This window comes from Oncorhynchus clarkii, chromosome 6 (assembly GCF_045791955.1).
Source record: "Oncorhynchus clarkii lewisi isolate Uvic-CL-2024 chromosome 6, UVic_Ocla_1.0, whole genome shotgun sequence".
Taxonomy (NCBI): Eukaryota; Metazoa; Chordata; class Actinopteri; order Salmoniformes; family Salmonidae; genus Oncorhynchus; species Oncorhynchus clarkii.
In genome coordinates, this window is record NC_092152.1 from 63,272,027 (window position 1) to 63,344,115 (window position 72,089).

General features: G+C 43.5%; 2 protein-coding genes across 3 annotated transcripts in view; one reads left to right on the forward strand and one right to left on the reverse strand.

Annotated features, from left to right (window-relative positions):
* Positions 1 to 7,583: 7,583 nt before the first annotated feature.
* LOC139411414 (ubiquitin-conjugating enzyme E2 Q2-like) lies at positions 7,584 to 24,956 on the reverse strand. 2 transcript variants are annotated; one of them, XM_071157750.1, is made up of 13 exons: positions 24,306 to 24,908; positions 23,106 to 23,210; positions 16,391 to 16,513; positions 15,452 to 15,508; positions 15,105 to 15,260; positions 14,222 to 14,306; positions 14,052 to 14,112; positions 13,765 to 13,855; positions 13,617 to 13,675; positions 13,293 to 13,341; positions 13,097 to 13,192; positions 12,072 to 12,138; positions 7,584 to 10,867 (listed from the first exon to the last, which is right to left on the reverse strand). In XM_071157750.1, exons 1-13 carry the CDS (start codon positions 24,462 to 24,464, stop codon positions 10,836 to 10,838), a joined length of 1,140 nt encoding a protein of 379 aa, XP_071013851.1. In that variant the 5' UTR covers positions 24,465 to 24,908; the 3' UTR covers positions 7,584 to 10,835. The 2 variants fall into 2 exon arrangements, with proteins under 2 accessions (XP_071013851.1, XP_071013852.1); XM_071157751.1 differs by having other exon boundaries at positions 7,585 to 10,867; positions 15,120 to 15,260; positions 24,306 to 24,956.
* A 45,722-nt stretch (positions 24,957 to 70,678) lies between these two features.
* The window catches only part of LOC139412170 (neuronal acetylcholine receptor subunit beta-4-like), a 10,320-nt gene continuing 8,909 nt past the window's right edge, over positions 70,679 to 72,089 (forward strand). Inside the window, exon 1 of the mRNA XM_071158987.1 lies at positions 70,679 to 71,017. Within this exon, the coding sequence (XP_071015088.1) occupies positions 70,969 to 71,017 (49 nt within the window). The 5' untranslated portion in view covers positions 70,679 to 70,968. The remainder of the gene's footprint in view (positions 71,018 to 72,089) is intronic.

The window sequence follows — 72,089 nt, forward strand, 5'->3', positions numbered from 1 at the left end:
GTTCGAGGAGCGACGCTCTATCGACTGCTTTCACCAGTGAAGGAGGACCCCCTTTGTGAACCGAAATGAACTCTTGAGTTTGATGACTGACTCCTGGCTCTAGGAAGTTGGCCTAGCCTCATCTCCTTCTATCTCGCCCAAGGCTTCAAAGCACAAGTCTATTTAGGGGCATAATTCATATGTATTTGAAAATGAAATGTCTCCGCTGGGTTGTCGGAGAAACAATCTAATGGGAACATATTTCATGCTTAACTAACACAGCCTGGAGAATCTCCATCTAACTGGGGTGCAGGAGGAAACACAAGGTAATGTATGTCTTCTCTCTGTGTTGTGGGCATATTGCATTACCAGTCACTGAAAACACGATAATGTTGGATATGGAAAATACTAAGAATGTCTTATGTGTCTACAGTCTGTACAATAACAAATGGTACAGTATAAACGTTCAGCATATCAGTCTCCTGCTCTAGCATTCTAGCTGTGAGAAATGATAACAGGCTTAATTGAAAGACTGTCTAACTGCTTTTTCTGCCAGCCAGTGTGACGGAATGGGAGGAATAGAATGGGGCCTTTATCTGCAGGTAACAGAGGTTGTCCAACATTCTGTAATACAACATGTATCCTCCTCAGGAAGTTCCTGCAGACACTGACAAGATGCTTATCACAGGCAACCTGCTGATGGCACACAGGCTTATATCTCCAGAGTGCTGTTACCCTCTGGCTTCAGCCAGACAGACAATGATCCTTTAAAAAAATAATCTCACTGCGGAGAGGAGAGAGAGTAAGAAAGATAACTTTGCTTTGTTTTACCTTGTCCTTTCCTTTCCGGTGCTGTGCTGTATCTCTCGGTGTCGAATGCACATATGACATTCATCCCTGGTCAACAGTTATGTGACATAGCCTTGTGTCCATACTGTAACACGTATGACACATTTATGATTCTAGTTTTCATTTATTATACAACTTCCTACATATACAAAAAACTGAATATGAAAGTAAATGGTGATTTCTAGATAATATGATCCAGGAAATCCAGCAGTTAGTATTCATTGCAAATAAACACCTTTGTGCCAGTTACACCTGTCTCATGTGCCACAATACTCATTACTTCCTGTCCAAAATGTCTGTCTTCCTATTTTCACTGTAATCCACTAATTTAAAGATAATTCGTCTTTGTAAATGATGGAGAATACCGCAGTCCTCTTTTTTTTATACCCTTTTCCCTCTGGTGGTGTGACAGAGGCAATTTAACCAATATAGCCATCCCATTCATAAGCCCTGGAAGTGCACCTCACCTCAGGCAATCGGCCAGCAGACATGAACATCTCTCCTGCTCCTCATCTCTCTCCTGCCGCTCCTCAAAATAGAGGAATAAAATGAACCTATGGGCTCCATCTACCCCCACCAACCCTCCAACCTCAACCTGCTTCCTCCTTCTTCTCCTCCTCCTCCCCTCCTATGTTGCCTCCACCTGATACAGCCGTAAAGCAGCCCAGGGTCCAGATGCTGTCCTTCATTAGGGAAACACAGGGAGGGTGATCCCTTAGGACCAGGCTGCTGGCTGGCTGAGACCTGAGGCCAGACCACTCTTAAATGGGGGGAGAGGATCCAGGTCACTCAATTTACTTCTTCAAAAACTCTCATCATCACCTGACATGGATAGAAAAGTGAATAAAAGAAGACAAAAACAACATTAAATAACTGTTCCTTAGAAAAAAATGCACACAATTATTGTGTTAACCTGGAAGGAAAGAAGATTTTTGTTACTACTTATCTCTTACAAATTATCACGACAAGGCGCTTTGTGTGAGAGAAGAGGAGACAGTATCTCCAGTTAAAATCAATGTCAGGACGATAAGTCAGTTCCATCACTCTGCTCTGTAGTTTAGGCACATTAAGAATCACAATACGATAGATGGTCTGTTTCAGGGAGATCATTGCTTTCCTCATCGATCTGCTATTCCCAGGGGTACGTGCAATACTGTCGGGGATACGACAAATAAAAATGTGATTCACATTTTTAAAAATTAAAACTTTTTTTTTTTAAGTATTGTTATTATTATATTACAAAAATAAAAAAATCTTCACATTTTCAAACAGTACATGTATATTTTTCAATGGGGCTACATTTGGGTGAAAATCTTTTCCTCGCCTGAGTAGCCTCATTTCACTGCCAAAATAAAATTAAACCATCTAGTGTTCAGCGAAATAACAACACAATGTCAAATGTAGGTAGCCGAGTCAAATAATTAACACCCAATCACATTAACTGTTACTCTCTCACAGGAAACCTTCACTCTTGCGCAGACATTTAGAAACGAAACAGGACATGACTTTCGAGTAGTAAGACATGTATAATGCAGGGGAAAAGGCCAAAAAAACTATACCAATGACTTCATCAAACAACACTGTTTCACGACACATCAGTGACATGGCAGGAGATGTTTTGAAACAATTACTGCTTCGCATACAAAAACTCACACTCATTCTACAAAAAGCTATCGCAGAGATTTAAACTGTCAGTGTCCACTGTGAGGACCATAGTGAGGAAATGGAAGACCACAGGTACAGTTCTTGTTAAGGCCAGAAGTGGCAGGCCAAGTAAAATATCGGAGAGGCAAAGGATGGTGAGAACGGTCAAAAACAGCCCACAGACCACCTCCAAAGACCTACAACATCATGGGAAGCGTCTAGAGGCTGTTATTTTAGCAAACGGAGGCTCTACTAAATATTGATGTGATTTTTCTATTGGGGTGCCCAAATTTATGCACCTGTCTAATTTTGTTTTGATGCATATTGCACATTTTCTGTTAATCCAATAAACCTAATTTCACTACTGAAATATTACTGTGTCCATCAGTTATTTGATAGATCAAAATGAAATTGCTGATCCAAACACCCAATTATTTATAAATGGAAATCATAAAAATTGTCAGGGGTGCCCAAATTTTTTCATACGACTGTAGTTCATCATTAGTAAGATACTTTGCATTCTGTTCTGTGGAGGGGAAGTGGAAAGAGAATGGACCAATATGTCTCTGGCTGGATACATTCCCTGAAAAGGTTAACTGGTCTGTGATGATAACTTTGAAACTTCCAGAAGACGGAGTGAAATGCAGGTGGATACACCATTAATATTTACCAAAGACTTCAAGCCGGAAAGAATTGGATTGCCAGGCTGGCCTTTTACTGTAATATATGCATCCTATCTCCTGATTGTGACTGTGGTAGTCTGAAAGGCACCACCGTGAATACATTTGAAGTAAATTTATGAAAAGCAACATGGAAAACGCTTGTGAAGGTCATTCTCACTGCGGTGCTGCCTGCAATTACATGCCCCTAAAATGCTGATTTGGATAGTTGTAATGAAATAAAATGAGCACTCTTCCTTTGTGGTGGGAAAGCATGTAATATGAATATAAATCTCACACATTGTGTAGCATTGCCTCTCATCACTGAAAATAAGCAGCCCACTGTGTTCTCCAGGCCAAATAATCACCATTATAGCGAATATAAACAGCCTATGCCGTTTGAGAGAGAAAGGACATGCTTTACAATTCAATTGAAATTCAGCGGTGTGTCCCAGGCATCTGTCCAATATTCTCCTGGGATTTATTTGCAAGCCCTTGAGGGGGTCTGTCATCAGCGGTGCATTGAGACATTCAGGCGCTAGTACAGTGCTCCTGGTGACAGAAATAAGCAGAGACCATTCCCCGGTTAGGTCAGGCTGACCTGACTTTAACTTTATTTAAAACAATCTGATCCGTTCCCTCAGGACAAATGTACCATGAGTTTATGCCATCCAACGCGACGGTTCAAGTGCTTGTCCCTAGAAATACAATACGCATTCTGCACATAGATATACTTCTGAAGGAATGCATCATCTTCATGTCAATCAACTAGCAGTATTACAACACACTAGTATACAGCATACATCCCTAGGCTGTGAATGATTACAGATGTCCACCTTGCAGGGACTTTGGTATTCAGAGAATAAAGACAAATGACCAAATAATCTCTGACAGATTACTTCAATTCAAGGTACAATTAAATTCCACATTCATTGCCATTGGCCATCTTAAACTCATCACTTGTCTTGTTTTCTCCTCCATCCCCAATTTATGTGACAGGGATGGTTTAGTCAAGAAATGTTACATTTGTTTTATAGATACCTCAGGCTTTTGCACTAGAACATGTTTCCAGTTAACTGGGGCTGTATGATATGTGGGGATGATCGTGACACCTGCCTGTGTCTGATTGGTTCCCAGCTCTTCCACTGCAGCAGCAGGTCACTCAGAGCCACTGTGATTGGCTCCTTGCTCATTGACCCTGTTGCTTCACCTCAGAGGAAGAAGATATTACAACTGACCTTTGTCTGCTTGTGTCTCCAATTTACTCTTAACAGGGAGACCTTCTTACATATCACAAGACCATTGCATATTAGTGCAGAATATACTGTAGCAGGTTCATAGTTCATCAAACCAGACACTTTACACTTGATTGTGTTGCTACCATGCTGTGTTGTCTTATGTCTGTCTTTATGTAGTGTTGTGGTGTCTCGTCGTGTGTTTTGTCCTATACTCTTATTTTATTTTTAATCCCAGCCCCCGTCCCCATCGCTGCAGGAGGCCGTCATTGTAAATAAGAATTTGTTCTTAACTGACTTGCCTAGTTAAATAAAAAATAAATGAATAAAAGATTAGCATGGGCATGATACTAGGAGGAGAATGTGTTATGGTTAATGCTCAACACAAGCAGCTTCTGAAGTCAGATAACTTGTGAAGGCATCTCTCTCCAGACTCAATTTGGAGGAACATGTTGACAACACAATCTGTAAGGTTAGGATGCTGAACAGCGAGTAGAGTAGAGAGTTATCAGAGAACATGTAAAAGTACGTCAGATGAAATCCTCACTATGGCTTTGATATAGTCCCTGACTCCGGGTGATGCTTGTGTATTTGGCTGATGGAAGGCTGCTGATGCATGTCGAGTTCGGATGGACAACAACTGATCAGCTTCAGGCTATCAATCAACTACAGTGGATTCTGATTGCAAAGCAAACTGCAGTGTGTACTTGGATCTGGCTTTGGGATGAAGGAAAAGCCAGCATTATCCCAGTCTCAGTATGGGCTCCGTAGAGGTAATCACAGTGACACAAACTCCTTCCACCCCCTCAAAGCCATCCTCGCTGTCCCTCCCCAGACTGGCCTGTCAGACCTGGAGTCGGGCAAGCAGCCGGGAGACAGGCTGAGGAGCCACAGAGTATGGCCAGAGCCAGGTAATGAGGTTTTCTCCACTGCAGCCAGAGGGCAGTCAGCCAAGACTCCAAATCAACAAAAAATGACTCAAATAAAAATAAAATTTCAATAATAGGCAATTAGCCTTGCTAGGGGAACCATGGATCTCTCTACTTCTCGTCTGTCTTGTTCTCCTTTCCACCCTCCCTCCAGTCAGAGAACTGCTTACCCTGCATACAAACTATCCAGAAATATGATTAAAGCTATCAATGTTTTATAATGGAAAATGTAGTTTCATCGTCTTTGGCACATCTACCCACATCAATGTGGGTAGAACTTTTAAGTGAGCAGTGCCTCTGTTTCCAAATGCACAATGTCTGTACATGGTTTGAGTGGTTTATAACCCTAACTGTTCATGCAGGGATGAGAAGAGCGACCAGTATAGAGGGATTTGAAGGAGGACAGGATGTCATTTGACTGACTTTGAGAAAAATAAACTTGTTTGTACCACGACTACAGAAATGTTCCCCGTAATAACCCATAGGGATTCATTTGGCTTTTACATCAGACTTCATCTATGGAATTGCTCAAACTGCCAACTCACTCCACCACTGTGTGACTCCAAAGTATTGAGGGAATATGAAAACAGATTTGACATGTGATATTCATGTCAAAATATCAAATCATGAAAACAGCTAGAGGGAAAATATTCAAAATGTAACATACGGATAAAATAGAGATATACAGTGCCAAAACATTTCTGCAGCATTGAAGGCCCCCAAGAACACAGTGGCCTCCATCCTTCTTAAAATGGAAGAAGTTTGTAACCACCAAGACTCTACCTAGTGAGGTGACCAACCAGAGCTCTTCTGGAGATGGGAGAACCTTCCAGAAGGACAACCATCACTGCAGCACTCCACCAAGTGGAGTGGCTTCTTTCTGGTCACTATCATAAAAGGCACGATTGCCCACTTGGAGTTTGCCAAAAGTCACTTCTCAGACCATGAGAAACAAGATTCTTTGGTCTGATAAAACTAAGATTGAACTCTTTGGCCTGAATGCCAAGTGCCATGTCTGGAAGAAACCTGGCACCATCCCTACGGTGAAGCGTGGTGGTGGCAGCATCATGCTGTGGGGATGTTCTTCAGCGGCAGGGACTGGGAGACTAGTTAGGATCGAGGGAAAGATGAATGGAGCAAAGTACAGAGAGATCCTTGGTGAAAACTTGCTCCATCCAGAGTGCTCAAGACCTCAGAAGGGGAACCTTCTCCCCAGTCTAACAGCACATCAACCCTAAGCACACAGCCACGACAACACAGGAGGGGCTTGGGACAAGTCTCTGAATGTCCTTGAGTGGCGCAGCCAGAGGCCGGACTTGAACCCGATCGAACATATCTGGAGACCTGAAAATAGCTGTACAGCGACGCTCCCCAGCCAACCTAGCAGGGCTTGAGAGGATTTGCAGAGAAGAAATGGGAGAAACTCCCCAAATACAGGTGTGACAGGTGTGCCAAGCTTGTAGCATCATACCCAAAAATGTATGCTGTAGTCGCTGCCGAAGCTGCTTCAACAAAGTACTGAGTCAGACTACTTCTGTAAATGGGGTTTTGCAAAAATTTCAGAAAATGTAATTTTGCTTTGAAATGGGGTAGTGTGTGTGTAGATGGGGAGGGTGGACTATTTAATCAATTTTAGAATAAGGCTGTAACAAAACAAGATGTGGAAAAAGGGGGTCTGAATAATTTCAGAATGCGCTGTATCAATGAATTTCTGTAACAATGTTCCAGCACCCTCTAGTGGTAATCTGCTGCACCCAGAGAGAATACAAATTTAACAGTGAAACTATTTGTATGGATTTTCTGCGCCAAATATCCCTGATATGTTTTGAAGTCATCAAACCACCATCTACTGAAGTGGTATCGCCATACGAGCCTTCCAAACCCAACTCAGATTGTGTGACTTACATTTGCTAATGGAAGAGCAAAGCAATTGCTTTTAAGATTTAGGTAGCCATTCCCCTCTGTCCTTCTGGTTAGAGCTAGAGAACAGCCAAATGTATCACCATTCCCCTCTGTCCTTCTGGTTAGAGCTAGAGAACAGCCAAATGTATCACCATTCCCCTCTGTCCTTCTGGTTAGAGCTAGAGAACAGCCAAATGTATCACCATTCCCCTCTGTCCTTCTGGTTAGAGCTAGAGAACAGCCAAATGTATCACCATTCCCCTCTGTCCTTCTGGTTAGAGCTAGAGAACAGCCAAATGTATCACCATTCCTGGTTTCAGTTTTAAGCAGAGGGTCCTATATAAGTTTTATACAGCTCTGTATCACATCTCAAATAGTACACATGAGTATTTAATAAAATCCTTTATTCATAAACTTGATGCAAGTTTACAAATTACTGTACATGGTCAAAATGACCCTTGCAATGAAAAACAAAATAAAACCAAAGCATGCTAACAGTGCATAACTTCATAACCCGCTCAATCGCCAATCACAAAATGAAGCCAGAAAAAAAAGGAACCAATAATTAGTTTCAGGTCTCAAACCAAAATCTCCCAACGCACTGGGCTGTTAGTCAGACAACTGGTCTGGATCTGTATAAGAGAGCTGTAATTCACTGCACACCTGACATTAGAACAGACATGGGATGGGGCCTTCCACGGAGTTAAAAGCCCATTTGACGTCTGCTCTGATGGCACAGGGATTTAAACAGTAAGAGTTGGAGTACTGCTCTGGGGTGGACAGAATAGTATAGTAGTCCATTAGTTTTATATCTCATACTTCTAACACACGGGTGGGACGCCCATAACTGTTGGAGACAGCATTTTTGCAATTGGTATCCTTTAGAACTAATCTGGTGAGAGTCTGTCCTACATGAATGTATAAAAAAATAATCTGTTCCCAGAGATGGGGTTTACAGAGACAGCATCTACTGACCTCTGCAAGCTAATATAAAATGATCCAACCTGACAAATCAAAACTGTCCAGTCCCCACACACACCCTAGTCCCTAGAGTGAAAGTAATTTCTGAGATATCTACATGCAAAACCAGGAGGTACAGGATCACGATGATGTCCTAGATTAGAAACAACGACCCAAGACAATGAGCTTAAATGGGTGAGGTAAAGCGTTGGTTCACCTTTCTGCATCACAAAACTGATCTGAGGGATTGAATGAGATATGTGGGGCCTATGTCCCTCCCACCTCATCACTCCACTACACCCTGTTACCACAGTCTTACCAGTGACTACTTTAAAAAGATAGACAAGCCAAATGGAGAGCGCGCAAGCCAATGGTTACTGTAATTATAGGAGGGGAAATTAAATTTGGAAGTAAACAATCATTAAAATTTAAAAAAAACTTGCATCTTGCTAAGTCAAGTGTGCAGTAGCTATGTATTCCTGAGTTTGCTTCTCCAGAGAACACAGGGAGGGAGTTTCTAGCCGGGGCATGTTCACGATGAGGTCAGCCATGTGGGAAAGCTGTGGCACACTTGATACCAATACCTAACGGCTATGACAACGATCAACGGTTATCCATGTGTAGTAGACATATTTGGTAATAAAGTCAGTCACCATGTTGGGTGAATAGTAATAAACCTCTAAATGAGTCTTCAGTGCCACCATTTTTGACATAACGTGATGCATGGTGTTGTACAGGTGGGGTGGCTGACTTTACAACAAATACAAGGTAGATGGAGCTTAATTACACATTATTAGTATATTTCACATGGGTGAAAAGCAGAATATTTACTAGGAACAAGCTGGTTCCTATGCTGGTTTTTGCGACAATGTACTTCTAACAACGTGGATAATACCCACACAAAAAGAAACCATTAATGTGTGCAATAACATTAAATCAAATGTGTCACACAATATTCTGCATATTACTCAAATAGCTAAGACTTGGCATGCTCCAGGTTTGACAGTGCTGAGGATGGTCATGAGTTAGGGGTTCCCCTGAAAAAGTTCCTTCCATCACTGACAACCAAGATCATGAGGTCATAAGTGAATAATCAGATAGAAAACAAGGTACCAGAGGGATGGAAATGAGTGGGCCTGTCTTTTGTTCAAGGCATTACTACACACAAGTTACAGTCAGACCTGAAAATATTTTTTTTAATAAACAAATATTTGATTATTGAGCATGTGGTATGAAGTGAAGTCCACTGCAGCCGAGGCATGGATGGGCGATCTGGGAGTGTGAACAAGCTAGTTAGACCATGGATGGGCGATCTGGGAGTGTGAACAAGCTAGTTAGACCATGGATTCAAATTAGGCAGGGGACTGCACTGAGCCGTTTTCAAATTATTGTGTGTACATATTACCTCAACGATTGTGTGCAGAGCCTTACTGAAAGGTTCATCAAGTTTGGGTCACCGGGGAAATTAGCCAGCATATTTGGAAAGCCCAAAAACCACCACTGTGTCATTGAGTAAAAGGAATGGTGTGTCACTTTTGAACATATGAAACCACAAATAAAAGTATTTCAATTTATACAGGAAAACAAAAAACAATAGTAGTCATTATGCTAACATAAAAACATGGTTTAAAGGTGTTCCTTTTAACTTCTGCAAGAGTATCCATGAAGCAAATGCTTTGTTATCCTACATCTGAAATACACCTTGAGAAATGGATGCCCTCAGTCTCCGCCCGCTCAAACCACAAAACCCACACAAATGTACGTTAAAAACAATTCAATCAACTTTACAAGTTTTACATGGAGTTCAATTCAACTACATTACAGTGATTCAATCCAACCTGCCTTTGCTAAGCCTGGTCATATTTCCAAAAGCAGCCTGAGAGAATGGGCTGGGTGGAGGCGGCCTCCACCTCTTGTGCTCAACAGGATATCCTCCATTAAGCCGTCTCAGTCCCACATTGGTCAGGAGTTTTTTAGCTCTCCTCTCTCCATTCAGGGTCTTTGGCTTTTGTAGACCAGGCGTTGTTTAAGGAAGCTAGCTTTAGGAGGACATGTTATTCCAGAAGGAGGAATCTTGGCAATATACAGATAGATACACAAGCACAGATATGACAGAGGCCATCCATGGGGAGTGAGGTGGTGCTCATTCCCACTACCAGCGTGTCATTGTCCATCCCAGCCTCCACTGTCACAAGGGGAATGTCATCTGTCATTCTCTGTTCCAGTCTGTGGCCGGAGAATCTCAGCCCGTCACGCGACTGACAGAGGGCTTCAGTCACTAGCAAAAGCCATGCCTCAACCTTGACCCGAAATCACAGGCAGTAAGTAAGCTCTTCTTTGCTTGCCCAGAGTAGGAATTAAGGGAGTTGCACAAGATATGGAGCTAATTCAATGCTCAGGGGATTAGGGGTGAGATTGTAACAGAGGAAGAACACAGAGGGAGCGATTGCACAAGTGAGAGAAAGATAAATAGCGAGAGGGTGGATCCCCTATTGCAAAGTGGATAAGGTGGTTGGTCAGCGAGGGGTTTTAACCATTGGTTGGTTGGTTCTCATGGTAACAGAATGGGGATCAAACTCCCAATGAAAACAACTCCAGTTAGAGAGGGAAAAGAAAAGTAAGGGAGGGGGGGTGCTCCTAAGACATGTGGTCCCAGTGGAGGCATGTCAACGGTCCTCTTAACCATCCTCCTTAGGGGGAGTGTACCAGCCTACAAGGATCAGACAAGAGACAGTACACTCAGTTATACTGGATAAAACACAATCAGTTCAACCTAGACAGTAGGATTGATCAAAGAGTTGGATGCATTTTATCTTGACCCAAGAACAAATCACTGTAGCTGCGATATGAAACCCTATTGGAACTTGCAATACACTACATGACCAAAAGTATGTGGACACCTGCTCGTCAAACATTGCATTCCAAAATCATGGGCATTAATTTGGAGTTGGTTCCCCCTTTGATACTATAACAGCCTCCACTCTTCTGGGAAGGCATTCCACTAGATGTTGGAACAGCTGCTGGGACTTCCATTCAGCCACAAGAGCATTAGTGAGGTCAGGCAGAATCATCTAGCATGTCATTGTATGCTGTAGCGTTAAGATTTCCCTTCACTGGAACTAACGGGCCCGAACCATGAATAACACAGACAGACAATTATTCCGCCTTCCCTAAACTTTACAGTTGACACTATGCATTCGGGCGGGTAGCGTTCTCCTGGCATCCGCCAAAAATCAGATTTGTCCGTCGGACTGCCAGTTGAAAGTGTGATTCATCACTCCAGAGTCCAATAGCGGCAAGCTTTTCACCACTCCAGCCGACGCTTGGCGATGCACATGGGGGATCTTAGGCTTGTGTGTAGCTGCTCGGTCATGGAAACCCCTTTCATGAAGCTCCCGACAAACAGTTATTGTACTGACGTTGCTTCCAGAGGCAGTTTGGAACTCTGTAGTGAGTGTTGCAACCGAGGATAGACAATGTTAACACACTACGCACTTCAGCACTCGGCAGTCCCATTCTGTGAGCTTGTGTGGCGTGACAACTGAGCCGATGTTGCGCCTAGACGTTTCCACTTCACAAAAACAGCACTTACAGTTGACTGGGGCATTTGACAAACTGACGTGCTGGAAAGGTGGCATCCTATAACAGTGCCACGTTGAAAGCCACAGAGCTCTTCAGTAAGGCCATTCTACTGACAAGGTTAGTCTATAGAGCTTGCATGGCTGCGTGCTTAATTTTATACACCTGTCAACAACGGGTGTGGTTGAAATAGCCAAATCTACTCATTTAAAAAGGGGTGTCCACATACTTTGTATATATACACTATTTTCCCAACCACTGACTGCTGTATGGAGGGATGTAATCTCAAGGTCAAACAGGATACAAGATGTGTAACTGGACATGGTAACACTCACCGTTCTTTTCATGGATCTGGACCAGGGATTTGTATGACTGCTGTGCTCTGGCAAGATTGTATTGGTTCTGAAACAAAAACAGTGCCTATATCAAACGTGTGGTTATGAATGCCCCAATCAGTGTAAAGGCTCAGGACTAAGCACCATCACGTACAAGTGAATTAGTTTGATGAAGTCTGACTGCACGGTGGATGCCTTTCCATCAGCTTCCCCCAGAGAATTTTGCCGCTCGATCTGTTATCATGCTACGTTTGCACACACCGCGGGTGACCATTAATCGCACCATAATAAAATAGCGTGTTGAACCGTGTGGGGATCTGAGGAGCCGGGAGCTGGGTCTATTTTCTCCAGTGTGGGTGTAATAAAATTCAGCTTCAGAGTGGAACTGGCTCTTATAAAAAAAGTCTGAGTCCTATCAACCCAGTAACAGAAAGATTGGTATTCTTATGTTTTTGATTAATAGGTACATTTCTGGCATTTTATTAACCATACCTACCCAACTTTAGTAACCTCAGGACAGATATGATAAACACTTTCATTAGACAAGATTTGAAATCAACATCAGGTCTATGGTGTACAAGGTTAGATCCTAACTTTTAAAGAACAGATTCTCATACAGCAGGGCCCAAGATTCCTTGAAACTGCAGCTTGTCTATAAATATCCCTGTCATTTGGTCTGCTCCAAATTCTACTGGGATCCCAGAGCCAGATTAGTGTGACTGTGCTGAGAGAAGAGGGAGAGAAATGACAGCATGAAGTGGACTGATGTGAAGCGTCAGCATTAAGAGATGAGCAGCACCGCACTGTCCCAGCGGCGCTAAGTAACAACGTCCTGTTTAAATGAAGTGCTGGGGGCTTACAGATACCTAATTTCCATAGAGCAGCATGGACCAGCTGGCCACACACACAGCTCACCCCTTTATCCATGTCAGAAAACCATGTCAATACACCCTGTAGTATGCATCATGTTTCAAACATTTCACACATTTCAAAGCTCTCTGCCCCCTTAAACAAACAATGCTTACCTTATTGGCTCCAAACTGCACTCTGGCTTTTCCCTTGACTAAAGTGGCGTTGATCTGCATGATTACAGACTCTATGGAATAGGCACTGCTCCAGCCCTGAAATCAAGTGGCGATACATCATCAATGCACTAGCATTTACCTCCAATGTAAAATAAGTGGACAAGTTTTGAACTGACATTGTGGCATAAAAACATACCTGTTTTGTGAGAAGCTCCATGCACAGGGCACCCCCTCCAAGAACATAACTTAAAGACAGCAGGTGAAAGAAAAATATTAGAATATGTAGATATAAAAAGGTGATCAAAACACCAAAATAAATATCTTATCCACAAGCACAGATGATCTCCTTTTAGCTAAACTGCCACTTCTGACATTCAGATTTTCACTGGCTGCTGACAATGTCTAGAACAGAAGAGACCGCCCTTCCGTCATGATTAAGTGAGGGGAGCAACTCCGTCACAGTGGAAACACCGCAGTAAAAACAAAACCATCCCCCTCATACGCAGTGAACTGAACTCACCCTCCAGACAGCACAGGAGAAGCCACCCGTACAAATGGTGGATCAAAGGGGAAATTATCCTGCAGGTAGAAAACAAAATAGCATTAAAATGAGAACAGCCAACACTACCAAACTGGCTTTGCTTTCTAGTATCAGCATTGGTACTTACTTTATATGAGAAGTTTAGCAGAATGTAATCCATTCCCTCCTTTTCCTTTAAAACCTGCAGGTCACTGTGTAGGGGACTGTCTGGATCTACACTGTTGAGCAAATAGAGCGCATCATTATACATCTGCCACATGCTAGAATTATACAGTACTCCTATGGTAAATAGGCCTAGTGCCGAAAGAGCAGTGAATGCGATAAGGCATTATCCACCCTCATCCTGAGATCCAGCCTTCCGGTTAACTTCCTCCAGTCTTAACCACAGTATAACCGCACTCTTTAGTTACTTACGTTCTCAGCTTGACGTGCCATTCATACAGGCTGTCATTGACCAGCTCCACTGAATAGATACCTGGAAGAGAATGCAGAGTCTGGTAAGTGACATTCGGAATCAAACTGTCAATTTTTTTATTGCAACATATCTGAAGAGCTTTCTAGCACTGCCGCAGTGAAGTACGTACCCATCTTGTAACTCTGGGACCGGTATATCTCCCGGAGCTCCTTCATGAGGCGGTCTGAGGCCTGCACTGAACCAGACACCGCACCCTGCAACACACAATACACACAGGGTAATACACCGATACCCAAACATACAGCACATTCAACGATTGGGGACAATAATGCACAGACACTGACGGCAACGATTAAATCAAATGTTTACAGGCCAAGCTCAAATATGCTAATAGCTCTCTGCATTTAGATAAAAAGTCTACAAACTCCTAGAAATGAACAGTTATTGATCAGCATGGAGACAAAATGCTTCAGAACTAACTGGCAGTATACAGTTTGCCACAGTATATGGGGAGAATTTCACAGGTTCCATAGCAAGGCTCTCATCTGCGATAATGATAGATTTGAAGAACTGAGCCATTGAATGTAGTAGGGACGGTGGAGGATGAGAGAAGAGTATCTCATTTATAAGTCTCTCAGAGCTGCTCACAGACCTTAGGGGAAACAGCTGTATTCTAAATCAACAATTAAGAGAGCCATGGGTAAATGTTAGATAACATGATTACTATCGGAATGACTAATTACTGTCATTTAGTCTACGCAATCCATGTCGATCATGTCCTAGTTTACAAATACAGTCCTAAATAGCATAATATTGGTGTACTGCATTGGTAAGAAATTCTCTCAGAGTAAAACACTGACGGAAAACAAAATGGAAAATAGATTCCATTCAGAACCACCTGAAACTGGTTAGATGCATGCACATTGGCTATATCATAAAGGGTCACTCTAGACATCCCAGTGAAACAGTGCTGGGTCCAGTAAACTGTTCTAGGTCTAACGACAGATATATTCCCCATGCATCCCCCAAAAGCGTATAAAATGTCACCTTACCGAATGAGCACTTACGTTCAAGTGGTCCTGCCTCTGGTTCTTGCGGATCTTCTCCAGGATGGCCAGGTTCTCCTTCTCGATGCCGTCATCCTCAGACTTCTTCCCATCCACTGGCTCCTCCTCTTTCATCTCATAGTGGTCCAGGTCTTCAATGTCCTGCTGGCACAACACACAACGACAAGATAAGAGCATTAGAAGACATGTTTTACTTCAAGTTAACACTTCAAATATGTGTGATTGGTATTGACCATCTAGTCGAGCTTGACATCCAGCATGGCTCAGCTCAAATCAGCATGGTAATGTGCAGCGCGATATGTAATGACATTTATTTGAAAACAGATAAGGACCTCTCCCATTTCCTCTTCTTCCTCCTCTTCGGACGTGACCTCGTCTGTGACCCCATGCTAAAGAAACGCAACAGAGAGAAAGAGTTCAGACAGTTCAATCTCGTTCCTAACATGCCATACTCAGTGATGCCAATTGCTTTAGCAAGTTAGATGTAGGCCTATAGTCTAACAAAAAACCGGTAGAGATATTTGTAGGAATGTTCCGAAATGTGCAAAACCAGTAAGCGAGTTCCTGTGTAGTCAGAAACAACATTCCTCTACTGTACAGGCAGCTACTATTTAACATTCAACCTCTGCTTCAGTCATTCTAATGACTAAGTAGACTATTTTTTTACATTTATTTTACCTTTATTTAACTAGGCAAGTCAGTTAAGAACAAATTCTTATTTTCAATTACGGCTAAGAACAGTGGGTTAACTGCCTTGTTCCGGGGCAGAACAGATTTTTGTTTTTTTACCATGTCAGCTTGGGGATTCGATCTTGCAACCTTCGGGTTACTAGTCCAACGCTCTAACCACTAAGCTACCTGCCACAACCGTAGCCTTTGGTTGTCTGTTCATTGGTTACGAGGCAAATTATGCTAGCACCACACACTGTGCCCTCCCACAGGAAGAGTCTATTGATTCCATCCCTGGGACTCTGTACTAATCATTAATGTCTGTGCTGATGGACGGTTTCAGGACTGTATTAGGTTCTTCATGCAGGTTTTTAAACCCTTTCATTAGCTAAGTGTCTTCAATCTCCTTGGTAGCTTCCGACAATAAAATTAAACAAAGGGATTAGGCACATGACTCACTTCAGATATGTGAAAGGTGATGGTTTTCATGAAAAAGCCTCTATGGTTATTTTTTACTTCAATGCCATCCAACGGAAAAATATACAGGCCTAGCAGTACTTGAAAACCAGAAAACATTTTGAGTGGACATTAGGCGTCCTTACCTTTCGGTCTTGTCCTACAGGGCCGGCAGGGAGGGGCTGGTCCAGCATCTCTACATCTGGGTGCTGGGGCAGGTTGTACAGCCGACAGAGGTCACAGATGAGCCGCTTTAGCTGCTGCAGGAGCTGGGGGACCGAGGGACAGTACCAGCAGGCACAGTTTGAGTTGGGGAGCACAGGCAGCAGCACTAGATAACACAGCACAGACATGTCAGAGATACATTGCCGTGAAAAAGGATTTGTCCCCTTTCTGATTTTTTACAACGAATGCTAATCAGATCGTCAACCAAAACCGAATATTAGATAAAGGGAACCTGAGTGAACAAATAAAACAAATGAGATACTTATTGAATTTATATAATAAACAAAGTTATGCAACACCCAATGCCCGTGTTAAAAAGTAACTTCCCCCTTACACTCAATAACTGGTTGTGCCACCTTTAGCTGCAATGACTGCAACCAAACACTTCCTGTAGTCGTTGTTGATCAGTCTCTCACGTCGCTGTGGAGGAATTTTCACCCACTCCATCTAAAAATGATTTAACTCAGCGACATGTGGGTTTGAGCATGAACTGCTCGTTTCAGGTCCTGCCATAACATCTCAATTGGGTTCAGATCTGGACTTTGACTAGGCCATTTCAAAGCTTCAAATATATATATATTTTTTTAATCCATTCTGATGTAGACTTGATTGCGTTTTGCTGTATAAACCAGCTGCACTTCAGCTTATGCTCAGACGATACAGACCAAAATTCATGGTTCCTTCAATGATTGCAAGTCATCCAGGTCCTGAGGGAGCAAAGTATCCCCAAACCAACACACTACCACCACACTTGATCATTGTTATGAGGTTCTTATTGTGGAATGCAGTGTTCGGTTTTCACCAGAAAAATGGAAATCTACATCAGAATGGCTGAAAAGCAACAACATTTTACATTTCAAAGTAAGTCAAAGTGCAGACTTAAACCCACAAAGGTCGCTGAGTTAAAGCAGTTCTACATAAAAGCGCAGGGCAAAGTTTGATGCGAGAGACTGATCAAATGCTTCCTGTAGTTGTTTTTCTTTGCAGTCGGAACAACCAGGAAAAATAATTTCTCCACACAGGGCATTGGATGTGGAATAAATGTATTAAATAATTATAAAATGGTTATTTGAACACAACTTCCCTTGATCTTATATTAGGTTTTGATTGAAGATCTGATAACCTTCAGTGTAAGAAAATATGCAAAAACAGAAAATCAGAAAGGTGCCAAATACTTCTTCACTGCATTGTTCCTTCACCACGGCACACCTTCAGAGACCACGTGAAAGGTAAGATTGTGTCAGGGAATGTCAGACACCTTAGCAACAGTAACTTAGTGCAGAAATGTGTACCACTGCAAGCTTCTCAGTATTGCTATAGAAGAAATATATTCTACTGAATGTAGGCCTGGTCCATACATAGTGAAAATGTTGTATAATGCATGGTGCAACAGAGAAAATCTAAACACCACAGATATCTTTGATAAAAGTACAATAAAATGCAGATCTGGTGGGCTACAAACAGAGCATGCAGTGTGATTAAGTAGACTAAGTTAAAGAATGTAGCTACATAAGCCGATCTAGCCTACAGAGAACTCAGTGTTTCCCCTAGGATTTCTTTCAGCAGTGGAAAAGGGGGGGGGCTTGCTCTTTGCTGGTGGAGTCTGGGGGCATGCCTCCCCGAGATATTTTTCGGGTAGAACGACTGAGAAGGGCTTCGAAGGGCGCAGCGGTCTAAGGCACTGCATCTCAGTGACAACATACAGCCCGGGATCGAACCTGGGTATCACAACCGGCCGTGATCGGGAGTCTCATAGTGAGGTGCACAATGGCCCAGTGTCGTCCGGGTTAGGGGAGGGTTTATGCATCATTGTAAAATAAGAATTTGTTCTTAACTGACTTGCCTACTTAAAGGTTAAATAAAATCAATAAAAGTGGTCACTTGTGATGACTTTTCAAAAATACATTCTACTCCAAAAAGAATGAAAATGTTGACACCATTTGATATAGAAGGGATCGCGCCACTGCATTGTAGGGAGAGGAGCAGGCAGTGGCTGTGTGCTCATGGCTCTCATTTGCGCCACTGCTCACTCTATTTGCAATAAATATACCTTGTAATGCTGATCTTAAAGAGACTCTCCAGGACTTTTGAATACACAAAGTAGAGCTCACGAGCAACAAATGGTTCCTGAAAGGTGCGTACCATGTCACACATATGCACTAGGTGTGACAAATGGACAATTTTCCTTAACGTTTAAAACCTGCAATTATTTATTTCTTACCAGAAAGTCATAAAATTCCACAATTTACAATGCATAATAACAGCCCTATTACATATGCATGACTCCTAGGGCCAGGCAATGAAGTTATCTACCGCAACCCTTTACAGACTTAGAACACAGCTACGGTAACATAGCAATAGTTGACAATTTGTAACTTCTGCTCCGGCATAACATTTTCTGAATTTTTTCCTTAACGACAAACATCGCTGATTGATGTGCTGCTGTGTTTACATGTTTTTGTTTTTATAGTATGGTTGATAGATGTGTTTAATTTCTACTAAAGGTCTAGGTACGTCACGGTATTTAACAAACTTTAAAGTACTTTTTTAGGAGATTGGTCACCACGCAGGCAGCAGCTCCAGATTGTTTAATTGATAGTTCTGGTTGCCTAGTAATGGATGTTAATCCAACTTCAGAAGCCTTATTCCTTTACAGATAAGTAAAATGCCCATTCATATCTCCAGAAAAGGTTTTGTGTCGGCATTTAAAAATCCGTAAGTGTAGCCTACCCTAATAGACAGACAAACAAGCTGTAGCTCTTTCAAGGGACCACATTCCATTATGTCTGAAAAGGGTCATCGATTAAGGATAGCCTATCGTAATTTAAAAAACTAAGATTAGGCTACCCCGTGCTCGCAAGAGGGCACGACAAAACCTATTCCCCCCCAGGAGACTAAAAATATTTGGCATGGGTCATCAGAACCTCAAAAGGTTCTACCACTGCAACATCGAGAGCATCACTGCCTGGTATGACAACTGTTCTCTCTGCTACTGCACAGCAAGCGGTACCGGAGCGCCAAGTCTTGTTCCAAGAAGCTTCTACCCATAAGCCATGAGACTCCTGAACACGTAATCAAATGGCTAACCAGACTATTTGCATTGCACCCCTCTTACTCTCTGTTATTATCTATGCATAGTCACTTTAAAAACTCTACCTACATGTACATATTACATCAACTAAACGGTGCCCTCGCACATTGACTCTGTACCGGTACCCCCCTGTACATAGTCGCGCTATTGTTATTTTACTGCTGCTCTTCAAATACTTGTTACTTTTATTTCTTATTCTTATCTGTTTTTTTTTTTAAACTCCATTGTTGGTTAGGGGCGCGTAAGTAAGCATCTCACTGTAAGGTCGACACCTGTTGTATTCGGCGCATGTGGCTAATAAAATTTGATTTGATTTTGAAGACTGGCCCAAAGATACTACCTCCACCACCGCAACACAAAATGTAGGCTAATTGAGCGAAAGACAGTAATTCTTGTCATAAATGATGCATGTATGAACTGCACTTTGACACATACAGCCCGAAGTGAGACGTATAAAAAAATACTTAGGCTAGTCATCAGAGCAGATCTTTAAAGGGATAGGGCTTAATTGCCAAATCTTGCACTTATTCTACTTACCCAGGGTCAGATGAACACATGTGCAGTTTGAAGGAAATTGAAGGTAGTGTCGCAAACCACTGCTAACTAGCATTTGCACTAACACAGGTCAGCAACTTCCTTCAAACTGCATGCAGAGATACAAAAAAAAAATGGTATCCATGAATTCATCAGACTCTGGGTAAGTAGAAAAAGGGCTTAAATGCCAAGTAAGTCTCCGCTGCAAAATAAATATAGGGGAAACCCTGGCGAACTGCTTGGCACAAAAATGGTGATCTCAAAAGTCATCTTATTTTGCTAGGAGAGACTGGAATACGTTTCGGGATTCATAAGAAGGCATTGAGGAGTATACCACCTCAGTCATTGGCTTCATCAATAAGTTAATTGACGATATCATCCCAACAGTGACCGTACGTACATATCCCAACCAGAAGCCATGGATAACAGGAAACATCCGCATTGAGCTAAAGGCGAGAGCTGCCGCTTTCAAGAAGCAGGACACTAATCTGGACACTTGTAAGAAATCCTGCTATGCCCTCAGACAAACCATCAAACAAGCAAACCGTCAATACAGGATTAAGAATGAATCCTACTACACCGGCTCTGACACTCGTAGGATGTGACAGGGCTTGAAAACTATTATGGACTACAAATACAACCCAGCCGCGAGCTGCCCAGTGATGTGAGTCTACCAGACGAGCTAAATGCCTTTAATGCTAGCTTTGAGTCAAGCAACACTGAAGCATGCATGAGAGCACCAGCTGTTCTGGATGACTGTGAGATAACACTCTCAGTAGCCGATGTGAGCAAGACCTTCAAACAGGTCAACGTTCACAAAGCCGCGGGGCCAGACAGATTACGAGGACGTGTACTCAAAGCATGTGCAGACCAACTGGCAAATGTCTTCACTGACATTTTCAAACTCTCCCTGACTGAGTCTGTAATACCTACATGTTTCAAGCAGACCACCATAGTCCCTGTGCTTAAGAAAGCGAAGGTAACCTGCCTAAATGATTACTGCCCCTTAGCACTCACGTCGATAGCCATGAAATGCTTTGACAGGCTGGTCACTTCAACAGCATTCTCCCAGATACCATAGGTTAAACTCCAATTCGCATACTACCCCAACAGACCCATAGATGACACAATCTCAATAGCACTCCACACTGCCCTTTCACACCTGAACAAAAGGAAAATCTATGTGAGAATGCTGTTCATTGACTACAGCTCAGCATTCAACACAAAGCTCATCACTAAGCTAAGGACCCTGGGACTAAACACCTCCCTCTGCAACTGGATCCTGGACTTCCTGACGGGCCGCCCCCAGGTGGTAAGGGTAGGCAACAACACGTCTACTACACTGATCCTCAACACTGGGGTCCCTCAGGTGTGTGTGCTCAGTCCCCTCCTGTACTCCCTGTTCACCCATGCCTGCGTGGCCAAACACGACTCCAACACCATCATTAAGTTTGCTGACGACAACAATGGTAGGCCTGATCACCAACAACGATGAAACAGCCTATTTTTTTTTTTTTTTTTTTTTTTTTTTTTTTACCTTTATTTAACCAGGCAAGTCAGTTAAGAACAAATTCTTATTTTCAATGACGGCCTGGGAACAGTGGGTTAACTGCCTGTTCAGGGGCAGAACGACAGATTTGTACCTTGTCAGCTCGGGGGTTTGAACTCGCAACCTTCCGGTTACTAGTCCAACGCTCTAACCACTAGGCTACCCTGCCGCCCCTATAGGGTGGAGGTCAGAGACCTGGCAGTGTGGTGCCAGGACAACAACCTTTCCCTCAATGTGAGCAAGACAAAGAAGCTGATTGTGGACTACAGGAAAAGGAAAGCCGAACAGGCCCCGATTAACAACGACGGGGCTGTAGTGACTCGGGCCGAGAGTCAAGTTCCTTGGGGTCCACATCACCAACAAACAATCATGGGCGAAACACACCACACTGTGGCAGTGTGTCTGTCAAGAAATCTCATCCCTCCGGTTCCACAGAGAGGCACTCTCAACACTCATACCAAAACATGACAGAGGGCTGTCCTATGATGTTTGAGTGACATGAGGGTGACTTCAAAACACTTAAAAACCTCATCTGCCTAACAGCTGAAACTAAGAGGAAACAGGCAGAGAACCTGTCCTGCAGCAAAGTACCTCCCTGAATTGGTCTGACATTCATCTCCCTTTAACCTCCAAGACAGGTTGGAACAGCAGTATAAAATTACCCAGCTGTCACTCAACTTTCCTATCAGAACTGCTTTACCCAACAACACCAATACAGGTATGGTTAATTAGTCATTAGAAGAGATGTGATAGGCCGAAAAACAACATGTTTCTCCTACTCCGTATAACACTTAGTTGAAGTTTATTTGATTACTATTCATGTATTATAATACGGTTGTTTTAGTTTGGATACGAGCATATGCTAAACGACAAAATTGTAAACAAATACTTCAAATATATTGTCATAATCAGGTTTCATTATCTGAACACTGGGAAGTCTCCTTCCAAAGCATTCACATACTATATCAAAGGCTGGGATTGAAATAGTGTCAAATAATGATTTAGCGCCACAATAATCTGCCTTCGTTTGATGGCTTGGCTCAGCAGGCCGGCGTTGTGACATCATGCACAGAGAATGCTCCTGCTGAGCTACAGCTGTTTTTGCATGAGGACGAAAAGGACAGTCGTTCAATCTTCTCTGTGAAACTTTTGGGATAATAGGAGAATTCAGAGTACAAAGTATTTCTCATCCCTGGATTGAAATATGTTTTCCAAACCATATCCCGCGACGGCTCTGCAGAGTCTTAATCTACACAGGAATGCTGTCTGACCCTAGTGCTTCTGTAAGCAACAGGGTCGGATCTGCTGGCTCTGCTATAAGTCTAGGCTCAACCAAGTGCTTGTGATGAAATAGCACAGAATAGATAGACGTTACTAAGCATAAAATAAGATGCAAAATGTTCAGAAGAATACACTCCACCATCAACTGTTAGTTATACTAGTTGCAGGGCTGAGATATTACCAGGGTGCTGCCCTTTCTGACATCCTCCAGGCGCTCCAACACTTGTGTCAGGCTAGGGTCATCAGAGTCCACAAACCAGATTGGAGGTGTGGAGGGGTACGATTCCTGTGACACATGGGTTTCAATGAGGAGAAACAAAACAAAAATAAATCTGCATTATAATGCTGAGAAATGTGATAATTGTTTGGAACAATAACATTGAAATTAAACAGGAGTGTGACATTGGTATGTGTCTGAATCATAAATCTAGGAAATCTCAAGTCATTTTATAGAAACAAAAGAAATATGATTACTACTTAACATTAACGGAAGCTAAATTAATGTGATGGTGGCCATTTCACATTCCTTATAGAATGTTAACTAGCCAAGTAACGTTAAGAGCACTGAATTCAATCAGTATGCTGGTCAAACGAATGTAGCAAATTGGAAAATACAAACCAACAGCATACAGCAAGCTAAAAGCTGAGCTGGCAGACCACGGTCTTTTGACAAGGCCAGAAGCTGTTTGACAAGTGATGCTTTTGAATCATGCTAGCTAGCAATTATTTACTGACGTCATGAGTATAGCTAACTTAGTGTTATCAGTGACAACTGACGGGCTAAACGTTATTGCGTTGATCATGAAGCATGCTATTACAACAATCACTACATTTGCTAGCGAACTTGTTAGACAATCAACTAACGTTCGAAAATGCGGAAGTGTAGATAGCTAACGTTAACAATGTTCATCAGTGACGCAGAAAGCGTGCCTAGCCTAGGCCCTAGCATAATGTCATGCCAGTTTCAGGATAACTCTTTGGCTAAAATCATCAGACTTGCCTGTCTCTCATTTTTAGCTAGCTAACGTTAAGTACGTAACCTATAATAGTAATATGCAAATATTTACTCATACTAAGTTACTATATTAAAAACAAGTCAGCTACCGTTAGCTAGCTTGCTAACATGCAAATATTGGGACTCCTACTAACGTTAGAAGTATAAACAAAAGTCACAAACAAAAACATTGCATAGCAAAATGATAGCTGGCTAACGTTCGACCGTCCAGAATTTGCTGAGTGTTTCTTTAACCACCTGTCCGTTCGCCTGTCCCGCGCCGCCAGGCTAAAACACTGCGTGTTCTGAGCTAACCTTCTGTAACTAGTTACCGCGTTAGCTAGCTAACGTACTAAGCCAGCCATGTCGCCTCGTTTCCCTACTTACCGTAATGTTGCAATGTATAATCAAACGTTTTTCTCCAGTCACATTAAACTGACAGTTTAGCTCATCCGGCTTCCAGTCAATAATTCTGAATCGTTCGTGGTTTGGATCAAAAATGGATTCTAGAAACTTCAGTTCGGCCTTCAGCCCCGAAACCGACATCTTCCACGCATCTCCGGCTGGGCCGCTGGGGAGGAGTGAAGTCGGGACTAAAACTGCAACCACACAGTCGAGTCCCAAATCAAGCCTTTTAAAACAACGTAATGTGAATGTCAAACCGCCTTCAAGACAGGTTAGCAAGCTAGCTAACAAGCCACCAATGGAAACAAGGAATAACAACGCCTTGATTACTCGTCCGTTGTCTTTCAGTCTAGCTAGTATAGTTGTTGATGTTAGCCTTCTGATAGTACAATTTTAAGACCATACAACGTGGCCTGGTTGAGTATTTACAGTTATTTCAATTAGTTGCTTATTTGTTTCGCTGGTCAACAAACTGATCATGATGATGCCCGCAAAATTGTAACCCAACGCAAGCACAGTGTGTCGTTGATCCCCGGCGCTCAACTGTGATTTCTTCTGGGGTTTAAAGATGGCGTTTTCCAGAGCCTGCAGAATCCCAACATCCAGTGCGTGCTCAGTTGAGGGGCGGAGGTTAGAACACCAAAATATAGAAATAAATAAATCAGTTAGACAACTTTAAAATATTTTGTCACAGCAGTCTTTCTGTGTGGTGACAGTAAACAGTCCTTACCTGGAGAATATTTTCACTAGAATTTTAAACGTGTAGCTGGCCAAAGGTAGTCCTTATCCAGGTGGAAGTTTAGGCCAATAAAACATATTTATAATATAATTGATGACTTGGCAAACCCATGGAAAACTAATTGGATTGGCTTGCTGATGAGAGAGCTGTCTGACTTTTTAGGGGGTCTTTAATTCACCTGTAGACCACATTTGTTTTTGAAGACTGACTTGTTGAGAAAACACTGTTTGTCCTACATACAGCTGATTGTCCTACGTTATTGTAGCTATGCCCTTGCACCAGAAGATGTAAGTGTACTACTCTTTTTAGTTAAATGTTTATTCCTCTAGCCTTTAGCAAAGGATAAACTGAACTCAAAGAGTAGCTTCTCAACTTAACATAGCTTTATGATGTCAAATCGAATCAAATGTTATTGGTAGCATACACATGGTTAGCAGATGTTAATGCGAGCGTAACCGTGCAGTAATATCTAACAAGTAATCTAACAATTTCACAACAACTATCTTATCTTCGCAAGTGTAAATTAATTAATAAGAATATGTACATATAAATATATGGATGAGCGATGGCCGAACGGCATAGGCAAGATGGTATAGAGTACAGTATATACATATGAGATGAGTAATGTAGGGTATGTGAACATGATATAAAGTGGCATTATTTAAAGTGACTAGTGACTATTTATTACATCCAATTTATGGTTAAAGTGGCTAGAGATTTGAGTCAGTATTTTGGCAGCAGCCACTCGATGTTAGTGATGGCTGTTTAACAGTCTGATGGCCTAGAAGCTGTTTTTCAGTCTCTTGGTCCCAGCTTTGATGCACCTGTACCGACCTCACCTTCTGGATGATAGCGGGGTGAACAGGCAGTGGCTCAGGTGGTCGATGATAATTTTGGCGGCCTTCCTGTGACATCGGGTGGTGTAGTTGTCCTGGAGGGCAGGTAGTTTGCCCCTGGTGATGTGTTGTGCAGACCTCACTATCCTCTGGAGAGCCTTGCGGTTGTGGGCAGAGTTGCCGTACCAGGCGGCCCAACAGACAGCCCAACAGGATGCTCTTGATTGTGCATCTGTAAAGGTATGTGTTTTTTGTTTTTGGTGACAAGCCAAATTTCTTCAGCCTCCTAAGGTTGAAGAGGTGCTGCTGCACCTTCTCACCACGCTGTCTGTATGGGTAAACCATTTCAGTTTGTCCGTGATGTCCCTCTGCTGTTTCCTGAAGTCTCCTTTGTTTTGTTGACGTTGAGTGAGAGGTTATTTTCCTGACACCACACTCCGAGGGCCCTCACCTCCTCCCTGTAGGCCGTCTCGTCGTTGTTGGTAATCAAGTCTGAGAACTTGATGATTGAGTTGGAGGCTCAAAGACCTACCCTCACCACCTGAGGCGGCCGGTCAGAAAGTCCAGGACCCAGTTGCACAGGGTGGGGTTGAGACCCAGGCTTAATGACGAGTACTATGGTGTTAAATGCTGAGATGTAATCCATTCTTATGTAACAGTATAACTTTAGACCGTCCCCTCGCCCGGGTATGGGCGCGAACTTCACCCTCACGAAGCATCGTTACCCATCGCTACTTCAAGGTCTCAGAGCAAGTGACGTCACCGATTGAAACGCTATTTAGCGCGAACACCGCTAAATAGCGTCATCCCCCCTTTGACCTCCTCCTTTTCCGCAGCAACGATGATCCGGGTCAACAGCATCAATATAAGTATAACTTTCGTTACCCATCGCTACTTCAAGGTCTCAGCGCAAGTGACGTCACCGATTGAAACGCTATTTAGCGCGAACACCGCTTACTAGCTAACCATTTCACATCCGTTACATAGTAGTGGAATATAGGTATTCCTCTTGTCCAGATGAGTTAGGGCAGTATTGTCTGTGAACCTATAGGGGCTGTAAGCTAATTGGAGTGGGTCCAGGTAGGGTGGAGGTGATGTGATCCTTGACTAGTCTCTCAAAGCACTTCACCTTTATTTAAGTCAGTTAATAACAAATTCTTGTTTTCAATGCCTCTTTGGCAGAAGGACAGATTTGTACCTCGTCAGCTCGGGGATGTGATCTTGCAACCTTTCGGTTACTGTTGTGCGCTCGGTTACTGTCCAACGCTCTAACCACTAGGCTACGCTGCCGCCCTGATGACGGAAGTGAGTGCTACGGGGTCGTTTAGTCGTTTAGCTCAGTTACCATAGCTTTCTTGGGAACATGAACAATGGTGGCCCTCTTGAAGCATGTGGGAACGGCAGACTGGGATAGGAATTGATTGAATATGTCCGTAAACACACCAGCCAGCTGGTCTGCGCATGCTCTGAGGACACGACTAGGGATGCAGTCTGGGCCGGCAGCCTTGCGATGGTTAACACGTTTAAATGTTTTACTCACGTTGGCTACGGTGAAGGAGAGCCTGCAGGTTTTGGTGCTGATGATTATTACACAGCACTCTGATCCTCTGCATTGTAATTCTCCATTTAGTCACACCAACTCCTCATGACACCAACTCCTCACTTAAATGGACAGTGAAAGAATGATAAACCAGGACTTAATTATTGGGTGATGGTAGTCTGATCGTCAGCTAATGTGTTACAGTCAATATAATGCTAAATGTGCTCATGACAGGCACAAGTGATATGATATGCAAATTGTCTACTGCAAATTCGGATGGGGCGGCAGGTAGCCTAGCGGTTAAGAGCATTTGGACAGTAACTGAAAGGTCGCTGGTTAGATTCCACAAGTCAACTAGGTTGAATCATTCAATGTGCCCTTGAGCAAGGCACTTAACCCGAATTGCTCCAGTAAGTTGCTCTGAATAAGAGTGTCTGCTAAATTACTACATTTATTTTATTTTATGGATAATAGCTGGATTCAGGTGTTCTTAATGTTTTGTGCACTCAGTGTCCGTTGGCATTCATTTTTGCCACTACCAAACTAGAGTATATTGGCCACCAGATGGTAGTAGACACCAATATTATGTTCCATAAACTTCAAATTTACCAATTGTATTTTTCAAGATCCTGTAGGAAAGGCAAATGGCCATCACTAGAGAAGGAGCAGGCTCTCTGACAAATACCTGCCAAATCACTTGCACAGGAAGCCTACAAAACTAAGGCATTCCACACTGCTTTACTCATTAGCAGCTGAAGGGGACAATGACAAGTCCTCTTTTTCTCTCCAGAGGAGCAGGAGTGGATGGAGGTGACCCTGAGGAGTGACTGTCTGAATTGTTGTTCTCTACATGCCACTATCCCCAGTCTGTCTTCTATCTGGAGTCAGTGCTCATTGACACCATGATCCATCTTTATCCTCAGACGCAGATTGGGATTTAGGGAGATTGCATTTTTAGAAATAGCTACAACCTTGTGTCTGCCAGTGAGAGATGGCTGTGTGAATGGGGTTATGGCAACACTGCAGTTGCATCATTCACAGAAATAGTAGCTTGAATGCAGGCAAGCCTTAATAAAAACATCTGTCACTGTAGCACATCCCATGTCTGCTCTGAACTGGTGCTGCGTCACTTGTCACCCACTGTCATTGAGAATCATAGGCTTCGGTTGTGTGCGAGTGGGCTGTGTGTGTAATGTGACTTTGTGTGTAATGTATTTACAAAGTTGCTTCCATCCATAGATAACCGTAAACCCTATTGTAAATATATTACAGATTAGCCATATTGTGTCCAAAATCACACTACCCAAATCACTGGGCAGATTGAATTGCTCTTGATTATTTTGGAGAGGAACTGAATGGGTTTGGAGTGGATGTGGCTGGCGGGGGATGAATAATTAGCATAAACACACTTGGTCCCATTCCTACATTTCATTACTTACTACTCCCGTGGTGCTGTCCTATTGGTTGGAATAGCAATTTTTGAATTGACCATTCAACAGAAGGTATGTAAAGATCATGTATTTTTGTTGCTTTGGGTAGGGAAAGGGGGTGGTAGTGGTCCTTGGTGTGTACATGTTTTCCTACATTATCAGGACCAGAACTTCCTGACAAGTCACCAGAATGTACTGAAAAAGTAGGAAAACAAGATCAAATCCATGTCCTGAATTTGTTAAAATTATATTTTAGACTTAAAGGTTCAGGGTTTGGGGTTAAGGTTAGGAGTTAGGGAAAAAGTCCAGAGAATTCGCATTAAAAATGCTGTGTATGTGTGTATGAGAGAGAGATGAATGGGCTGAAGAGGTGAGGATATTGGTCAGATAATAGAATTATACATGGGTTTGTGGGTTAGTTGAAGTAGGGGGTTTGTATTTTCCTTTTAGTTTCATCATCTTGACATTTTAAGAAAAGGTGACATTATTTGTTGCAGACGGTGAAGCCAACGGTATTTTTTTGTCTAGTTTTGCGATGCATGAATCAATACAAGTTTAAATCTGTAGGTTATAAATATATCTTTATATATTGTATCACAGGGGCATCATGTGCTTTTAGTCTCTCACTCTCATGGTCAGCACTCTACCCCTCTCTATCCCTTTCTCACCCCACCTTTCTCTGACAGGTCCTAGAGCTGACCTGTGGTTACGGGGTGACTCAGTTGCAGGTCAAATCAATAATATTCACTCCTTATTACCATGTAATTACTCCCCATTGATCGCAGAGTAAAGGCCACTGTTCAGGAATCGGACTCCTCTGCTTGGCTTGTGACGGCTGTGGGGATACTATGTTCTTAACGCAAACAAGACCAATATAACACCATGCTTAAGCCATTTCACCTAACATGATCCCTTTTGCCTCTTCCCACTTAATCACATTTGTAGCAGCAAAGAAAATGCCCCCCACCCACCACCACCCAGCCTATACTAAAAGCTTTAATAACAGCTTTAATGATCAATATTTCTCCCTCTCTTGAGCACACCGTAATTGCATGTGACCACCATGAAACCACTGAACCATTCATTGTTAGAATATATGCATGACTGTGTTGGTTTATATGCTGTTCATGTATTATTTTTCCTGTGGTGTGTAACATAAAGCTCTCACCTCTTTCCCAACAAGAGCAGATCTCCAGATCAGCACGTCGTTTTTAGGCAATTTGAGCCAGCAGAAAATATAAAAGTGTATTTTGCGAGACCGTCAAAGTGCAGACAGAAGAAAATGAATGTCTTTCTTTCTGATTGAGGAGCTGACGTGTAGTTTGTCAAAGGGTGTGCGTGGCGTTCTCTAATAAAGAGGCAGATTGGTGTTGTCTCTGGTGATTTATACTGGGCTTCTGTGTGTACCGGAGGAGAGAGAAGTTCATTAAAACACAGACACTCGTCTCCTCATTTCAGCCTGGACAGGCTGTGCAAATCACAACCCCAGCATTTACGGTCTTTATTTTTATTTTTTATGACAAAGCCTAGTACTGCTTGCTTTAAAAACAAAAATGTTATTGAGGGCCTGCGATTCCTGCTTATGCCGTTTTCTCACCACCAGCCTATAAGAGACGGATGAAAACACACTTATTGTTGTCCAACTCTTTTTGGTACCACAAATTCCTTTCGCTTGTGTGTAGTAATTAAAATGCTTTTTTTGAAATAGGTGCCAGCATCATTCTTGATAAACAGCTAATGACCTGGCTCAGTCTCAGTAAGTGGAATTAATAACATGGAAAAACTGCCCTGTTCATCCATTTGGCACATCGAGTCTACAGTGCAACCTTCAGGAGACTGTATTCATCAACAGGATCTGCCACAACTAAAGGATTAAAGATCATCATTCAGACAAAAAAATCTGTTCTATCACACAAGGTTAAAGTCCTGTGGGGAAAGATATTATTTCTCATCACCGGAGGTGTTTCGAGGTCTGACTGTGGGTCACAAATGCTATTCCTCAAACTTTAGTCTTAATTACTGTGGCCTGTCCTGCTGACTGCATATTCTAGAGCAGTTTGTCACAGGAGGCAGCCCCATTCCCAACAACAAGGAGGAGCAATATCCATTTTTCTTTGGGGGAACAGTGAGAATACATCTCCCAGGGAGAGTCCAAGAGAGAGCACGCAGCGGCATCCAGGACACACGGCACAAGTGTGTCCTGCTGTATCCCAGGCTTGGCGTGGTGCTGCTGCCTGCACTGTGCATCAGTCTGGTGATAGAGATGGCAGCTCATTTACAGAGAGGCTCTCAATTACTTACTTACTTACTTACTTACTTACTTGTCTTCACTGACATTTTCAAACTCTCCCTGACTGAGTCTGTAATACCTACATGTTTCAAGCAGACCACCATAGTCCCTGTGCTTAAGAAAGCGAAGGTAACCTGCCTAAATGATTACTGCCCCTTAGCACTCACGTCGATAGCCATGAAATGCTTTGACAGGCTGGTCACTTCAACAGCATTCTCCCAGATACCATAGGTTAAACTCCAATTCGCATACTACCCCAACAGACCCATAGATGACACAATCTCAATAGCACTCCACACTGCCCTTTCACACCTGAACAAAAGGAAAATCTATGTGAGAATGCTGTTCATTGACTACAGCTCAGCATTCAACACAAAGCTCATCACTAAGCTAAGGACCCTGGGACTAAACACCTCCCTCTGCAACTGGATCCTGGACTTCCTGACGGGCCGCCCCCAGGTGGTAAGGGTAGGCAACAACACGTCTACTACACTGATCCTCAACACTGGGGTCCCTCAGGTGTGTGTGCTCAGTCCCCTCCTGTACTCCCTGTTCACCCATGCCTGCGTGGCCAAACACGACTCCAACACCATCATTAAGTTTGCTGACGACAACAATGGTAGGCCTGATCACCAACAACGATGAAACAGCCTATAGGGTGGAGGTCAGAGACCTGGCAGTGTGGTGCCAGGACAACAACCTTTCCCTCAATGTGAGCAAGACAAAGAAGCTGATTGTGGACTATGTTAGTGATGGCTGTTTAACAGTCTGATGGCCTAGAAGCTGTTTTTCAGTCTCTTGGTCCCAGCTTTGATGCACCTGTACCGACCTCACCTTCTGGATGATAGCGGGGTGAACAGGCAGTGGCTCAGGTGGTCGATGATAATTTTGGCGGCCTTCCTGTGACATCGGGTGGTGTAGTTGTCCTGGAGGGCAGGTAGTTTGCCCCTGGTGATGTGTTGTGCAGACCTCACTATCCTCTGGAGAGCCTTGCGGTTGTGGGCAGAGTTGCCGTACCAGGCGGCCCAACAGACAGCCCAACAGGATGCTCTTGATTGTGCATCTGTAAAGGTATGTGTTTTTTGTTTTTGGTGACAAGCCAAATTTCTTCAGCCTCCTAAGGTTGAAGAGGTGCTGCTGCACCTTCTCACCACGCTGTCTGTATGGGTAAACCATTTCAGTTTGTCCGTGATGTCCCTCTGCTGTTTCCTGAAGTCTCCTTTGTTTTGTTGACGTTGAGTGAGAGGTTATTTTCCTGACACCACACTCCGAGGGCCCTCACCTCCTCCCTGTAGGCCGTCTCGTCGTTGTTGGTAATCAAGTCTGAGAACTTGATGATTGAGTTGGAGGCTCAAAGACCTACCCTCACCACCTGAGGCGGCCGGTCAGAAAGTCCAGGACCCAGTTGCACAGGGTGGGGTTGAGACCCAGGCTTAATGACGAGTACTATGGTGTTAAATGCTGAGATGTAATCCATTCTTATGTAACAGTATAACTTTAGACCGTCCCCTCGCCCGGGTATGGGCGCGAACTTCACCCTCACGAAGCATCGTTACCCATCGCTACTTCAAGGTCTCAGAGCAAGTGACGTCACCGATTGAAACGCTATTTAGCGCGAACACCGCTAAATAGCGTCATCCCCCCTTTGACCTCCTCCTTTTCCGCAGCAACGATGATCCGGGTCAACAGCATCAATATAAGTATAACTTTCGTTACCCATCGCTACTTCAAGGTCTCAGCGCAAGTGACGTCACCGATTGAAACGCTATTTAGCGCGAACACCGCTTACTAGCTAACCATTTCACATCCGTTACATAGTAGTGGAATATAGGTATTCCTCTTGTCCAGATGAGTTAGGGCAGTATTGTCTGTGAACCTATAGGGGCTGTAAGCTAATTGGAGTGGGTCCAGGTAGGGTGGAGGTGATGTGATCCTTGACTAGTCTCTCAAAGCACTTCACCTTTATTTAAGTCAGTTAATAACAAATTCTTGTTTTCAATGCCTCTTTGGCAGAAGGACAGATTTGTACCTCGTCAGCTCGGGGATGTGATCTTGCAACCTTTCGGTTACTGTTGTGCGCTCGGTTACTGTCCAACGCTCTAACCACTAGGCTACGCTGCCGCCCTGATGACGGAAGTGAGTGCTACGGGGTCGTTTAGTCGTTTAGCTCAGTTACCATAGCTTTCTTGGGAACATGAACAATGGTGGCCCTCTTGAAGCATGTGGGAACGGCAGACTGGGATAGGAATTGATTGAATATGTCCGTAAACACACCAGCCAGCTGGTCTGCGCATGCTCTGAGGACACGACTAGGGATGCAGTCTGGGCCGGCAGCCTTGCGATGGTTAACACGTTTAAATGTTTTACTCACGTTGGCTACGGTGAAGGAGAGCCTGCAGGTTTTGGTGCTGATGATTATTACACAGCACTCTGATCCTCTGCATTGTAATTCTCCATTTAGTCACACCAACTCCTCATGACACCAACTCCTCACTTAAATGGACAGTGAAAGAATGATAAACCAGGACTTAATTATTGGGTGATGGTAGTCTGATCGTCAGCTAATGTGTTACAGTCAATATAATGCTAAATGTGCTCGTGACAGGCACAAGTGATATGATATGCAAATTGTCTACTGCAAATTCGGATGGGGCGGCAGGTAGCCTAGCGGTTAAGAGCATTTGGACAGTAACTGAAAGGTCGCTGGTTAGATTCCACAAGTCAACTAGGTTGAATCATTCAATGTGCCCTTGAGCAAGGCACTTAACCCGAATTGCTCCAGTAAGTTGCTCTGAATAAGAGTGTCTGCTAAATTACTACATTTATTTTATTTTATGGATAATAGCTGGATTCAGGTGTTCTTAATGTTTTGTGCACTCAGTGTCCGTTGGCATTCATTTTTGCCACTACCAAACTAGAGTATATTGGCCACCAGATGGTAGTAGACACCAATATTATGTTCCATAAACTTCAAATTTACCAATTGTATTTTTCAAGATCCTGTAGGAAAGGCAAATGGCCATCACTAGAGAAGGAGCAGGCTCTCTGACAAATACCTGCCAAATCACTTGCACAGGAAGCCTACAAAACTAAGGCATTCCACACTGCTTTACTCATTAGCAGCTGAAGGGGACAATGACAAGTCCTCTTTTTCTCTCCAGAGGAGCAGGAGTGGATGGAGGTGACCCTGAGGAGTGACTGTCTGAATTGTTGTTCTCTACATGCCACTATCCCCAGTCTGTCTTCTATCTGGAGTCAGTGCTCATTGACACCATGATCCATCTTTATCCTCAGACGCAGATTGGGATTTAGGGAGATTGCATTTTTAGAAATAGCTACAACCTTGTGTCTGCCAGTGAGAGATGGCTGTGTGAATGGGGTTATGGCAACACTGCAGTTGCATCATTCACAGAAATAGTAGCTTGAATGCAGGCAAGCCTTAATAAAAACATCTGTCACTGTAGCACATCCCATGTCTGCTCTGAACTGGTGCTGCGTCACTTGTCACCCACTGTCATTGAGAATCATAGGCTTCGGTTGTGTGCGAGTGGGCTGTGTGTGTAATGTGACTTTGTGTGTAATGTATTTACAAAGTTGCTTCCATCCATAGATAACCGTAAACCCTATTGTAAATATATTACAGATTAGCCATATTGTGTCCAAAATCACACTACCCAAATCACTGGGCAGATTGAATTGCTCTTGATTATTTTGGAGAGGAACTGAATGGGTTTGGAGTGGATGTGGCTGGCGGGGGATGAATAATTAGCATAAACACACTTGGTCCCATTCCTACATTTCATTACTTACTACTCCCGTGGTGCTGTCCTATTGGTTGGAATAGCAATTTTTGAATTGACCATTCAACAGAAGGTATGTAAAGATCATGTATTTTTGTTGCTTTGGGTAGGGAAAGGGGGTGGTAGTGGTCCTTGGTGTGTACATGTTTTCCTACATTATCAGGACCAGAACTTCCTGACAAGTCACCAGAATGTACTGAAAAAGTAGGAAAACAAGATCAAATCCATGTCCTGAATTTGTTAAAATTATATTTTAGACTTAAAGGTTCAGGGTTTGGGGTTAAGGTTAGGAGTTAGGGAAAAAGTCCAGAGAATTCGCATTAAAAATGCTGTGTATGTGTGTATGAGAGAGAGATGAATGGGCTGAAGAGGTGAGGATATTGGTCAGATAATAGAATTATACATGGGTTTGTGGGTTAGTTGAAGTAGGGGGTTTGTATTTTCCTTTTAGTTTCATCATCTTGACATTTTAAGAAAAGGTGACATTATTTGTTGCAGACGGTGAAGCCAACGGTATTTTTTTGTCTAGTTTTGCGATGCATGAATCAATACAAGTTTAAATCTGTAGGTTATAAATATATCTTTATATATTGTATCACAGGGGCATCATGTGCTTTTAGTCTCTCACTCTCATGGTCAGCACTCTACCCCTCTCTATCCCTTTCTCACCCCACCTTTCTCTGACAGGTCCTAGAGCTGACCTGTGGTTACGGGGTGACTCAGTTGCAGGTCAAATCAATAATATTCACTCCTTATTACCATGTAATTACTCCCCATTGATCGCAGAGTAAAGGCCACTGTTCAGGAATCGGACTCCTCTGCTTGGCTTGTGACGGCTGTGGGGATACTATGTTCTTAACGCAAACAAGACCAATATAACACCATGCTTAAGCCATTTCACCTAACATGATCCCTTTTGCCTCTTCCCACTTAATCACATTTGTAGCAGCAAAGAAAATGCCCCCCACCCACCACCACCCAGCCTATACTAAAAGCTTTAATAACAGCTTTAATGATCAATATTTCTCCCTCTCTTGAGCACACCGTAATTGCATGTGACCACCATGAAACCACTGAACCATTCATTGTTAGAATATATGCATGACTGTGTTGGTTTATATGCTGTTCATGTATTATTTTTCCTGTGGTGTGTAACATAAAGCTCTCACCTCTTTCCCAACAAGAGCAGATCTCCAGATCAGCACGTCGTTTTTAGGCAATTTGAGCCAGCAGAAAATATAAAAGTGTATTTTGCGAGACCGTCAAAGTGCAGACAGAAGAAAATGAATGTCTTTCTTTCTGATTGAGGAGCTGACGTGTAGTTTGTCAAAGGGTGTGCGTGGCGTTCTCTAATAAAGAGGCAGATTGGTGTTGTCTCTGGTGATTTATACTGGGCTTCTGTGTGTACCGGAGGAGAGAGAAGTTCATTAAAACACAGACACTCGTCTCCTCATTTCAGCCTGGACAGGCTGTGCAAATCACAACCCCAGCATTTACGGTCTTTATTTTTATTTTTTATGACAAAGCCTAGTACTGCTTGCTTTAAAAACAAAAATGTTATTGAGGGCCTGCGATTCCTGCTTATGCCGTTTTCTCACCACCAGCCTATAAGAGACGGATGAAAACACACTTATTGTTGTCCAACTCTTTTTGGTACCACAAATTCCTTTCGCTTGTGTGTAGTAATTAAAATGCTTTTTTTGAAATAGGTGCCAGCATCATTCTTGATAAACAGCTAATGACCTGGCTCAGTCTCAGTAAGTGGAATTAATAACATGGAAAAACTGCCCTGTTCATCCATTTGGCACATCGAGTCTACAGTGCAACCTTCAGGAGACTGTATTCATCAACAGGATCTGCCACAACTAAAGGATTAAAGATCATCATTCAGACAAAAAAATCTGTTCTATCACACAAGGTTAAAGTCCTGTGGGGAAAGATATTATTTCTCATCACCGGAGGTGTTTCGAGGTCTGACTGTGGGTCACAAATGCTATTCCTCAAACTTTAGTCTTAATTACTGTGGCCTGTCCTGCTGACTGCATATTCTAGAGCAGTTTGTCACAGGAGGCAGCCCCATTCCCAACAACAAGGAGGAGCAATATCCATTTTTCTTTGGGGGAACAGTGAGAATACATCTCCCAGGGAGAGTCCAAGAGAGAGCACGCAGCGGCATCCAGGACACACGGCACAAGTGTGTCCTGCTGTATCCCAGGCTTGGCGTGGTGCTGCTGCCTGCACTGTGCATCAGTCTGGTGATAGAGATGGCAGCTCATTTACAGAGAGGCTCTCAATTACTTACTCTCAGTACGGGAGCACCACCAGGCAGCGCTGTCTGGCTTCATTAGGGCTGTATATCACCAGGCAATAAGATTGATGGAAATTATCTAGCATGATTTAGAGAGAAGGCATGCAGCCTCTCATGTTGGCAGAATGGACACAGCCTGTCTTGCTGTCATGTTACTCGTCAGGAACCCTGACCTTGAGCGAGTTAAGGTTTTTCTCAGTAAATGTGATTATATGTGAGTACAACAATGCGGGTTGTAAGGGAAGGAGAAAGCAGGATACCTAGTCAGTTGTACACCTGAATGCATTCAACTGAAATGTGTCTTCCACATTTATTCCAACCCCTCTGAATCAGAGAGGTGTGGGGGGGGGCTGCCTTAAATCGACATCCACGTCTTCGGTGCCCGGGGAACAGTGGGTTAACTGCCTTAGCCTCTGTTGTATATCTTGTGCCAGGGACTTCAAATTATTTTGGAATATAGTTGAACATGACCCAGAACTGTCAGGCATTTCAGGATTTCAGGCACCTTTTTTTACCATGAGAATGTCTTTCACCTACTTATGTAAATAGAGAACCCGTTTTTGTTCCTGAGATCTGACATGCCCTGAAATAGTAGACTCCTGAGGGCGTTAGTTCTACTTCTAATACAGATGACCTGCTGTCCATGCAACGACAACGTACCTTGTATGTTTTTATATTTATTTAGCCAGGATAGTCCACTTAGTAACAATTGCCACTGTTTTCCAGGGAGCATCAAAATGGCACTGTCTGACCTGAGTGCAGTGTGTCCCCTTATACTCAAAGCACAAAGTATCTCACTCAAAATCCACTTAGAGTGCCCTGTGTTTGTGATGAGCTCTCCAGAACTGGATGAGAGAGGCTTGTGAGAGAGCAAGGGTCATAGAGGAGCTCAACCACCTACCCATTATCATCAGGCATTCAGCATGTCTCAGGAAAACACCCAGATCACTTGGCCAACAGTGACAGATATAGAGCCAGCTGTAACGGTACTGTACCCGACCTTCTGAACCAAGATCCACTTCACCTGATACCTAAGGGCTACCGTTTTACGGGTTCCTAACCAACTGTGCTATTTTGTTAGTTTTTTCATATTGTTTGTAACTAATTTTGTACATAATGTTGCTGCTACTGTTTCTTATGACAGAAAAATAGCTTCTGGACATTAGAACAGCAATTATTCACCTCGAACTGGACAAAGATTTTTCTTTAACGAGTCCGACTCGAAGGATATACTGGATAGACCAGGACCAAATCCCCGTCATTCGCGTGAAGAAAAGATGTAGAAAAAGGGAGAGTTCGTAGGCGAGTGAGTAAACCTCCACTACCATCCATACTATTGGCCAACGTGCAATCATTGGAAAACAAACTGGATGATCTCTGATTAAGACTATCCTACCAACGGGACATTAAAAACTGTAATATCTTATGTTTCACCGAGACGTGGCTGAACGACGACAAGGATAATATATAGCTGGCTGGGTTTTCCGTGCAGGACAGAACAGCTACATCTGGTAAGATGAGGGGCAGGTGTGTGAAAGCTTCCGCTTTCAAGGAGCGGGACACTAATCCGGACCCTTATAAGAAATCCCACTACGCCCTCAGACAAACCATCAAACAGGCAAAGTGTCAATACAGGACTAAGATTGAATCCTACTACACCGGTTCTGGCGCTTGTCAGATGTGGCAGGGCTTGCAAACTATTATGGACTACAAAGGGAAACCAAGCCGCGAGCTGCCCAGTGACTCGAGATTACCAGACGAGCTAAATACCTTTTATGCTCGGTTCAAGGCAAGCAACACTGAAGCATGCATGAGAGCACCAGCTGTTCCGAACGACTGTGTGATAACGCTCTCCGTAGACAATGTGAGCAAGACCTTTAAACAGTTCAACATTCACAAAGCCGCTGGGCCAGACAGATTACCAGGACGTGTACTCAAAGCATGCTAGGACCAACAGGCAAGTGTCTTCACTGACATTTTCAACCTTCAACTGAGTCTGTAATACCTACATTTCAAGCAGACCACCATAGTCCCTTTGCCCAAGAAAGCGAAGGTAACCTGCCTAAATGATTACTGCCCTGTAGCACTCACGTCGGTAGCCATGAAATGCTTTGGAAGAATGGTCATGGCTCACATCAACACCATCATCCCGGGAAACCCTATACCCACTCCAATTCGCATACCACCCCAACAGATCTCAATCTCACTTCACCTGGATAAAAGGAACACCTATGTGAGAATGCTGTTCCTGACGGGCCGCCCCCAGATGGTAAGAGTAGGCAGCAACACATCTGCGACTGACACTCAACACTGGGGCCCCTCAGGAGTGTGTGGTTAGTACCATTCTGTACTCCTTGTTCACCCATGACTGTGTGGCCAAACACTACTCCAACACCATCATTAAGTTTGCTGACGACAACAGTGGTAGGCCTGATCACCAACAACGATGAGCGGCCTATAGGAAGGAGGTCAGAGACCTGGCAGTGTGGTGCCAGGACAACAACCTTTCCCTCAATGTGAGCAAGACAAAGAAGCTGATTGTGGACTACAGGAAAAGACGGGCCGAACAGGCCCCCATTAACATTGACGGGGCTGAAGTGGAGCCGGTCAAGAGTTTCAAGTTCCTTGGTGTCCACATCACCAACAAACTATCATGCTCCAAACACACCAAGACAGTCGTGAAGGGGGCACGACAACACCTTTTCCCCATCAGGAGTCTGAAAAGATTTGGCACGGGTCCCCAGATCCTCAAAAAGTTCTACAGCTGCACCATCGAGAGCAACCTGACCGGTTGCATCACTGCCTGGTATGGCAACTGCTCGGCATCTGGCCATAAGGCGTTACAGAGAGTAATGTGTATGGGCCAGTACATCACTAGGGCTAACTGGGGCTAAGCTTCCTGCCATCCAAGACCCACATAATAGACAGTGTCAGAGGAAGGGCCGTACTATCGCACGGCAAGCGGTACCGGAGCGCCAAGTTGTTATGAATTTTATGAATAATGACTAAATGATGTATACATTTAAGGTAGAACTATAACTAACAGAATTCTACCCTGTCTCTGTATAATGATAAATAATGTTTGTCCATAAGAAAGAGGGACTGTTAGCAGGCAAGGAACTGTGGCAGACAACTTGTGACCACTGTGAAACTGATAACAGGGAAGGAAGTCTCCCCACCTAGGGAGGGGAGAAACCTTGGGCTTACAGTAGATTGTGTAACATGTTGTAGGATGTGATAAGCAATGTATGAAGACTTGTAAACTATATTGTCATTGTCTTAGAGGAGGAGGGACAGTTATGATGAAATGAGAGGTACTGTATATAAACTAATGTACATGTAATGATTGGCAGAGCTCTCGTGAATAAACGTTGTTGACTATTGTAGACGGGCCTCTGTCTGTTTCATTTCAACAAGAATCTTACAAATTCTTGGTAGCAGACCGAGTAGTTTAATTGAAGTTCAGTTTATGAACATTGAGAACATAATTCTCTTAACACAAGTCTATGACCAAAATGCTCCTTAACATCTTACAGCAGATAGTAAGTTATGCCTTCTGTCTACATAAGTCATTTTTCATTAACCTGAATCCCCCTTTTCTTCTCATTGGGAAAGCATACATGGGTTAGACCTGGCTACCATATAATGAATGGCAACAAAGAGAAAAGCTACATCCCAACTATTCAAAGTCATCGCAGGCAACAAAATTCTGGATGGACATAAGAATTAAAGTACTATGCTATCTATCTATGAGAAAGTTATGGCAGTGATTTGGCACTGAGAATATCATCCACAGAGCATTAAAATGGTAAATAACGTTTTAAAGAGATGACTCAAGGCACTGATATTACACAAGCATAGCAACAACAAAAATACAATTAGAGTAAAAACCCACTAATCATTCCAAGTATCACCCGGTCGGCTTAAGTGCTTCCCCAAATGGCCCCCCAGAGGACCGTTACTCTGTTAAAGTACATAACTAAAGACTGTCACCTTGAACTGCAGTGGCACTACAGCTGGTGCCAACTGCCAGACACCTCTTCAGAGCAGCAGTTTTCTCCAGTTTTCTGCTTGATGTTTGGGGTTTTAGGCTGGGTTTCTGTACAGCACTTTGAGATGTCAGCGGATGTAAGAAGGGCCTTATAAATACATTTGATTTGAACATTTCAGGGGTGAAGGAGAGCTGTTGGTGAGCTAGCTAGCTTATAGCTTTGGTAAGCTAGCCTTTATTTGTACATGGCAAATAAAAACAGATCAGTAATCTGTATGGTGAGTCCATCAGTTGACCACATAAAGATGATCAACCATATGAACAACTAGAGAGCAAAAACGTATGTACATATTATTGTTATCCAACCTAATACAATGTCAGAGTATAAACACTGGTTAAAACATGCATAATGCATTTTTCATGATGCCACCACCAGTGTAATGGATAAATGGACTGTGCTCTGCAGCTCTAATTGGATAAGGGTTATCTAAGGATCAGCATTGTTTAATGGGCTCTCCCTGCTGCTCCTTATCCTCTATCTCTAACCAAGTAAACTGCTGCCTAATCAGATTCCAACCAAAGTCCATTTACTCTCTTGCCGGGCAGTGGCGACTGGGCCCGGCTATAGGGATGGGCTGCTGCTGGATAGGAGTGCAGAGAGAGCAGTGTGGACAGTGTTGCCAATCTATCAGTTATATGCTAATGCAGTTCTACAGGGCCAGACAGAGGACCTGATAGCCTGACAATAGGGGAAGGAGGCCCATCTTAAATCAATTAGCTTAGAGCACAAATATAATCTAAATCATAGCCTGCATGCCCCAGCTAGGCCCCAGGCAGTAGACCTGCAAATGAAAAGAGCAGGCAGGCACAGAGGAGAGTGCTTACTCAGGCCTGGCCAGAGAGTTATGACTGTAGAGCTGACATTTAAGCACATCGCCACTTTTCCACCAACTCACAGGAAACTCACAGCAGCAGAGAGGAGAGAGCAAGACAGCAGCCAACCCTGAGATCAAACTTCATGTAAACCTTTCCTTCTGTCAATCAAGGTGTTGTTAAAGTCTGCTGCAGTACAGCTTAATAGGGATAGTAAGATGCAATGAAAAGGCAGGAGATTGCAATAGAAGTCCCCCACTTACTGTATTTTGCAAAGCTAAGCCTTACTTTTCATTATACACCAGATCACCAGTGTTTCATCCCTTCTGAAAAAAAGATTGTAGTCCAAAATACTGCAGTTACTGCACTTTTACTGCAGTTTCAAAACTGTAAGGGACGTGTTCTTCAGGGAAGTGCAATCCCCTGTGTTGCAGCCCAAATGAATGTATCATTAGGCCTGCACAAAGAGTCATGCTAAAATTTCATGCTAACTTTTGTTTTGGATTTACATTTCCAAGTGAACAGCCTTTCTGACAAATGTTTGATATAAAGCCACTGACTTGAACCGAAAAATGTTTAAAAAGAAAGCTGTGTGAGTATTTGTTAGTTAGTGTTATTGCATTGGTGTGAGAGTGAGAGAGTGTCTAAGTGTGTCGGGATGGTGTTGAGGGCCTTGCAACAGGGATTGGCAGGAACATATGGTGAATATGCTTGGAAACGATATGTGGCAGATAGTATTTTCCACATATAATTCAGATCTCAGTGGAGGATGTGAGGAGGAGAGGCCAGTCATGTGGGTCTTGTGAGTCCTGGGGGCATCACTCCACCATCTGGAGCCCAGAGAGCTGTGTGACACATCCAATTTACCTCTGCTGCTTAGCAGTACGACACCGCTCCACCTCTCCACCCAGTACACAGACAGGGCAAAGGACTATGGAACACGGACGCTGTCAAAAATTATAAGACAGACTCGTCAGCTTGGCCCTGACAAATCCTGTCATAATTATCCTGTGACACTCTGAAGGATCAGGTTACAGTGGGTCCGATCTACAGCGTGTTCTCTCTCATAGAGGGGGAGAGCGGGAAGTCGACTGTTTTATGGTCGGTCGGTCATAAAATACGCTGCCCCTATGCTCTGTTGTGTTCGAGATTGGAATGTAAACTGTGGAACACAGAGATCATTTGGTGATCTCATGAAGGACAGCAAACACACATATCTGTATCTCTTAAAGTGTACATTTCCCAGCTGTCTTGTTTACATCTAAATATTGTGAAACGTATGGGATTAAACTACTCCCTTGTTTAAGGGGATCCTATGTTATGCTTGAAACGAGATGCTAGAGCTAACAAAGTTGAGCAGCCATTTTGTTTTTTTCTGTGTCATATTGAAATTCCACCGTTTTGGGCGACGGAAGTCCGCCTCTCTTTACTTCGGTTTGCTTTCAGCTTTCTGCGATCAGTGACCCCTAGTGGTGAAGAATCGACAGTTATATAATTTTTTTAAATAATAATTTGTTTTATGTGACATCGACCATATGCTCACGTCTATTGAAACGGTGTACACTGTATGTTATCCAACCAATTTAAACTGATTGGATATCGGTCTCATTCAATATAACTAAGAAGTTAAAATTATTTAGATAATATCCAAAGTGATTTGTTTCTACAAATGAGACAATTTAAACTTTTCCATTTTAACCTAGAACAACAAGGCTGTCAGGTTAATCAAAGTTTAATTCCCAAATAGCTTATACAGGTTTGATTTATCATTGACATTTATTTATCAGTAAAATTAGCTTTTGCCAAGCTCATTCAGTACAAACCCATAGTACTGACGGAAGTCCCGCCTTCACGGGAATCCCATGTGGCTTCGGGCCTTTGGGATAAGTGAACCTAGTGGTGAATGTACCATAACATTTACTCTACTGGTTACACTTATGATAACCCAGACAATCTCAATTGATTGGATATCATCGTCTCATTCAATTTAATAAGTTAAATTGTTGAACATACCTTTTCAGGTTCTTCCAATAAAATGAGACATTTTAAACTTTCCCATATTAACCTAGATTAACCAACTTCTCAGGTTAATTAATTTTTCATTCCCAGTTGCCTATACAGGTATGATTAATTTGTATAATTGATTAATCAAGTCAATTTGCTTTTGCAAATTCATTCACATCCAAATCCCACATTACTGATACAGTACTGATGGTGCATTAACGTCTATAAATAAATTAAAATAGTCTTTGCAGCTTCCAAAGAATCCAAAACCAAACTTTGGAAAAATATAAACATTTTTTTCCTCTCATGTTGTAATAATGTGCAAGCTATCAGAGTGGTCCCCACTCCCTCGTTAATTAGTGAACCCTCAAATCAACCCACAAAACGATTGATCTCTGACCTCAGCTGTGATACCAATCCTAACTATGCCATTAGCAGAAAAACAGTAGAAATCACGAAAAATGCTCTCCATAATCAATCATCGGGCGCAGGTCTCAACCATCGGGCGTAAAGGTTCTGTCCAGTTTAGCCCTGATGTCTTGCCATCCACGATTGGCATCGGTCCAATACCGCAGTGCATAACTGAAGCATGAGCAGGAAATGGTAGACATAAAGAGACAGGTGGAGAGAACTGGAAAACTAATGACAAATGCAGAAAAGGGAAAAATCCTGCTAGCTATGGAACTGGGTTTGAAAACTTTAATTTTTATTTCACCTTTATTTAACCAGGTAGGCTAGTTGAGAACAAGTTCTCATTTACAACTGCGACCTGGCCAAGATAAAGAAAAGCAGCTCGACACATACTGTACAACAACACAGTTACACATGGAATAAACAAACATACAGTCAATAATACAGTAGAAAAAGTCTATATACAGTGTGTGCAAATGAGGTAAGATAAGGGAGGTAAGGTAATAAATAGGCCATGCTGGCGAAGTAATAACAATATACCAATTAAACACTGGAGTGAATAGATGTGCAGAAGATGAATGTGCAAGTAGAGATACTGGGGTGCAAAGGAGCAAGATAAATAAATAAATAGAGTATTGGGGTGAGGTAGTTGGATGGGCTATTTACAGATGGGCTATGTACAGGTACAGTGATCTGTGAGCTGCTCTGACAGCTGGTGCTTAAAGCTAGTGAGGGAGATATGAGTCTCCAGCTTCAGTGATTTTTGCAGTTCGTTCCAGTTATTGGCAGCAGAGAACTGGAAGGAAAGGTGGCCAAAGGAGGAATTGGCTTTGGGGGTGGCCAGTGAGATATACCTGCTGGAGCGCGTGCTACGGGTAGGTGATGCTATGGTCACCAGTGAGCTGAGATAAGGCAGATAAGGCGGGGCTTTACCTAGCAAAGACTTGTAGAAGACCTGGAGCCAGTGGGTTTGGCGACGAGTATGAAGCGAGGGCCAGTGGTAGTATATGGGGCTTTGGTGACAAAACGGATGGCACTGTGATAGACTGCATCCAATTTGTTGAGTAGAGTGTTGGAGGCTATTTTGTAGATGACATCACCAAAGTCGAGGATCGGTAGGATGGTCAGTATTACGGGGGTATGTTTGGCAGCATGAGTGAAGGATGCTTTGATGCGAAATAGGAAGCCGATTCTAGATTTAATATTGGATTGGAGACGATTAATGTGAGTCAGGAAGGAAATGTTTACAGTCTAACCAGACACCTAGTTATTTGTAGTTGTCCACATATCCTAAGTCTGAACCGTCCAGAGTAGTGATGCTGGACGGGCGGGCAGGTGCGGGCAGCAATCGGTTGAAGAGCATGCATTTAGTTTTACTTGTATTTAAGAGCCGTTAGAGGCCACGGAAGGAGAGTTGTATGGCATTGAAACTCGTCTGGAGGTTAGTTAACACAGTGTCCAAAGAAGGGCCAGAAGTATACAGAATGGTGTCGTCTGCGTGGAGGTGGATCAGAGATTCACCAGCAGCAAGAGCGACATCATTGATGTATACAGAGAAGAGAGTCGGCCCGAGAATTGAACCCTGTGGCACCCCCATAGAGACTGCCAGAGGTCCGGACAACAGGCCCTCCGATTTGACACACTGAACTCTATCAGAGAAGTAGTTGGTGAACGAGGCGAGGCAGTCATTTGAGAAACAAAGGCTGTTGAGTTTGCCGATAAGAATGCGGTGATTGATAGAGTCGAAAGCCTTGGCCAGGTCGATAAATACGGCTGCACAGTAATGTCACTTATCGATGGCGGTTATGATATCGTTTAGGACCTTGAGCGTGGCTGAGGTGCACCCATGACCATCTCTGAAACCAGAGAAGGTACGGTGGGATTCGAAATGGTCAGTAATCTGTTTGTTAACTTGGCTTTCAAAGAATTTAGAAAGGCTGGGTAGGATAGATATAGATCAAATCAAATCTAAGTTTATTTGTCATGTGCGCTGAATACAACAGGCTGTAACCAATAGTGCAAAAAAGGTATTTGATGAACAATAGGTAGATAAAGAAATAAAACAACAGTAAAAAGACAGGCTATATACAGTAGCGAGGCTACATAGAGACACTGGTTAGTCAGGCTGATTGAGGTAGTATGTACATGTAGATATGGTTAAAGTGACTATGCATATATGATGAACAGAGAGTAGCAGTAGCGTAAAAGAGAGGTTGGCGGGTGGTGGGTGGCAGGTGGTGGGACACAATGCAGATAGCCAAGTTAACCACTGTGCGGGAGCCCTGGTTGGTCAGCCCAATTGAGGTAGTATGTACATGAATGTATAAAGTGACTATGCATATATAATAAACAGAGAGTAGCAGCAGCATAAAAAGAGGAGTTGGGGGGGGGGGGCACGCAATGCAAATAGTCCAGGTAGCCATTTGATTACCTGTTCAGGAGTCTAATGGCTTGGGAGTATAAACTGTTGAGAAGCCTTTTGTCCTAGACTTGGCACTCCGGTACCGCTTGCCATGCGGTAGTAGGAAGAACAGTCTATGGCTGGGTTTTAAAAATATTTTTAGGGCCTTCCTCTGACACTGCCTGGTGTAGAGGTCCTAGATGGCAGGCAGCTTAGCCCCAATGATGTACTGGGCCGTACGCACTACACTCTGTAGTGCCTTGAGGTCAGAGGCCAAGCAGTTGCCGTACCAGGCAACCAGTCAGGATGCTCTCGATGTTGCAGCTGTAGAACCTTTTGAGTATCTCAGGACCCATCCCAAATCTTTTTAGTTTCCTGAGGGGGAATAGGCTTTGTCGTGCCCTCTTCACGACTGTCTTGGTGTGTTTGGACAATTCTAGTTTGTTGTTGATGTGGACACCAAGGAACTTGAAGCTCTCAACCTGCTCCACTACAGCCCCATAGATGAGAATTAGGGTGTGCTCTGTCCTCCTTTTCCTGTAGTCCACAATAATCTCCTTAGTCTTGGTTACGTTGAGGGATAGGTTGTTATTCTGGCACCACCCGTCAAGGTCTCTGACTTCCTCCCTATATTCTGTCTCGTCATTGTTGGTAATCAGGCCTACCACTGTTGTGTTGTCTGCAAACTTAATGACGGTGTTGGAGTCGTGCCTGGCCATGCAGTCGTGGGTGAACAGGGAGTACAGTAGGGGACTGAGCACGCACCCTGTGGGGAGCTCCAGTGTTCAGGATCAGCATGGCAGATGTGTTGCTACCTACCCTCACCACGTGGGGGCGACCCGTCAGGAAGTCCAGGATCCAGTTGCAGAGGGAGGTGTTTAGTCCCAGGATCCTTAGCTTAATGATGAGCTTTGAGGGTACTATGGTGTTGAACGCTGAACTGTAGTCAATGAATAGCATTCTCACGTAAGTGTTCCTTTTGTCCAGGTGGGAAAGGGCAGTGTGAAGTGCAATAGAGATTGCATCATCTGTGGATCTGTTTGGGCGGTATGCAAATTGGACTGGGTCTAGGGTTTCTGGGATAATGGTGTTGATGTGAGCCATGACCAATCTTTCAAAGCACTTCATGGCTACAGACGTGAGTGCTACGGGTCTCTAGTCATTTAGGCAGATTGCCTTTGTGTTCTTGGACACAGGGACTATGGTGGTCTGCTTGAAACATGTTGGTATTACAGACTTAATCAGGGACATGTTGAAAATGTATGCAAAAGGTGATTGCTGAATTATTTTTAGAAAGTATTTAAATAATTCACTGAACAAATCCGAATAAAAAATACCGGTTCCCAAAGTGATAAAATTATTTGGACAATTGTTATAGAATCGCCTGATTTCACTAATATATTGTTCCAAAAGGAAATCACTGAATCATTTCTAGAAAATACCTAAATAAATCGCTGAACAAATTCAAATAAAATAACGGAGAAACACACACGTGGCTGGCGTCACATACTGATAACCCCCTTTGTATGCGAGGGTGGGGGTGGAAGAGATAAGTCTGTGCCGACACCGCGAATACATCCCTGGTTTCGACCAGGGACGGGCTAAGCATACAACGATAGAAATAAACACCACATAGTAAGGATTGAATATACCTAAATAACGCATTATACACATTATCAGACAAACTAGATAAAATGTCTGCAGCCACCACGCCCAAACTCAAATTCAATGAATATTTAGATCAGAGTATGATTGATAGAGCGTGAGGGAAAGAACAGTATAGCAAAGTGAAGAAAGTGTGGGAACGGATAAAACTGAAATGGATACAAGCAGGTTACTTTAGCGCGGGACCTCCTACAGGGGGAAACTCCAATCTATGCAGGAAGAGCTAGAGGACGCAGTAGAAGAAGCAAGAGCGAGTGAGACGGAGAGGAACAAGATACACATGTTCAGAAAAGAAGGCACTAGAGAGAGAGAGAGAGAGAGCAGAAGCAGAGCTAAAGATAGGGACATGGGCGATAGAGGAGAGTAGGAGGGTGCAACCGCAGAAGAAACCAGATACAATGGGCGTGGTCTCTGCAACGTTAGCAGATACCAAAGCTCCACACGATTATTCTCCCACAGCCCCCCAAGCTGACAACACCAACACGGCGTCTGCTCCTCCCTCACTATACCCAGAGATACCAATAGAGGTGGCCCAACCTTCACCATATTCAATGGGGCACAATCAACGTGGCCCGTCTCACAACCCGTTCAAAGGCAACCCTTTCCTCACCAGGACCCAGCCCGCAATTCAGGCCCCTCTTCTAAGTGTACAGGCAGGCCAGCTAAAAGGGGCTATGAGCTTTGGAATAACAGGAGGGCAGATTATGTGTGAGCAAATCACCACCAGTACTCCAGGTCCAGGGAACACCTCCCAGGAACAGGACCAACAATGCAACTCCGGGGCTTTCCCCGGAACCGGACCACTCCTGATAGACCTCAGGGGGTCTGTGGGCTCTCTCACGGGTCCGAAGAGTACAGATGGCGGTGTGCGCTTCCTCTCACCTCCTAACCCCGCCTACTACCGAGAGTGTTCCCCGCACAGCCTGCAAGCTGAGGAAGGATCCTGCCAGAGCCAGGTGAGCCAGGCAATGGAAGATGATGAGGACAGTAACAGACACGCACCCACCAGTGTAGAGGTAGAATATGAGATACAAGACCTAAGAAGACAACTGAATAAATCCATAGCCCTAGCAAGAGGATTGATGGGCGTCGAAGGAGAAGGGATGGGTGAATACCACATCGAAGGCATAGTGAAGGGAAAGGTGACGGACGTGACGACACCCAGAGGGCTACCACCACCCGGATGTCTGCCCGGCAGGCCGGACTGAGAGCTAAAGGAGTGACCGCCAGAGAACACTGGGACTCCGAACGGGGTGGAGCCTGCATGTTTCCCCTACGCCCAGCAGCTGATCCACGCTTCTTAGAGTACCAACCTTGGAAAATGACTGACCTGACCACACTGATGGAACAAATGCCTAGTCTGCATGGAGGGGCCTCAGCATGGCTACTCCAACTTCAGACTCTGACTTCGGGTCTAAATCTCTGCCTGGGAGATATGAAAGCACTACTAGCCAGAGCAACCGACCATGGCACAATGACCGCTCTCATGAAAGCAGCCAACCTGGACGACGACCAGCCTACCCTGCCACTGGACCATTTTAGGACCATACTATGGGGGGAACTGCGCAGAGCATACCCTACAGAAAGAAACCATGCTACCCTGTCTTCATTTACCATCAATCCAGGTGAGCATCCAGCAGTATACCTGGACAGGGCCAAAACCACCTGGAGATCAGTCCACGATGAACCATTCGATCACACAGACACCACACTCAGCATGTGGAAGGAAATGGTGGTGAACGGGTGTCCTGGAGATGTGAAGACCAAACTGAGAGGAACAGTGGGACTGATCGCACTTCCTTTGACCCAATTTAATGCTCATGTGCATTAAATGACAGAGGGGGATCCGAGAACCAAGTCCAGTCCCTTCAAGTTCAACTCTTGAAGCTCCAACTAAAAGAGGCACAGAAAGGTGAAAACCCAAAGAAACAGATGATGGCAGAAGAAACCCAGGATCCTGAACATAAACCGGACATCTCTCAAATAGTGGCACAGACTGTCTCTCAGATGATCCAACAGCAGGCCGCGCCACTCCCTGTTCCAACAGGGACCCAACCAATGGTGGCACAATACCCTCCCCCACAGCAGTATGGCCCGCCACAACAGCAGCCATATTGGCAACAACGGGGCACCTACACCGGTCTACCCAGAGGGGTGTGCTACAACTGTGGAACTCCTGGCCATTATTCACGGAATTGTCAACAGCCACTCTCCACTCAGCAACGCCTATGGAGAGGTAGGGGACGTGGTAGAGGAAGTGGGGGACACCTACCTCTGCAACACCATCAACCAGGACCCAGTCACCTGCAGCAGCCAGCACCTGCATACAACCACCTACTCACATGCAGCAGCAACAGCAAGACTACAATCAACCTCAGTTCCAAGATATGGCAGGGAACGCTATGCCCTGGCCATGACGATGCCCACCACCCGCTGCAGGAGAAGGGAGCCAACTTACTGAAAAAAAAAAAAACATTTTTACCCCATACCAATGAACCTCCTCCCACCCGGATCATCAACAGGTTTTGCACAACTGACAACAGCTCTATCTGCGGTTGGATGTTTCTGTATAAGACGAATTCACCTCATCCGTCCTTTTCCAGAAACAAGAGGGGGAGGAAGCAGAAAGGAAGCAGAACAAAGAACAAAGAACAAAGAACAAAGGACTGGTGAAACTAAAGACCCTTCAAAAGGTCTCGCACATCTGGTGGCACCCTCAAATTAAAGTAATGACTGACTTATTTTCTGACGAATGCAACATTTGTGGCAGCCACAACTCAAAGAAACCATAGCAAACATACCTAATGCATATTTTCAGGACATCAGCATAGATTACACAGATATGGGTGCAGACAATGTAACCAAAGGGAAACGCTATCTTTTAGTCATGGTTGATAGGTTCTCCAAATGGGTTGAGGCAATACCAACAGCAAAAGAGGATGCCAAGTCAGTCATTAAGTGGCTACAAACCAAACTAATACCCAGGTATATTGACAGTGGCTCACATTTCAGTAACAAACACCTAAGACAGGTGGAAGAAAGATTTGGCATAACCCACAGATTTGGATCTGTGTACAGGCCCCAATCTCAAGATCTGGTGGAACGTCAAACCAAAAGTTGAAAGCTAAGATAGCTAAAGTGTGTGCAGGTTCGAAGTTGACATGGGTTGAAGCCCTGCCTCTGGCACTGATGGCTATGAGAGCCTCACCAGGAGCAGGCACCCATCTCTCTCCTCATGAGAAAATGACTGGAAGAGTCATGCCTGGTCCACCAAGGGAGGGAGGTCATATGCCCGCTCTTGATGTACAACAAATTGTAATGTCTGATTATGTGAAAAAATTGACGCTTCTCTCTGCAGCACTCTCTACCCAGGTTCGCAAGGTCCAAGAGGGGGAGCTGCCGGGGGACACGCCACCACTGAAGGTAAAAGTTGGTGACTGGGTGAGGGTAAAGTCCACAAGAGAAAGAAAGTGGCTGGAACCCAGGTGGACTGGACCGTACGAAGTGAAGGAAGTTACTTCACACTCAGTTCAGGTCAAAGGTAAATCAGGCGCACCTTGGCACCACCACTTCCAGAACACTGACTGAAGTCTGAGCTGATTTGAGCAGCCTAATTCGATACCAAATTAAGACACTCCTGACTCAGGTGATGGAGTATCAAACTCCATCTCCCCTGACAAAGGAACCTCGCCCAGTTAGAGGGATATTTCTCTCTCCCTGGGCAAGGCTAGTAATATCTGGGCTTTTGTTTGTGATATTCCTACTGATATTTGGGGTGTCCCTGGGCACTTTCACATGGTTAATAGAACAACTATCACACCCTACCACATCACGTACACTTACCCAGTCCCCTATCCCTGACACCGTCCCTAACATCACTCACTCCAATCACTCCCGTCCCAAACGCAGAATTACACCTACAGACCAACAATACACTCCATACAAGGTTAGAAGCACCACCTTATTGCCTAGTTTCGCTGCATAATAGAGGGGGTTTTTGTTTTCGTCATCTCCTCCTTCTCGGTTCTACTATAGTTTTCACGTCTAATAGAGGTGAAGAGGGGGATTTGTCATATATACACATATTCATATTCATAGCTCATATATCAAGCACATATATTAAGCCGCCTGACTCAAGTCATTGCACGCACCCCTGTCCAAACAGGAAGTACCCTACCCCCAGCAATAAACTGCCAGTTTCAGTTCCCCTTATCTCACGACTCCTGGACACACACACACACTCCACCCCCCTCTACTGGTCGGGTGCCAAGACCAGAGGACTCTGCTGTGCACCATTGGGGCTCCTGCTCTGGCTGGAGCAGGCCCGCCTCCAACTCTTCGGGACCAGTCAGAAGACCACCACGACAAGACTCCACCTACATTAGTCAGAAGACCACCACGACAAGACTCCACCTACATTATTCCATGTATATAATCTGCTACAACCTTTGTCTAGGTCCCTTTTTCAGCTAACTCCTTTTGAGCTATATGAATCAGGTCCGTGCACGTTAAACTGCAGGACAAGATATCTTTTGACTCAATAAACTGCCTTTTTGTTACAACTGAAATCCACTCTGTCCAGCGTCCATGATTTGGTCTCACTCTCCTGTAAGTTAATCATCAACAACACCAGGTCCGCAGGAATTAACACCCTTAGCAAGGACATTAAAAATCGAATTTCTCCCACAAGACCCTATCCAAGGCCCACTCAATCAAGAAACAAACCCACAGGCTTTATCTAAAGACTCTGAAACAAAGGTTGCAAAGAAAAAGGTCAAAAGCTTCGCTAAAGCCAAGCCAACTCAAAATCCAAAAAGTTGATCTGCCTTCACCTTGAACAGAAATGGCACATCACGTCATTGTGAATGACCACTCCACTTTGTGGGGAATATGTCCACTAAATTCAACTCTAAACGGCCATACCTGGAAACAGTCCTGGAGGACTGCTTAACTTGTCATGCCCTAAATGATTCGGGTGCGAAAATATCGCTCATCTCTCAAACATTGTTCGGTAATCTCAAAAGGACTTTGAAGCCAACTGAACGTTGGTTAAAAGTGGAACGATGCGACACTACACTTTGAGGTTTCACTCAGACTATCTCGCCTCTCACATTGAGAGTCATGCAAAAACTACACTTCCAGGACGTATCGCTTGTTCCCCCTGTGTATGTTACCAGCCTCGAATCTGAACCCCTGCTACTCTGAGCAAACTTGATGGATCGGTTACTCCCACTGATGGATTGGAAAACCAACCATGTATGGTCACAGGTCACAGCGCCTTCCCCACTGACCACACTGTCTTCCCCTAACGCTAGCTACAATGCAGTCATCCTAGAGGAGTATTTGTCGAAACTACCCCCTTGGAAAAATACGTTTTGAAACTTCTTGGTGCAGAATCCGATCCAAGGAAATATTACGAAATCTCTACACATTCAATCAGCAAACCTGATTGACCATTCTCTTCATGATTTCGAGCCAGCAGTCTCTGTGGATGAGCAACTTCTCTCCTCCTTGCAGCCGTGCAAATCTGTAGTTGAGATTAACTTATCTTGCCCTTTGGACACTTGCGTAAGCATTACGGCAGTCTCAGCAAGTAAAACATTGAGGCGCAGAGTGTACTCTGCTTCCGATGATACATCTTCCACTTTGTGGGGGACTGTCACCCCTTACACTAATGGTGCCAGTCCCGCAACTGACCAGATGACTCCCACTGGTGAAACACTGCGATATCACAGACAGATATCCTTGTCTCAGTTCGCAGGTACTGAAGAGGTTGCCACACGTGGACACTGTGGTGACTGACAAGCCTCGACAGCCACTGAGCGTTTTGAAGCACAAACATAAGAAGATTTGGTTGAAAGGTAACAGCCATTCTCATAATGACAACTGACACTGACAACTCGTACATGACAACTCGTACAATAGGGTTCGACCTTTTCATTCACGCCTCGAATGTCAACACCACACGCTGGTGGGGGTGTCGAGACTACATGCAACACCGTATGAGGTCGCCAGAGCAGAAAACAACATCTAGTTGTAAACTCCCCGATGAGAATAGTGAGGAGCAGACAGGCCCCTAGACAGGGATAATCTTAGAACACATCTAAGATATTACTGAGGTGTACCACACTGGTCGTAAAATAAGTCCAGTGGACTTCCACCTCCAAAACAAAGGAAAAAAATAATGATGCCTTGCCATGTGTAGGTTCAACTACAAGACAACTAGTAAAATTCTCTAATCATGTGTTCCGGTAGGATAATATTTCAGAATAAATCAGTAGGATGACTGATCCCCAGAGTACCAGTACCAATGCCAGCACAGTCAGTCCAGCAACAATCAGTAAGAGGATTAGAGACCTCACAAATCAAATTGCTATTGATAACAGCGACAGAGGAGTTAGTAGTCACTCAGATTTCAACACATGTAAGGGAATCTCCAGAACACTCTTCTGATGGTCAATACACATGCCACTAATAAATAGAACCCTCCATTCAGGAGGAAAGTTATTAGAAGTCATGAACTATAATCACACCGAGTACGACTGGTTCAGTGCTTAGAGAGTACTTCCATCGTGAGGTTAGCTCCTCCGTGGATAACATCATTCCTATCACCGCTACAATAGTGTAAGACACATTGACTTGTAGTAAAACTACTACAGGTCCCCTTAACATATGTCTCGAGGTCGACATCAATTCTTACTGACCTCCAGGCATCGACCTGGAAATGATCTGATTACGTCAGACTCATTCTGAACAGGTTGCAACCTACCAGGATACTTGGTTCTTTCCCTGGCATGTGCGCTTATGTAAGCATAAACGCACACGTACAACAAAACATTTCATTAAGATTTATGCTCGGATCACTTAAGGGTCCGAACAAAATACCAGCCTTAGTAAAGTTGAAAATTTACTCTGAGGCCTTTGACTCTACAGTACTCACCAGTTGCTCCACAGAGGTCCATAGGTTATCCCTGTAGACTGCCCGAAGCTGGTGCCTTACAGCTGTAGACTTATCATGTAGTTATCAACTTAGGATAGTGCCCTAAGCAACACACCCCAAATTAGGAACGCCCTAGATATGACATTAGACAATGCCATGATAGGGTAATTTTGCCAGGACCTTGGACGTAAATAGAATACAGCCCAATTAGATGATTTAGGTGTGATAACTATTTTTTTTGTATATCTTTTGTTTATGCTTTCATTCCTTTTCGTTTCAGTTCCTTTGACACTTAGGAAGTGCATTGTCAACATCTCCCTAAATTACTGCCCAGAACTTCCAGTCTGGTCGACCAGACGACAGGTATGGAACAGCGATCACCAACCGGACATCCACTGCCCATTCTTGTGGTGGACTGCTCCGCTTTCAGAAAGCCTGCCAAGGTCAACCACCAGAGGGGGACTGCAACGATGACCCACAACCAGGACATCACATGGTAGTTATTTTTATGTTGGTTTGCAACTTGCAGAATCCTTCCAGGTCGAATCCACCAGAGATGGACTGTCATAACTCTCCTGTTACAATCTGAAGGATCAGGTTACAGTGGGTCCGCTCTACAGCGTGCTCTCTCTCAGGGGGAGAGTCAGAAGTCGGTCATAAAATACGCTGCCCCTATGTTCTGTAGTGTTCGAGAATAGAGTGTAAACTGTGGAACACAGAGAGACCCTTGGACATCAAAAGTTTGAATAATTGAACAATATTTATATTTTTGAGAATGTGGGAATGGTCTGTGGACACTTAAGGGACAGTGTGTTTCATTTGGTGATCTCATGAAGGACAGGAAACACACATATCTGTATTTCCCAGCTGCCAGGTTTACATCAAGTATTGTGAAACATATGTGATTAAACATGAAACTATTTGTGAAAAGATGTAATGTGATGTTAACCTTCTCAATGAGAATATGGATTTTCATATAAAGTTTGACTATTCAGTGGCCACAACCCAGACATCACATTAGGCATCATAGAACCGCCCCTTTTTCCACAGAGTAGATAACCACTTCCTACAAAATTTACAGTCAGAGAATGCCGGGACGAGGTCCCCACGTTGGAATGGTTACAATTCTATAAATCATTATACCAGAAAATATGGAGCTGACGCTACATGTTGAAATGGTTCAGAACTACAACTCTATAGGCCACGGAGACCATACAGCTGTAGGTTTGGCTACATGGCTGTAAATGTTTAAACTCTAAAACTATCGATCACTACAGAATAAGAGCAAATCCTAGACATATAATTACTAGTCGGCAGCTAGAAATTACGCAAGTCTAGTACGAGAATATCGACAACCGCAGAAGCATCTATTCTATGCAACGACCATCTGTAGGTCTGACGTATCCATTACAACAGACACTATTCAGATCCACAGAGAAAGCTACAACCATGAAGGACATTGTGACTTCTGGGGAACCAGAGACTCTCTGATGAACTGACCCTCCAGCAGATGGACAGGCGATTCCAACAGAGAAGACAACAACATATGGGCGTAAATATATACATTGCAATTATTCTCGAATGAGCGGCCGTGCAAAGGATTAGCATTTCAGTGAATATAATTATCACCTGTGTGTCGTGAATCCTTTTATTCTTTCCTGCTCTTTCTCAGTCCCCACCCCTTTCCTTTGTCAGCTTCGTCCGCCAGGGACTTTTTTTTGTATCATGTAGTAGCCCAAATATCTACTGTTTGTTTGTTTGTTATGTATTTTTGTGATTATTTAGGTGGTTAGTAAATAAATAATTAAGCCAATTTGCATATCGCTGATTCACATTTATGCTAGGGTTCGTGCAGATATCCAAGGGTTTTGCGACGTTCAGTAATGAGAACTGATGAGGTAATAATAATTCATTAATAACCGACTATTTTGATAAGATATGAAAATATCTGAAGAGTCGATTCGGGAAGTAGAGACTCTATAAACTATTTTTTTCCGTGGTGCCCCGACTTCCTAGGTACTTAAAGTTTACATGATTAGTTTAATCATGTAATAATAATTACACAGAGAATTGATTTGATAAAATAACAGTCTTCACATTTAATGATAGCCAAAGACACGACAATCCTCAAAGTGGAACAGAGTAGATTTAGTGACCTAAGGCCGTCAGTCTCTCACTGGAGAACATTCATCAGTGTTACTGATGATTCATGGTTATGGTCTCTCACTGTTCTCTCATTGCATAGAATCCATACAGCATGTGCTCTGATATGTATTGCTTACTGTATGGTTCTTTTGTACTCTTGTACTTTGCTTCTTTTGGTATGATTGAATGCCAGCAGGTAATTCACCTCTTGATTGGCAGGAGGACCTAGCAGGTTAGGAGATGACAGGCATCCAACACATCATGACCCAAGCTAAGGAGACTGCTGCTGAAGCCCTGGCCCATCTCTCTGGTCAAGAGCCAACACTGGGCTGTTTGTATTCCATGTCACAGACAGATCAATAAGCACAGGATAAAATATTAGAACTTTCAAGGAATCGTGGGAGGGACAGAGAACATTAAAAACAGATTTTATGGAGGGAATGTCTCCAACCTATAATGAATCGAGGCTGGCAGAATTAGTATTCATTGAGGCAAATGTCTCCATATTGGAAGAATAAATGGACGCTAATGCAATAAAAAGAAGAACTGAATCAGCCGTGAGCTGAATTAAACGGGGAAGTGAATCAAAGCAATAAATTTAGGTACAAGGGCATGTACCATATGCAATTAAATATAGAGAGAATGACTTCCACCTGCACTTGAGAGTAAACAGCCAACATTAGCATAAACCCTGGGATAATGACTCACAGGACATGGAAGGAGAAACTCGTTGTGTTTGTTGTTGTTGGTGACTGTGGTTGTTTAGGGAAAAACCAAACCCCATGACATGCTTTGTATGGTTAGTTGATTCTCTCTGGCATACATCATTAGTGGTCAGTCCAGATCCACAGCTATCACTCACATAGTGTAGCCAACCCCGTCTGTACTGATGAGATCCCTAAAGAAGGCTTTGCCTGCGGTCTTCCCCTCACTGTGGCTAACAAAGGGCCTCACCTCTCCAATCACACCTCCCTGGGGAAGGGTAACATGGACACCAAATTGAATCACAAAGATGATGAAACACTGTCCAGATGATGTCAGGGATAGACTCCTACTAACAACACTCCCTTGTTAACTGTAAACAAGTGGATAAAAAGATACTGTTGCATCATTGACAGCTGCTGTGCGTCAGTCATGGGGGAATATTACAATCTGTGTTTCAGTTCAATTAAGGTTTGTGTTACTCCAGATTCTTGGTCCAGTGGTCCAGAGTTTCTATGGGGATATAGAAATACCCAGACCCATTTGTTTGTAACATAACACTGTGATAATGACTTTGACCAGTTCACCCAACTTCATCGTAAGTACCTGTGTTCTCTCAACTGGTGTAGTGCTACCTAGAAGTTGAGTGCAGTCATTAAAATGCACTGTAGAAAATTATAGGAGAGCATCTATTATTCTGCATATGTACTTCAGTAAAGTTGTCACAACCTGATCTATTTCACCTGTCTTTGTGCTTGTCTGCACTCCCTTCCAGGTGTCGCCCATCTTCCCCATTATCCCCAGTGTGTTTATACCTGTGTTCTTTGTTTGTCTGTTGAAGTTTGTTTTGTTTGTCAAGCCTACCAGTGTTTTTCCCCCTGTTCCTGTCTGTTTCTAGTTTCTGTTTTCTAGTTTTCCTGGTTTTGACCATTCTACCTGCCCTGGTTCTGCACCTTGTCAATTCACAATGGATTACCGACCTCTGCCTGCCCTTGACCTGTCGTTTTTCCTGCCCCCTGTTCGAGTAATAAACTTTTGTTACTTTGACTCTGTCTGCATCTTGGTCTGTCCTAAAACATGATAAAAATGAAAAAAATCTTGATCATTGAAATGTATTTTTCCAGTTATTTTCATAGATCCCCATGAAATGGATTCAGAGCTGACTCCAGTTGCAGTTGTCCCATACTGTTCTACACAACTCTTTGTTCTCTCTCCATCACAGGAACATGAATAATGGTGGGTGAGAAAGTGCAAATACAACCAAAAACCAATTAAGGGTTAGCAGCACTTCGTAAAACCCAATCTTGATCTTCGTAAAGCAATATTCCTTTGCCAAGCACGCTATCGATCTGCCAAGCCTTGGTTTTGTCTTTTAAAGCTTTATGTCAAGGTTCACCCAAACACACTGTGGAGGCCAGATTCATCCCACATTTTAATGACTCCTATTCCTCTAGGTTGTGTTGTCAGTGATGAAATGTAGCTCTGTGGTAGTAGATAATGTGCAATGGTGCTTATCATTTCTTCAGGCAACGTTGGTTCACCAGACCACCTGCTAACACCTCAGTAATAGTATACATCCATTCCTGGAGTGTATGAGTGATAGTAAATGTTTTCCTCCAGATGTATCTAATCTCTGTTTGGTATCAGTCCTGTTCCCCCCCAGACAGATGATTCCACTGGGATCCCATGGCCCCAGGGTTACCCCTTCACTCTCCAGACCAGTGGATCAGGACCGTGGAAGGTAATTTCCATGTCCAGCATTGATAGGCATTTATTAGATATGCACAGCCCGACCCCCATGCACTACGAGCCCTACGAGAAAGGAGCTGCCTGGGTTCGATTAGGGCAACAACCACACCAGTCACACATATACAGCATGGACCAAATTAGCGAATGTTGTTTCACCCAAGCATCCCAGATGTTTCCAGCTATGCCATTATCCAACCCTGATAATGTGCCGTGTCCTACATCCCGATGATTTAGACCAGTGATGGAAAACTCCAGTCCTTGTGGGCCTGATTGGTGTCACACACACCAATAATCAACTAATCATCATCATAAGTTTAGAATACAATTAGTTTAACCATCTGTGTTTGCTAGGGAGGGGGTAAAGTGTGACCCCACTCTGGCCCCAGGCTCAAACTTCATTTAGACCTTATTTTCTTAGATTCACACAGTGTTTTGAACTCCATCATAATTAGCAACATGCCCTGTGAAGGCTTCATACACTGTCTAAATAAACTAAGTTAAATAACTGCAAACCTTGTGATGTTATGTGTAGGCCAATAGCCTGTGATTTCTTCTATCATCAAAGCAATGTCTTCGTCCTCAGACAGCTGAGGTTAAGCAATGAAGAGCTCTATCTGCCTCCGTCCCATTCAGAACGGGTAATTAATCACACACATACACGCATGTACAAGCATAAACATACACACAGTCACTCTCAGGATTGAACCCCTGATCCTCGGAGCCGGGTCGTGGCTTACGCCCATCCGCCATCCCCGTCCACAACGCCCCAGCAAGCTGCGAGCCTACTTGATGGTAATAGCGTTCACGGTTGCCCCTAGTGGCTGGTATTGAAGGTATCTCCCAACGTCCTGGGGACCTGGACGAATGTTGAATACTGCATTAGATCTGGTGGTGACCTGGCTGCATTAACACCTCAACTACAATTTGCATAAACAGTGATATAGTACTATTGCTCAATTCATACAACAATGGCCAGTATATTTACATTTTACATAACATACATATTTATTAAAACAAAGACATATGCATAAACATGAGCATTTCCAAAAGAATCTGAAAACACCCCTAAACGAGGGAAACCAACCAAAAGGAACGCAAACTATGGATAAACGATAAATGTATTGTCGCTTCGCTAGCCTGGGTACCAGTCTTTTTAGCTAACATTCCTTACGGCCAACTCTGTAGTAGAAGTAGTGGAATGGTAGCTAAAAAGACTGGCACCCAGACTAGCGCTTGGCAAGGAACAGCGTTTAAAGTTGAGTAGGCCTAAAACAGTTTGACGTTTCAACAAAAGGAAGACAATGCTAAACATTTCTAAAGAAATTGTATGACAACCAGACTCTGGCGTTTGTTGTTTTGTGATACAAAGCAAAAGGTTTTAGCATGACTAGCAGCATAAACAAACTTTAGAAAACAATGAGACCATCTGGAGAGAAAATGAAGGGAAATAGGCTATCCCACATATAATACAATTTGATCTATTAATGAAACATTCCTTGAATTAAAATAATGCTGCATAAGTGATTAGTGTTCAATGTCCTTCTTATGCATGACTGCATTGATAATGAACATTTTCTCATTGACAATGTCAATGTCCTTGAAATGCATGTGCTGAATGAGGAACCGTCATTAGGCTATCCCAAATGAGTTTATGGATTCTTAATGAATCTCTCTCCTTGGCCTGTCAGCCTGATGTGGCCTATGTACGTGAGAGTGAGGCATGAGAGACCGCTGGGCCACTTTGCTCCATTCCACCTGTAAGAGTTAAAGCTTCCTCTACTCTTTTTTCCCTTTACCAGTATAACGCAAAGACCCTAATTTGCTAGAGAAAAAAGCCCCATACAATATTTTACAGTTAGTTACATGTTTAAATCCAGCGGATTTCCAGAATTCACCTTCACTGCATTTGATGGCTGCATGGAACCTAAGCTCTCTACTTAGAGGACCATGGTCCATGTACATTGTGTAAGACAGGCTCCGGCCCCCTCTAAATCAGGTTCCCTGATGACAGAGGATCATGGACGGGCTTCTCCCATCGATCCCAGGGGGATTTGTGGGCTGTGCTTCAAGGCAGGTGCAGTTTTATGTCTAGGCTGAGGCTGAGCAGTAAAGAAGGGCCCTGTGGAGCACCAGTCATCAGGTCATGGAGAGTTCCATCCCACCAACGGGTGTCCCCCAGGCCCGTTCAGCCCCACCATCCATCCAACTCTCCCTGGGTGAAATACAGGCCACCTGCCTGTCTATCAACTAGGACCATGGCACATTAACGATGAGGCTGGTCTATCTGTCTTCTTTAGGGGCTGTTCATTACTGCTTACCTGGATGTATGGCAGAATGTTTCAAGTGTCGAGTTTCAAGTTTATTTGCTGTGTGAAATGAACAGATTTCTAAATCTTACTCACTCCAGCTGTAGGTGAGTCAGCATGAATACAAGGATCCCTATATGTTCCACTCATGGTGCCATTAGTAACAGACAGTGATGTCACAGGAGGTTGGTGGCACCTTCATTGGGGAGGACAGGCTCGTGTTAATGGCTGGAGCGGAATCAGTGGAATGGTATCAAATACATCAAACATGGTTTCCATGTGCTTGATGCCATTCCATTTGCTCCGTTTCTCCCTTCAGCAGACTCCTGTGTGTGACGTAGTGTTAATGAGTCTGGCAGTAATAATACACACGAATGCATTTCAAATTGTGTTTTTACTGTAGTGATACCATGTTCATCGCATCAGACAGACATCAATGAGAGCAGGTGATCTCAACACACACATACTGTACCTGCACACACAAACACACACTCTGTAAGAATACATTCACTGACCCCAGCAACATTACAACACCCAGGAAAGCTATGAAATGGTCGTCCCTCTGCAGGTAATGGACGAGGGGCAATCAGTACCTTCACATGCAGCTGAAACGCTCCACTATAGGAACCAAGCACTTCAGATGACGAACTGCCTGGTTGCAGGGTGGGACTGCAGCGGCGCAACACGGAAGTGCTACAGCAGCAATTCTTTGATTAGTCATACTGACAAATCACCTGTCCTCACTGTCCCTCCATCCACCCATCAACCCCTTCCCCAACCTTACTTTCCTCTGAGTCAATGTGTGCACATCCACACTGTCATACATACCACTGCATGCTGCCTCCCATAACTCATCTGACACTGACAGGCCTTCTTTTGTTGAGTGACTAGACTGTACAGTACAAGTCCCCAGACCGTTTTTTATGTACAGCACGGCCGCCCTCCTGGGCTTTTCATGCACTACAGTGTCTAGGGATAACCGAGAAGGATGCAACAAACAAAAAACATCCAGTCAGCGGCAGTCCTAAGGGCGAAAACAGCTCTCTGATGAGAAAGGTTGAAGGAGAATGGCAAGAATCATGCAAGCTAACAGGCGGGCCACGAACAGACAAATAACAACGCTATACAACAGTGGTGTTCAGAACGGCATCTCAGAATGCGCAACTTGTTCATCCCTTGTCACGGACGGGCTATTGCAGCAGACGACCACACCGGGCCCACTTCTAGCAGCTAAAAACAAGATGAAGCGGCTCCAGTGGGCACGTAATCACAAACATTGGAGAATTCAAGAGTTGAAAACATTGCCTGGAACATGACAGCGAGTTCAGTTTACTTGAGTGACCTGCGCAGTCCCCAGACCTCAACCCAGTAGAGCACCTTTGGGATGAGATGGAACGGGCTGTTCGCAGCATGAATGCACCGCCGTCCAATCTGCAGCAACTGCATGATGCCATTGGGTCATCATGGACCAATATCCCTGTGGGATGTTTCCGACACCTTGTAGAATGCCCCGAAGAATTCAGGTTGCTCTGGTGGCAAAGGGGGTCTGACCCGGTACTAGATGGTTGTACCTAATAAACTGTCTGGCTGGGTGACTGACTGACAATGAGAATATGTTCAACTGATTGACTCATTCTATATGAGAGCTTCCAGTAGGTGTGTGCTTTTAGCTGGGCTCTTCTGAGGTCTTGCATTCTCATCTAGTGGCTTGACAGCCTAGCATGCTGGCTGTTCTCCAGCGTGGGCTTGGTTAAACGAGTGTAAGGATGAGGTCCACTGATAACCCAGAGTGCTCCACTACAGCCCTGCCAAAACCCCAGCATCACAGAGAAATTAGACGCGGCTAGCCATCTATATATTTCCCCTCCAAACAGTTTAGAGTTTAGACAGTGGTCTAAATAAAAAATCAGAGACACACAGAGAGAGAGAGAGAGAGAGAGGGAAAAAGAGAGAAAAAGAGCGGTGGGAGAGAGGGGGAGAGAGAGATTTTAGCTAGGTTAGAGAGATCCTATAATCAGCAGTATATCTCATTAACTCCATGCCTGTTCTTTGTCAAAAGGCAAATCTAATCAGGAAATGTTGTTTTTCATTTGAGGTTTTACCGAAACATAAGACATGCGATTAGGAACTGTCCATGGTCCCGAACGAGTATAATTGGAGGTAGTGCTGGATGAAAACCCATTCAGCATGTGTTTTCCTTCCATTTGAGCTTAAAAGTGTTTTACACAAATATTACAGGTATCTACGTTAGTTCTTCAGCTGGGATATGTTTTTGTTATGGGCTGTGATGTTTTCATTCTGCTTTGTGTCAAAGCATTAGTACATCATGGCATCTGAAATGGTCAAAGCTTTCCTTTTGTGGTCAGACCTTCACTCACAAGCACTCAAGTGTTTAAAATATTGGGGCAGTTTGATAAGAACCTGTTATGTAATTCAGAAAGAGCAGAGAGTATTTCTCCCAAGGGCCTTGTTACTACGGTTTGAAAAACAGAATACCAAGCAGTCTTGCTAAACTATAATTCACCCAGAGATAGCACTGCCTCTAAATGTCTATAAAAGCCAACCCACTGGGCACAGATGTCCATTCAATGTCTATTCCATATTGGTTCAACGTTTCATTGAAATGATGTGGAAACAGAGTTGATTCAACCAGTGCGTGCTCAGTGTGTGGGAAATATGATCTATCAGCAGGAATATGTTTTATGCATGACTACACCCTCTGACAGTGATGTATTCCAACCAGCTGTCTCTTGTACCGTTCCAGAAGTTGAAATCCATCACATATAATGAACTTCATAAAGGATTACTTTCACAAGATGTTGGACATCTCAGTATGATATCCAGAAAGGAAGGTTAACACAGAAACAGAAAGTAGGGGAAGGAGAGTGACTGAATCAGACCTCTAATGTAAAGGAGAATTCCTGACTGGACACCATTCAGATCTTGAGAGACAACAGGCTCGGGTCTTCCAGGAAGCTTATGGAAATTAGACCCAGGAAAAACAAACATAGCAAATCAGATTGAACACATTCTCTTGGCCCTGGAGTAGTGCGATTTCATCCAAAGAACAAACTGTCAACCTAAGAACATTTTGAGTGAGAGAGGCGTTGTCACACAGATACTACCAAGGTGTGCGCTTTCAGACTTCTTGTTTTACTTCAGTTTCAAGGTAGAGCTCTAAATACACAAAGAAACAGGGTTTTTATTGAGTTGAAGAACATGCCAAGTGTTACTGGAAATGAGGGCAGTAGACTTCCCTGTCACAGGGAGAGGGGAAAGGGGAGAGAGAGAGTGAGATAACAATAACAAAGCGTCTTCCCCGCCCCTGTTTTGCCCCTCAAAAAAAGGGATGGTGCTGGAGAAATGTAACCACGCTCAATTGCATAGATAGAGCTATGGATGCAAGGACTGACCATCCAAATGAAATGTATAGTTTTAACCATGTTTTGAGGCAGTACATTGTTTGTTTAAAATTATGTTGTTTACAAACATCAAAGTAAAACAAGCTTATATTTTAGGTTCTGATTAGGTATAACAGTTTAGGATGCATTTATAAGTTATATTCCTCAAACATCCATGGGTATATATATATCATTAATTTAAGTCCAAAAATTGATGAAGCCACTAAGGATTCTAGCTTTAACATAATTAACTATGGATCCGTTTGTAAAATGAACTGGTTCGTTTTGGGGGAGAACCATTTGGTGGAACCTCATAATCAATCAATCAATCAATCAATCAAATGTATTTATAAAGCCCTTCTTACATCAGCTGATGTCACAAAGTGCTGTACAGAAACCCAGCCTAAAACCCCAAACAGCAAGCAATGCAGGTGTAGAAGCACGGTGGCTAGGAAAAACTCCCTAGAAAGGCCAGAACCTAAGAAGAAACCTAGAGAGGAACCAGGCAATGAGGGTTGGCCAGTCCTCTTCTGACTGTGCCGGGTGGAGATTATAACAGAACATGGCCAAGATGTTCAAATGTTCATAGATGACCAGAAGGGTCAAATAATAATAATCACAGTGGTTGTTAAGGGTGCAACAGGTCAGCACCTCAGGAGTAAATGTCAGTTGGCTTTTCATAGCCGATCATTCAGAGTATCTCTGCCGCTCCTGCTGTCTCTAGAGAGTTGAAAACAGCAGGTCTGGGACAGGTAGCACGTCCGATGAACAGGTCAGGGTTCTATAGCTGCAGGCAGAACAGTTGAAACTGGAGCAGCAGCACAGCCAGGTGGATTGGGGACAGCAAGTAGTCATTAGGCCAGGTAGTTCTGAGGCATGGACCTAGGGCTCAGGTCCTCCTCCGAGAGAGAATTAGAGAGAGCATACTTAAATTCACACAGGAAACCGGATAAAACAGGAGAAATACTCCAGATATAACAGACTGACCCTAGCCCCCCGACACAAACTACTGCAGCATAAATACTGGAGGCTGAGACAGGAGGAGTCGGGAGACACTGTGGCCCCGGCCGACGATACCCCCGGACAGGGCCAAACAGGCAGGATATAACCACACCCACTTTACCAAAGCATAGCCCCCACACCACTAGAGGGATATCTTCAACCACCAACTTACCATCCTGAGACAAGGCCGAGTAAGGCCCACAAAGATCTCCGCCACGTCACAACCCAAGGGGGGGCGCCAACCCGGACCAGAAGATCACGGCAGACTCAACCCACTCAAGTGACGCACCCCTCCTAGGGACAGCATGGAAGAGCACCAGTAAGTCAGTGACTCAGCTCCTGTAATAGGGTTAGAGGCAGAGAATCCCAGTGGAGAGAGGGGACCCGGCCAGGCAGAGACAGCAAGGGGGGTTCGTTGCTCCAGTGCCTTTCTGTTCACCATCACACCCCTGGGCCAGACTACACTCAATCATAGGACCTACTGAAGAGATGAGTCTTCAATAACAACTTAAAGGTTGAGACCGAGTCTGCGTCTCTCACAAGGGTAGGCAGACCATTCCATAAAAATGGAGCTCCATAGGAGAAGGCCCTGCCTCCATCTGTTTGCTTAGAAATTCTAGGGACAGTAAGGAAGCCTGTGTCTTGTGACCGTTGCGTACGTGTAGGTATGTATGGCAGGATCAAATCGGAAAGAAAGGTAGGAGCAAGCCCATGTAATGCTTTGTAGGTCAGCAGTAAAACCTTGAAATCAGCCCTTGCCTTAACAGGAAGCCAGTGTAGAGGCTAGCACTGGAGTCATATGATCACATTTTTGGTTCTAGTCAAGATTCTAGCAGCCGTGTTTAGCACTAACTGAAGTTTATTTAGTGCTTTATCCGGGAAGCCGGAAAGTAGAGCATTGCAGTAATCTAATCTAGAAGGGACAAAAGCATGTATGAATTTTTCTACATCATTTTGGGACAGAAAGTTTCTGATCTTTGCAATGTTACGTAGATGGAAACAGTCTGAAACAGTCTTGATATGTTTGTCAAAAGAGAGATCAGGGTCCAGAGTAACACCGAGGTCCTTCACAGTTTTATTTGAGACGAATGTACAACCATCAAGATCAATTGTCAGATTCAACAGAAGATCTCTGTTTCTTGGGACCTAGAACAAGCATCTCTGTTTTGTCTGTTTAAAAGTAGAAAGCGTACCATATACATTGTTTGTCTTCAGGAAGGCAGTGAGTTGCTGCGCAACAGCTTTTTAAATTTTTGGGAATGGGAAATTCGATATAGGCCAATAGTTTTTCATATTTTCTGGGTCAAGGTTTGGCTTTTTCAAGAGAGGCTTTATTACTGCCACTTTTAGTGAGTTTGGTACACATCCGGTGGATAGAGAGACGTTTATTATGTTCAACATAGGAAGGCCAAGCACAGGAAGCAGCTCTTGCAGTAGTTTAGTTGGTTCAAGTCCGGGCTCTGACTAAAATAACAGACACAGGTTGTTTAAAAGATTTTTAAACTTTGTAAGTATAAAACAAGTATAAAACACTTTTGGAGCTAAATCCAATCAACTTGAAGATTTAGAGGCCATGATTATTTTCATCAATGTGTCAAGAGATATAGTACTAAAAAACTTGAGTGTCTCCCTTGATCCTAGGTCCTGGCAGAGTTGTGCAGACTCAGGACAAACAAGTTCATAACGGCTTCACACAATGCTGGTGTGAAGTGTAAGGTGTAACTATTGTGTAAACAGGGGTCTCCTGTTTTATCTTACCCACCTAAATGCTAAAATGTCTTGTATACAACAGTATATTCTGATTTACCAGGGACGTAGAGTGCATTCAGAAAGTATTCAGACCCTTTGACTTTTTCCACATTTTGTTACGTTACAGCCTTATTCTAAAACAGATTAAATAAAACATGTTCCTCATCAATCTACACACAATACCCCATAATGACAAAGCAAAAACAGGTTTAAAAGTACAGAGAGATCCTTGATGAAAACCTGCTCCAGAGCGCTCCGGACCTCAGACTGGGGTCAAGGTTCACCTTCCAACAGGACAACGACCCTAAGCACACAACAAGACAACGCAGGAGTGGCTTCGGGACAAGTATTTGAATGTCCTTGGGTGGCCCAGCCAGAGCCCGGACTTGAACCAGATCGAACATCGCTGGAGAGACCTGAAAATAGCTGTGCAGTGACACTCCCCATCCAATCTGACAGAGCTTGAGAAGATCTGCTGAAAAGAATTGGAGAACGTAAAGGGTCTGAATATTTATGTAACATTTCGTAACATTTCTAAAAACCTGTTTTTACTTTGTCATTATGGGGTATTGTGTGTAGATTGATGAGTGGAAAAAATGGTCTCATCCATTTTAGAATAAGGCTGTAACGTAACAAAATGTGGAAAACGTCAAGGGGTCTGAATACTTTCCGAAGGCACTGTATATATAACAGCTCCATTCTCCTTATGTCCAGATCATCTATGGAACAAATGAAGGTTGTTGAACTTTTATCATCAATAATAAGGAAAACAATAGCAGGATGTTACATGCAGTGTGTTTGTCGTTCATTAAAACGAGGTCTTGCTCTCTCTGATACAGCTTCTTCATTGGCCATAATAATGAGGGGTTGAGCAGTGTGCAGACGGTAAATCTACTGGGCTGAGAATGCTCTGTCATTGGACTGACTTGGGTCCACTGCTGTAATTCTGTCCCACCCAGAGACACAGGGTTGTGTATCACCCACCAGACCTTGTAAACATCCTCACCAAACTTGTGTGACGTCACTGAATCACCCAACTCATCACACAACCACCATGGTAGCCAGAGAAGATATGTAGCAGGAAACAAACAATTTGAATTAGCTGTGGTTATCTGGCCAGGGCATCCAGACATGGAAGCCATGGAACTGAGGTCAGAGTCTGTGTCAGTGTTGGATTAGTGAGTGTTTGTGCTGTGACTGAAAGAGACAGGTAGGCTATAGGCTGGTACAGCTAAGTGCATGTTGGAAAAGTCAGAGACAATGAGAGATGGGGGAGAGAGTGTGAGAGAGCGAGAAAGAGGGAGCGAGAGGGAGAGAGAGCGAGAGAGGTCCCACCAAGTGCAGCACACTCATGCCATCTGATGAGGGGACAGACACTCTTCTGATCGTCTAACACAATATGGACACTAATACAAAGTGTCATAAAGGGCTCCAGTTCACTTGATTGTCAGTTAAGTGTGAAATCCTCATTTAGGGTAACTTACTGTAGGTCATCCTGTGACCTAATTGCTGTTTTGGTGACTTATGTGGCAGGTTTGATATTGGGAAAATAATACATATATATATATATATATATATATATATATTTTATTTTTTAATTTTTTAACTAGCATACATATAGTGGTCTAGATTCAACCCATGGCACTATGGGCACATATGGTCATATGAATATAGATTTGATAGAGGACTGGCTACCCCTCATAACCTGGTTCCTCTCTAGGTTTCTTCCTGGGTTCCTGCCTTTCTAGGGAGTTTTTCCTAGCCACCATGCTTCTACACCTGCATTGCCTGCTGTTTGGGATTTTAGGCTGGATTTCTGTACAGCACTTCGTGACATCTGCTGATGTAAGAAGGGCTTTATAAATACATTTGATTGATAGATTTTGTTGTGGATTAATACATGAAGAAAACAAAACATTTTTATTGTCATAAATTTGATTGTTTATAGCCTAAGTAGTATCACCGAAATCTGCCTATAACCTATAACAGATCACATGGTTAAGTATCAACATTGAAGGAAGAATGGAAAATAGCAATTAGTCGATCCAAGATTTGCGCTCAGGAGATCATGGTGTGTGTGAGAGCGATGCGCAACGAGTAAGGAAGGTGGAACGGTGTATGTTGGGGAAAGGGTCTCGTTTCTATCCCAACGCTGCTGCAAATCTCAACCTGGTACAGACACACCGTTTTCAGTAAACATTTGTTCTAACTAATGCGGGTGTCGTTATTTGTAGAGCCGGACAGGCGCGCGTGTATGGAGCTTTTTAGGAGTTGGGAATGCTCGGTAAGCACGTTAGATCCTATTATTATTATTAGGCTTCCTGAATGAGGACACGGATGGATTTCGTGGCACTGTTGTCAAAATGACTCGGACTCTCACTCTCCTCGCTTTCCTTTTCACTTTGTTAAAACGTAAGTATTTAATGTATGTGAATTTCGATTGCATTGTCAGTTCAGTTGAAAAATCTCTCTACAATGGGTTGTTGTTCTTGTTGTTATAACTGTACATATTCAGAAAGGAGGTTCACTTTTGTAATTCACCAACAGTGCATGTAAGAAATTATTTAATTTAATGCCTAATTTCCATGAGTGCATAAAGGTGTTTATTTTATTATCAAAGAGGAACATCGTTCAACATGTATTGATGCATTAATTTCAACAATCACATGTCTTAAATAAATTAGATACAATACTGTCAAGAGAATAAAACAATATTTGTATTACCCTTTATTGATTCGCACATAGGACAAGCAGTGAAGAACATTCACAGGCTAATCAGCCAACCTGGCCTAAGAGCGTTTCTTATTATTTACTTTAATCAGATACACTCCATTCAGTATGATAAATTACGTTTGGTATGGTATGTATTCATTTATGGATATCCATCCTCCATTTCAAATGATATGTTATGAATTACAATGTGTATGATATATTACCAATATTCAAAACCTACAATATGATACGATTTTGCAAATGTACAAAGTGTTACGAATCTTCAAAGGGTATGATATGTTACGAATTCCAATTTGTTGTGGCAACGTAGCTAACACTAATGCTAGCTAGCTGGCTAACATTAGCTACGTTAGGGGTTAAGGTTAGGAGTTAGGTGAAAGGGGAAGGGTTAGCTGAAATGGTTAAGGGAAGGGTTAGCTAATATGCTAAGTAGTTGCAAAGTAGATAAAAAGTAATAAGTAGTGGAAAATTTTATAATTAGCTAGTTGTTCGTGATAAGACTGAAAATTCAACCTTTGGGTTGCTAACTTAAACTCATACATCGCCTTGGTCCGTACAATTGCCCTTATTTTAGCGCCCCAAAAACGTAATACTTCCAGATCAACTGCAATGTCAATACCATTGTAAAGCACAATTTATCACCTTTCCAACAAAATCAATTACATTACCTAAACGCTGCCCGTTTCTGCACAATTCAAGCAGGCAATGAGCCCCAAATATCGGGTGGGGAAGCGAAACTAATGCGTGGTAG

What these genes read in the sequence shown, in the direction of transcription:
- LOC139411414 (XM_071157750.1), bottom strand. Translation starts at nt 24,464, where the DNA reads ATGTCGGTTTCGGGGCTGAAGGCCGAACTGAAGTTTCTAGAATCCATT. An exon ending in AAGAAGAGGAAATGGGAGAG is followed by an intron (nt 15,261 to 15,451) that starts GTCCTTATCTGT and finishes TTGTGCCAGCAG; the next exon opens with GACATTGAAGACCTGGACCA. An exon ending in TGGCACGTCAAGCTGAGAAC is followed by an intron (nt 13,856 to 14,051) that starts GTAAGTAACTAA and finishes TTTGCTCAACAG; the next exon opens with TGTAGATCCAGACAGTCCCC.